Here is a 72,089-nt window from a genome sequence, read left to right as displayed (position 1 = left end):
CCTATAAAACGCACACACTATACCAACCACAGAGACTGAAAGCCTTCTAGGATATATTTGCGTTTTGTGCAAAGCCAAAGTGGTCTCATGGTTGATAGTGGCATCGGGATTTAAGTCATAGGACATTGGTTTATGACACTGACTAAATTACTATTCTCACGGCCAATGCTGTTAATATATTCAACTAGGCGATGGTGGGCGCGATATTGAATAGGCATTAATTACTTCACAGGGTTAACAGTCATTATAGATTAAACACCAGTTAAGGAACCTGAAGCAAAAGGCTGGGATTATTTTCGTCATCGCCAGTTAAGTCGCGGATGCGTTGTGATTAATAAAATATCTGGGAGGGTATGCGAGAAATGACGTAACCTGCAAGTAGTTCAATTTTTGTTAATTAATTTACTTTTGCAAAGAAGTCCACAACAAATGATCTTTTTTTGACATAACAATACCAATGCTTTAATGCATAAGCATTTTTCACTGAGCATAGTTCAGAATACTGGACTAGACTGTCTATGTGTGAACAAAGAGACGATGAAATATGACGACGTTTCCCGCTCCACACAATTCAGGGGCTTTAGTTTCTAATTGAAATATAGGATTGTGATATTTCTGACTTTTTTGTTCGGGAGTTGCGACTTTATCGGGTCTTTACTCTTTTGTTGCAGCTGTTTTTTTCTGCACTTTAAGAACTGGGTCAACGTTGCTAGTCTGTTTTTTCGTGGTTTTGATTAATTTATTTTTGTCTTTGGGTCATTATTGCCGAAATCTTCCTCCAGATTCGTTTTTAAATTCTCCATTTCACAAAATCAAGAGTGAAATATGTCACTTTAAAAGAATTACTTTGATGTCACATCACGCGATGGAGAAAAAACCCACCATCAACAACATAATGTGCGAACGTTTATGGCACTAATCAAAGCCTTCTAAATAAAGGATCTATCCTGAGCTGATTTCTCTTCGGATTTGAGGGATAAACTACTGTTGCTTACTTGAATGTAGTATAAAAAAAAAACTTAAATTATAAAACCGTTATGTTTTCTCCCAGTTCCAGGAAAAAGTGTATAATGAAATGTTTGATATCCAAATACTATCTATGGCAAAACTAAATTAAAAATTTAGTCATTACATGATTCGGCAAATGACGGGGAAAAAAGCAGCCCAAATAAGCAGCGCCGGGAAAAAAATCGTCTTTAACAGTTACTACATCAAATTTGGGCCATTGAACCCAAATTGAATGTAATCAAATATTGGCACGAATGTAATCAGATACTTAGTTTAAAAAATAATCTACAACAATTCATTAGAAGTTTATGATAAAAAAAAATAGTGCGTGGAGTCCCTCCGCGCGGAAGAAGTTAAACTTCGCAATCTGCGACGTTAATTGTAGAAGAATCAGCAGTCGTAGAAGGATCATTAGTTCTATTCAACTACTCTTTTTCCTGCTCCGCTCGCTTCCGTGCCCTGTAATCACGGTAATATTGTGCATTTTTCCCTCGTGGACCTCTTGAACCAGTGGAAGTGCTTCTGGTTGCCTCATCGTCTAGCTCTGGAAAATGTATTAGTATTATGCGTCATAATGTAATTTCAGAAGAGAAAACCTAACAATCATTCACGAGACGAACCTTGACATAACCTTAAATCCGTCGCATTGTCCGTGTGATTGTTTTCACTCATTTTTTACAATTGTTATCCACTAAATTTGAAAATAAAAAATACTACCCTATTAAATTATATGTGTATCAAAACAAGGTAAAAAATATTTATAGAAAAACAATACTTTATAACTTTTATTATTTTTATGCTAGTGAGAACCAGAACAATATGGAAATGAATGAGGGAAAATTGGATCCTACCACGTGCCAATAAAAATGTAGCGTTAAACGTTTAACGCAACCTTGTTGGAAGTCGCATAAGAAGTATAACTTCAAAAAGTTCTAACATTTTATTTTATTGTTTTTTAAAATATTTGATCTCTGATATATATTGATATCTTCTGAAATATATTCATATCATAGATAATTTATCAATTGATATTTTTTTCTGAGTATAAGACCTGAAGTGTTTCATTTTGATGCTATTTAAAAGTCCTTTAGACAAAAAGAATAAAATGTGATAAGTTCCTTTCCATTAAATTTCAAATTAACCCTTTTCTATTAATTCATTTTTAAAATACTATTTAAGTGCATTCAATTAACAATTATATTAAATTCGAGCTAAGTTTTTCATTGCGATCTTAAATTTTTTTTCTGGTACTTTTTTCAGTACCTTTTTTCTCCAGGCTGTGTTTTTTTTTCGTTTCTATTTTTGTTTTATTTTATACCGTTTTTGTCTGTTCGATTGATTTGACAGCCAATCATTGCAAATATTCAGCTTGGAATTTTTTATCCTAAAATGCGAAGATTAAAATATTTCACCTCATATTTCTTGATCAATGAAATGTGTTACAGCAAGTCGATTCCTAATGCTCCAATTATTTCTTTTTCTATAAAAATTAAAAGTTACTGATACATTTTGTATTTATATCATACATTCAAGAATTTTAAATCATACATTTTAGGACAATCCGCAAAAGCTGTTCATCATTTTTAATGAGATTTTTCAAACTTTTAAGCGGAGTTTGGTCTCAATAGAGTATAAATAAACTAAAGGATGAATAAATAATAAAAAGAAACATTTCATAATTCGTTTCCTCATTTTAAAATAATTTTACCAATTAATCAGATCGATTTAATAACACTGCGACATTTCCTTGTTTCCTTAAGATTACAAATGATTGTCACTTAATGCATATAAAAAATTGTAATAAATAGAATAAAAAATTTGAGCACTTATATCACACATTGAAAAAATAGTTGATGACAGGGAACAATCTCATAAACTTTTCTCACTTTTTAAATACATAGAAAGGGGGTTGTCAGTGAGGATATAGGCACGATACCACCATCCGTCATCATGTAATGGAGATGAAGTGATAACCCTTCTCCTTCAATCAATTAGCGCTAATGCCACCACGCACGAAAACTCATCCTAGGCTTACCGCTATGTGCAGGCATGCGGATATATGTGGTCATAATTCCAAAAAAACTTTCTCGACCCGCGTATGCCGCCTTCATAAATCAATTGTGGGTTGTGGCGGTGTCGGTCATAATTGTTAATACTACAATAAACACATTTGTTACGAGCCAACTTCTTATATTGTAATTCACAAGATTGAGTTCCGTCTAGAACTTGCTTTATTGGTCCTCTTCGCTGTAGCATCGCTTCGGATCGTGAAAAACATTAGTGAAACACGAACGAAATTGAAAGTAATTTACTTTCTATATTAATATTTTGTTTAACTCTATTGTAATTGAAATATGGTTGATGTTAGTGAGTGAAATGTTTTTTGACCTCTTATGCCGCGGACCTCTTTACCAAGCATAATTTTTTCATGTTAATGGATATTTTTTACATAAAAACACACACGAAAAAATGGAAACTATTTTTTTTGTTAATTTATTAAGACAAAGTTTATAAAATTGATAAATGATGTGGATCTCAATTCATCTAAATTTGAAAATAATGCAAAGCAACGACAAAAATTTCCTTAACGAAGAGCTTATAAAATTATAATTCAAATATTTGTCATGACTTCTTCGATTGCTCTTAGTAGGATATATATACAGGGTGTCCCAAAACGACCGCATAAACTCTGCACAGCTAGATTCCTCGTTGGGAGTACATAAAAAATGCCCAAAGAAGCGTTCCTGTACGATCCATAGTCTACGAGAAAAATACGAAAAACGAAGTATGACGTCACGGCCGGTGCAAAGAAAAACCCCTCTTTATTGGACATATCAACAACAGTATTTGCATATCTTTCAAGACGATAATGTTTAAAACGTTCGTCGCGCATATTCTGCTTTAAATTGTGCATAGTATACTCCTGTTGATGTGTTCAATAAAGTGTTTTCTCTTGCACCGGTAGTGACGTCATACTTTGTTTTTCGTATTTTTCTCGTAAACTATGGATCGTACAGGAACGCTTCTTTGGGCAGTTTTTATGTACTCCCAACGAGGAATCTAGCTGTGCAGAGTTTATGCGGTCGTTTTGGGACACCTTGTATAACTTAATACATTGCTACATTTTAAAGATATTTTCATTAATATAAATTTAAATGTGAAATGTCACATCCTTTCAAAAAATACCGAAATTGAATTTTGATGCTGTCTATAGAGTTTACAAAATATAACAAATCTAAATAAGATACATATTATAAAACTTTTTTTTCTAAATCTTTTGTAGTTAGATTTCGCAATGTGCTTATTTTTAGTTCGACAGTAAAACTATTTTCAATAGCGGTTATTATAAAATCATCGTATAAACTATTTCTTTGAAACTTTTCTCATTTAGGCAAAACGGGGTGATAAAAATAGTGGAGCTAATGTGGAACAATGCTAGTTTTACTTATCTATGTATATAAAAATGAATGTCTGTCTGTGTGTGTGTCTTTTATAGACTCCTAAACTATCCGAATGAAAGTGATAAAATTTGACATACAAATAGTTCGAACCACAAGGAAGGTCACTGTCGATATTATATTCTACGACAAACCGTTCGAGTGGGAAGAGTGAAAAGCGAAATGGGATTTTCCGATTGTTTAAGCGTTAGTCATTGTTTTAAGTTATCTGCTTGGGACCTGTAATTTGTGAAAGCTTGAGAGCAGTTATTTATACTTGAAGCGTTCCAAAAACTTTTGGCAAGAGTATTTTTTATTTCTTTTAAACTGTTATTTTGTTGCCATTTATTTCTAAATGCGCGATAGATAAGTTAGAGTAATGTCCACATATTGCTCTAATCTTTTTCCATGTTTTTTTTTGAAGGCGTATTACTTATTGATTTCACTGACATAAGTTATACAGGAGTTCCTTAGGCTTTGACGACAGGTTTTACAGGCAAGAGCTTGAGCTTATTTGAATTTAAATTTTCAACTATAAGGAATTTACGAATTTACTTCAAGCCCATTTTTTACGCCTTTCGACTTTGTATGCACCCATTATTCCGCCAAGGCTTTGGTTGTTTATGTAATTTCAATAATCTATAAGGCATAGATTTCTCAGCTGCTGAAATAATAGCATTAGTTACGTAGAGTGCTGTATGATCGATATTACTATAGTTTATGATTTCTGAATTTAATGCAATATATGACTGAAATATACACCGATTGGCAGCAGATATAAGTAATTTTTTAATTCGCTGCATATTCTATGAAACTGATAGAGAAATATTTATTATTCGAGGAAAGTTATCAGTTTGATAACGATAATCTTCTATTGAAAGCTTTAAAATTGGGAAAATATGAGAAGAACAGAAAGTGATGTGTTTGGAATTGTAAGTTCTTGAGGGAAGGTGAAAATGAGTTATGTCTTTTGTATAGAGTAAGCATAGTTAAAATTTAACTATTAAATGTTCTATTTGTAGACCACGAAAATTATAAATACTTCCCCAAAGTGTATTGTGGTCATTTAAATCACCTACTATTATGAGATACGGAGTCAGTAGTTGATTAACAAGATTTTCTATGTCGATCTGTAGAACTGATTTATTTGGAGGTAAATATAAACAGCAAACAGTAATTAGAGATTTAATTGTTATTTGAGCTGAATGACGTACTTAACGGATCAGCAGAAAATGGGTATTCATTAGATATAAGAAGTGAAACTCCTCCACATTCTTTATTTCCGTAGATAAAATCATTTCTAATGTGAGAAAAAAACTTTATAGCTACTTCATGAGTAGGTTTCAAAAACGTTTTCTGCAAAACAAAAAAGATGAGAGCATGGTTGTCAATAATACTGTTGATACCTGGCAAATTATTGTAAGACCCTCGACAATTCCTAGATAAAATTTTATTAATCATTATTTAGAAACTTTAGATTTTGTTTTCTTTTTGCTTCATAATATAAAGGTTCTACATAAATTTAATATTAAGAATTTGTTTTTGAACAACGACGAGAATTAGCAGAGTGAGATTCATTACAGTTTAAGAAATTTTCTGGAGAAGAACAGGATTAGTATGTTTGTCCAGTTTGGCCACAACAGAAGCAGGTTTCCTTTCTTCTGCAGATACTAGTAGGTTGATCAAACTTTTGCCACTTAGAGCAGGGGAGAGGATTAGGGATGTACAGACGGACTTTACAATTTTTATAACCGGTTTTTATATCAGAAGGTAAGACAGAGATGTTAAAAGTCAAGATTAAGTGTTGTGTGGTGAAACCACCACTGAAACCAACCTCTGTTAACTCACCTTAGAACAATGCAGGTGTCAATGGAATCAGGTTATTGGAGTCTTCGGAAATATACGTTAGGGGTCTTGAGTTCACAGTACTTTCACAATCGATAAGAACACTTTGTAGTTCTTCGTAATTCAAGGAAGATCTACCTAAAACTTTTCTTAAAAGGCCCATGATCAACTTCACTATGATTTCCCCAAAACCTCCCCACCCTGGAGCAGTAGGGGGACTGAAGCACCACTGAATTCGATTTGTTGAAGATTCTATCTCGATAGCGTTCCAATCTATAGATTTGAATAGGTTGTCGGCTCACACGAAGTTTGTTCCATTGTCACTATAGATGACCTTTCGTCTTCCCCTTCGGGCTATGAATCTTCGAAGAGCAAAGAAAAAACCATGTGTGGAAAGGGACTTTTTTTTCTTTCCTCCGAGCCCTGATCATGTACCTAGGTTATGAAAAACCCTTAACCATATAGCCCAGGACTTGGCCACTAGTCCAGATCACTCCAGCCTAGGAGCGGGTACCTACTCTATTGCTGTGTGCTTCAATCCAGGAAATTTGTATTAATGTGTGTTGAAGTTCTTGTTGAATATCAAAAGAAATTCTATTATTTGTGCCAAAATCAAGTATTGATGATATTGATGCTTTTGAGTCTGACCAGATGATATAACTATCATTATTATTGAAGTTTTCAGTGCTCTTAATATATTTAAATTCATTCAAGAAATGCCAACTGTTCGGCTTGAAAGATTGAATTTTCCCTGTCTAATGTGTAAAGAAAGAAAGAAAAAAAATTTAGAACTATCTAATAATAAGGAAAAAAAAATTATAATAAATTCCTTGAAACAAGGGCGAAGATGTTAGAAATCTGTTCTTAGTTATATAAAGTATAATTCCAAACGTTTGCCTGGTTTACTAGGTGGTTCACGACGGTTAAAAAGTGGAATCTCAACTCTGAATAGATTGACGAAACTCCTTCAGTTCACGTAGGTAAGTTGGGCAGGACGATGAGGAGGCTCTGTGGTGACAGTCCAAATTTAGGTTGAAGTCTTGGTTAGATGAATGGTAATTTATGCAATATTCTTCTCTTTCTGTGCAGTTTTCAACACTATGGCCTTTGTTGCCGCATTTCTCACAATAACAATAAGACTCTATACAGGAGTTTTGATGGTGTCCAATTGTTTGGCATTTTCTGCATCTGATTTTATTGCGATTGCTGTAATTTATGTTTGCCAGTAAAGAGGCTTATTTATGCAACTGTGGTTTTCTTAAGGATCTTTATTAAGAATTAGGGGGCCATATAGGTCTACTTCACTAATTTCAAAAGGTGACGCATCTCTGACTCTATTTTCTGGTAAGACCGCAGGAACAGTTTGTATTGGTCGGGCTTCGTGTCTCTTGTACCTTATACATCGGTTCAGTACCTTTCTAATTGCTGTTTTGCTCTTTATTATCCAAAACCTTTCTCTTAGTTTAGACATCAATACATTTAAACCAGCATGGCATATTTTCAGATGAAAATCCAAAATTATGCAGTCAACAAGATCATGTTTGCTAGGTAGTAGAATAGGAGATATAAAATCAGCGTCGTCTTTCCTTTCTGTCAACTTGGTTTTGACGCGTAGTAGGCCTCCCTAATCTTTAAACACAGATATTGTTTTGAGCCTGTCAATGTCACCCTTTTTTCAGCTATCACTAATTCAGACACTTTCAGTTCACCAGTTTTTCTCTCTTCTTCCTTGGGCTGTGAATTGCTTGTGAACCTCAGCATCCACGCTATCATTCGTAGAATCTTCGAATATTTAGAAAAGTAAGAGAAAATCCATGAAAGATCTACATTAATGCCTCAAGTTGAGACTGTTAAATATTGCCGTTGGTCAGATATTATTTCTTCTCTGTCGAAGTTAGGATTCAATTGAGACCCGCCTTCTACAGTCAATTGGTTGCAATTGGTCAGAAAACCACCAGACTTCGACCGTACTTTTACAATTTCCTCGTTATTGTGGACATCAATCTCTGGTTTTCTGGCTCCAAAACGGAAGCCATTCCTTGACATCGTCGCCAAACTGCCTGAACTGCAGCTTTGGTAACGTAAACTTTCTCCTAGCATTAACAGCTTCGACATTAATTGAACTTGAATTGGCGGCATTTTGAATAGTCGATTCTCGATTTTGCTCCTGTAATCTGGCCATTTCCAATTCATGAGCCATTCGCGCCTTTTCCAATTCTATGGCTCCTTTTTCTTGAAGTATAGACATTCGGAACAACTTAAAAAATTAAAATGCTGTTGCCAGCCATAGAATTTTTTGAAAGTTAACTTAGCAACATAAATCAAAATGATATACAAGTGTAACTAGATCAAAATTATGATAATTGAGCGCTTGACGTAACAGTCACTTTAGGGCATCTGATGTATATTTTTAGGGTTTTCAATCTGTATTTCCAGAGATTTCTGAACTAGGAATGGTGACATTGTAGACAGTTTCATTTCTGTATAACTTAGTACAAGAAGTTTCGCTTTCGAAAAGTTGTAATTTTTCCATTTTGCCAGGATAAAAATTGTTGATGTTCCGCTTTTATTTTGGTGTGCGGAACTGAATACCCTGTTTATTTTCAGCTATAGAAAAACAAACCAACATACACTACCAGCAGCACCACCCACCAACTAAGGAGATGCAAGCAATCCGTCGCTTGAACAAAGATGTTGACCAATAGCTGTACGCCTGCGAGTCACTTCTGAAGCAGACCAGACCTCCATCCTTGACCCTAGCCAAGAGATTACGCGACAAGCCGGTTGATGCATACAGGCCAATATGTACCTCCCGTTGACCTGAAGCACGGGTCAAAAGCAGTGTGTTATGGTACCAGAATGCCCCTGAACTACCAGGATCCCCTCTTCCATGGACATGGGTCTCCACACACGGCGAATATGCGGGTGGTTTCTTCCCATAAGGGTTCGATACTACAGGGTGGTAATCTAACACAGACGCGGAGCCCTCACACTTAAATTTGGCAACCACGACAAGGGAAAAGAAAAAATGAAAAGGGCAAAATAACGACGAGAAACAAAATTAATAAAGCAAGAATACAAATACTAATATTAAAAAACTGAAAGCTCTTAATCTGTAAATGATAATAAGAGTGTAAATGAAAATTAAATAATCTTCGCTTACTGGATCTCAACGTACATGGTAATGCAAAGTCAGAAACTCAAAACAGGACTGTCGCAAGAGAGAAACAGAAAATGCTCAGATCCAGCTTGGGGCTTCACCATGCCCGTCACACAAGTGTGCACCCCTGGGAGAACGTGCCTCTTGTGTGATGGGACAATTTTTTAAATTTTATTTTCATTAAAAAATAGAGAAAAAAAAGTGTGTTGGTTCCATTGGACGATGAAGATAGGGAGCAATTCCATCAATATTGTCGACATCAATCATCATTAATATAAATAACTTTAATTTAAAAGGTGAGTATAGTTTTTAGGTATACAAGAAAAGTGCAAAGTATTACATAATTTATGCGTTAAGTAGAAAAAGTTTTAGCTTGAAATTTCTTTTGTTTAGCTATATGGGCTTTCATAGATTTCTATTTATTTTCTCTCAGATATATTACTTTTTAAATTGTAAACATGCTTATTTTTGTGTAAAAAAGGCATATGTAAAGCATATACAGAAATTATTAACGCATAAATTAAAATACAATTATCCTTATTACACAACTAAAACATACATACAGTTTGTAACCGTCAATTTTTCTTTCTGTAGCTGTATAGCAGCGAGTAAGATAACGAATTCACACCTTCTGGTGCTCGACTGTGAAGAAATTACCGTCGCCCATCCAACGATGTCCAATGCCGAAACTGGTGTTTTCAGAGTCGAAAACCAATAATGAAAGATGTAAATACAAGAATTTAGTGTAACGTTTCCCATTATTGGTGTTTTGATTTAACTGTATCGCTTAAAATGAATAAGAACACTTTATTTGGTATTAGTTAGAAATACAGTGTGCGTCCACATAATTTTTGGGGTCTTTTAAAACCAAGTTCAGAGAGATATTACTCCACAGTTTTTTCAGTGTAGGAGTAAATTGACAGAAAGTACTAGCGTCGGATAAATCTGCATGGTATAAGCTACTTGAAGCCGAAGCTGGTAACCAATTGTAGTCACAAAGATCATTTGCGGCTAGCCACTTTCCTATCCGAAAGAGATCAGATCCATCTTATATTATGAGTTCTCGGATTTATATGTTGGACAGTAAAACAAAACCTTAAACATTATGTTACTGTTACAAAACCTTAAACGTAACAAAACTTTAAACACCAAAACCTTAAACATCAAAACCTTAAACATATTTACATTATTATTTCACCAAATAATTTTAATCGACCTAAATCGTATATAAATATCAGAGATAATCATGGTCTAAGAATAGATCCATGGAGAACTTTTTATTTGAAAATATGAAATAAAAATTAATTTAAGTTGTTACTCTTAAATCTGGCATAGAATGATTTATGGATGAAAATTGAATGATTTGCATTATTAAAAGCTATAGATAAAGTTCTTTTAGTGCACTGTCGGTAAAGCCAGCTCAACTTTTTGTTAAAATGATTTAACTAAGCTCACGCAATCCATGCGTGTGACTGTAAATTTCACAGAAATATAAAAATCTCAGAAGTCATAATAGTTTTATTAATTTAACTGTATCTTTATTAAGGTCTTAGTACGTGGTCTTTTCATACGTTTTCAGTAAGCGAAATATTCATATGAAAAAATTAACGCTGGTTGTGGTTTTCTTGCAACAAAGAAACAGTACGCACATTGTAAGAAAAAAATTGATTTTTAATAGAATATAATTATGCCTGATCTCTTTTCAACCTAGCGTGAAGCACAAATTATAAAAAGCAGAAACATATATCTTTAACTAAGCAAATTATATTTGAAGACATAACTTTATTTAATTTTCACACAGGAATATACCTTTACCATCACTCCGTATAAAATATGCTTTCTTAAAAACTTCGTTTTTAAAGGAAGATAAAATCAATATAATTTTATATTATACGATATTATAAAAATTAAAATATTTCGCAGCTTTCAAGTAATTTATCTTCTCAGGGTCTATATCTCAAAATTAACTGCGTAGCTCTTAAATTATTGCAATGAATTTAGCTGTATTATCCTTATTAAAAGAACTGGTGGTCCCTGTTGTAATTTCTTTTTTTAACCTTTTGACCTAGAAAACAACAGTTTGATTTAATCGCCCACTAATTGGTGTGTGGTATCACTTAGGGATTTCCTCATCAAGATGTTTTGCTTCATCATCCGGCTCCCCCTCCTCTATCTGGCACTTTCGTTGTGCATATTAATAACGATTAACCACACCTTCAAGTATATTTATCTCTTCTTCTTTTCCGGCAAAAATGAGTAGGTGTTACTGTCAAATTCTCGAACAATAAGAAGAGGTAGACCTTGTTCAGCTAATTTTCAAATTTATTTCCTTATCCATCATTTGTAGCTTTTAGTAAGTGATAATTGTTCTGAATATCCCACTTATAAATACCATAGCCTAAAGGTATATATATATATATATATATATATATATATATATATATGGGTCATTCTCACGAAAACTGTCATTTTTCAGTTCATAAAATCCCAAAAAAGTGAAGTGAATAAAAAGCTCTGAAACTTTTTATATTAATAGAAATATGTAATGGCATTATAAAGAAAGTATATGTCCTATAAATTATACTTAACATTTAAATTAATTAATTTTTTAAATAATTAATTTATAATTAATTAATTTATAATAATTAATTAATTTATAATAATTAATTAATTTAATAAATTAATTAATTTAATAAATTAATTTATTTTTCAAATTAATTAATAAGTAAATTAATTATTTTCATTCTTTAAAAAGTGAGGGAATGACACTAATAATGAGGGAATGATATTTTATTTTAATACATGTTTTTATCTAAGTTACATCTACCTAAAGTTTGAAAATGATAACATACTAAGTATATCTAATATTTATTATAATTTAGTCTTATATATTTAATAGTTTTTACAGGTTTGAGAAATAAAATTGGCTAGCACGATTGAGCAAAAAAAAATTTAATAATATACTCATCTTGAATCATTCCCTCACTTTATACACTAGTGAGGGAATGACGAATTCAATAAAATTTAAAAATAACAGTTAGGCCTAATTAATTTCTGAAGTCAATCACATACAATTTTATTCATACAAGAAAGCAACATATAATTATCCACTTTCTCGATGAAGTTGTATTTTATTTTACTCTAAAAAATGACATGAGGGAATGACAAATGTAAAAAATTTTACCTGGTTTGATTCATTCAAATTTATTCCACAGCAAAGCTTCTTTAAGTTGAAGATGGAAACATACTGCAATTTTGTTCCATGATGCCAGTTGTTAACTTCTGAAGTTTTTATTAAAATATTTTTATTCTAAGAAGAGTGCAGGTGATAAGAACATTGTTGTGAGGGAATGACGTGAAACACTGGGGACAAAGTTTAAAATAGTGCTGTGTTAATATTTTTATCAGAAATTAAATTTAAAATTGATTTTCTGAATTCTATATTTCAGTATTCTGAAATAAAAAAAACGAATTTGTAAAAAAAAATTTTTTTATTTCAGAAACAATTTTTTTCTTTTTTTAAATCAGCAGTGGGGACAAGTGAGGGAATGACATATTGGTATATTTTAATTACCTAAAATAAATAAAAAATAAAAATTGATAATTTTATTTTAATTCTTTTGTTAGCTTGCATTCTGAAGAACACTTTCCCTGAATTTTTTTTTCGTAAGCTGTAAAACAAACATAAAATATACTGGGGACATGAAAATGACTGTTTTTGTGAGAATGACCCATATATATATACTTTGAGCGTTCTGAAAATTTACTTTTAAACGTTGAGTATTGCACGTGTATATTACTTTTTGTTTTTAATTAACATTTCATTCAAAGCTCATTTAAAAGTTTTTGAATGATAAAGAAAAAATAACCAAGAAATATTTTCGGCAGATAGGAAGGAGATATTGGATCCACTTCCCAAAAATTTAAATCAATTTTTTAATGTAGGCCAAATTCTAGTCCCTGAATAGTGTTTTTTGAACTTGCACCAAAAATTAGCAACTAATTGCCAACATTACACGATGCGTTGACGTACAAATTGATGCATTTACGTTTTGTGCTTTTGTTAATTCCTGCTATTCAAAGTTCTTTGATTGAAAATGCTTTAAAACTATAATTTCAGATTGATTTCAAAGATCGCGCTTGTTCAGGAGATTAATGCTTTTATAACGATAATAATTTTAAGCTCTACAGACATAAATTCTACATTTATCGTCTAGCACAACATTCTTATTTGTTATCCACAGTGCTAGATCATCACTTCAGCCACCTACTAAATTCACGCCAAAATCTTGTAAACTATATTAACGATACTGTTTACTTCCTCAAAATTTCATACGGGATTTTAGTATTGATTTAGCAAGATGCATCTTAGCTCTTGATCTAACATCTCTAGTTCTTACTCTAGAAATCATAACTTGATAATGTGCCAAAAATACTAAAAAGCTTTATATCTCTCTAATTTAGAAAATGTCAAAGAAACTTAAAGTACATATCAGAAACATAAATTAATTATTACTTCGGGCATTTGGAAATGATAGCAATCTAACAAACGTTATGCTAAGATTGAAGAAGTAGAATATAAACATTGGTGTTATGATTAAGGTGAATCAGATGGAACGAAATTAGTATTTAATATTTGGGTACGTGATAGTATTCTTAATTTTTAAGGTTCAGAAATATTTAATTGCTATTTATTGAACAATGACTTTTTGCTATAAGCCATGATAAAAGTAAACACTTAGCCTAACTTGAGTTACTATGTGAAGCTTCGCTTTTTTAGAGGTGGCCTTTGATCCTCACGTTCTGCTAACAACATTCCATGATGAAGTCTTTCAAACGTGTCAATTTGTTCCTCTCGTTAATTCCTACCATTTCAGAGCCGCCTTTCAATTCGCCTTGACTAAAAAATCCCTATCATGCCTTATCTCTCACAACACCCAACCTTCCTATCAACACGACAAATAAAGCTATAAAACAATAATGATATACCCAGTCCGAGTGCGCAACTGTAAAAAAGAAAAATTCAAGAGACCCGATAGATAGATGAAAGTAATAATCTGTTACAAAGCAGAACTGGAGGTGAAAATTGCTCCATCCTCATTTGGGGTCGAGGTGAGTAAAGGCGATGATAGAGCAGCAGCGTCAATATGTGCTCATGGAAGCTGAATAATAACACACTACAGCTCCATACTCGTTTTTATTTCATGATTGTCTAATCGACACCTTTTACTGCAGATTGTTTGAATGAAGCTAGTTTAGATGAAAAATGGATTTTGTTCCATTTTTTTATTTCTTCTCCCGACCCCTTTCTTTGGCATAAAATTATGACGCGCTTTTTAATGATCATGTTAAACATCTCGTAATAATTATATATTGTTGACTACATTAGAATGTCTATAGCGACAGCGTAATCTATTTCCTTGATATTAAAAGATGTATAAATTAAAATTGAAGCCATCAGCACTTTATTTTTAATTACTTTTTGAATACGATCCCTTAAACGTTATGTTAAAAATTTTAGACATTGTGCATAAGAACAGTTTTCTTTTACTTCAACTAACGCGTTATTGGTCTTTTAGACCAATAATTATGCGTTAGTTGAAGCTTGTAAGTTGAGCTCTTCTAGAGCTCAGAAGTAATCTATCAGATGCAATGTGATTAGATGAAAAATAATTGATGTCATATTTAATTACATGAACTTTGATTATATAATAATCTTCAAGGATCTGTAGTTGGATTTGAATTTGCCTGAAGAGCATTTTTAAAAAAATACTAAGACGTTGCAATAACTAAGTTTTTTTCAAATCTAAATTAAGTATTTATTAAAAAATATAAAACACTTACATATTATATGGTATTTTGAAATGATATTTTGTATAACAAAATACAACAGAAAAAAATTGGTATCGTTATTTTCAAATGGAGAGCTCTTAATTTATACTTGAGAAATGCTTGATTATTATTATTTTATTACTTTCATTCATCTTTCTCTATATAAATGCGAAAATCCGTCTGGATGTGTGTTGGCTAATAACTCAAGAACGTAAACACAGATTTGGATCGTATTTTTTTCATCAGTTTGCAAATTTAAAGGGGTGGTTTGTAAACAATCACCTCTTTCCTGCGTAGTGTGGTTCGGGTACAGTATCGAAAAGACAAAATTGCATTGATGAAAACCATCGTTATAAATTAAACCGTGCGCTGTCACAGAAACAGCATCTGTTACATCTTTTTTTTATCGCGAATTTATTTATCGCGAATTAATGTTAAGTTCTTAAACTTTACATTAATATCCTTTAAATGATGATATTAAATATTTATCATGAACTTTATAAAATGAGTTATATATACTTTTTATAGATACCATGAAGCCAAGTTCACCAACAAGTAGAACAACGTCTTCAAATTTACACAGATCACCGGCTACCGATATTACACACAGGTGAATTGAATATTAAAATATCGTGAATATTTTACAAAGCGATAGTTAAAGAATACGATATTATTGTGCAGATTGCTAAATTTTATTTGGGTAACAAAAATATTGACACTAATGTAGAATTTAGCTTAATTAGGAAATTATCGCGTTATATTTTTGACAATGCATCGCGACATTAAAATTTGTATTCATTAATCATGAGTGTTAATGTTTGTGTGGGTGACAACTCGAAAAAGCAGTCTCCAACACTTAGTCCTTATAACCGATAAGTAGAAGACGAAGATGTTCTAACAATGGATAGACGCTGCAAAAGTACATAAATTATATATTTCAGTAGACACCAATTAAGTTTCAACTCCTGGATCTCAATTTTAAGAAAAGTTCATTCAAAATTCTTTCGTCTGGGCTTAAAAAAGTCGAATAAAACTGGTTGGCAAGCAGAAGTTCATTTTAGTTATCAATGAAACGTGACAAATAAATGGAAAGACAGTTTTTAACTCATTTATATGATTATGATGTCTTTTAGTTCTTGAATAGCGCCATTAAGCTAAATGATTTTTTTAAAGTTTGCTTTTTGCTTTAAAATGTATTTACTATTTTATAAGTTTAGTAAAGACATTAATAATCATTTTTGCAACACAAGCCTGTTTGGTGAAAGCAAGCGAATTTAAGGAAGAGGGTGCGTTTCTTGCTCTATGTCAAAGAATAAGACTTCAGTCACACACATCCCAGCCCGTTTTTTAAAAGGTGGATCCATTCTTACATTCATTTATCCACAGATCGTAATTTTGATTTGAACCAGAGAATGATCAATCTCCAATTCAGTACCCCCAGAGATTTGTTATGGGAACTTGAATTTCCCTCAAATTTTTAATAGGGTTCAAGTCAGGTGATTTTACAGGCCATTCGAGATGTAATTGAGTGTCTGATTGCTCATAAAACCAGTAATATATTCTTCCAACCCGATAAAATTTGCTGTTGTCATCTTAAAAAATAGGGGTATCGACAACACACTCTTCATGAAGATGTTGACTGAAAGGTAACATCTAATCACTTAGAATGTTCAAATAAACATTTTAGTTCATGCTAGTGGCGATCTCAGTGAGGGTGCACAATGTATAATAAGAAAAACACCCCCAAAACATGACAAACCCACCCTCGGCTTGAACCTGTCCTTGCACACAGTCAGGATGAAATGCTTCATCTGCTCTTCAGTGCACTCGATGTCGTGAGTCTTTCGAATAAAGGCAAAAACATGATTCGTCAGACCATATTACATTCAGCCAGTCAGCAACTGTCCACGTTCGGGGACTTCTAGTCCATTTGCGACTCTTAATGCTCATTGCATGCAGCTCCCGTCGCACTTTTCTCACACTAACAGGTTGTAGTGGAGCTTCATTCATTAACTGAAGCAATTCCTGTCGGGTTTAGAAGAGATTTTGATTGACAAGTCGTGAAACATCTCCGGTCCCTTTCATGCAGGATCTTTTTCCGAGAACAATTCTGACGTCGTCTTTCGTGAACACGTGTATTACACCACTGCTTGTAGACACGTTGAAAAGTCTGCATCGAAACACCAACAAATCCAGCAACATCATTCACCGTATGACCATGGGCACAACCAACCACAATTGCCCCTTTTTGCCACTATATCTCATCATTACCCTTATCCATAATTACACACAATTTCCTCTTCAAACAAAAATATTTCACTGATAGCTACTTGCCTTTGATCACGTTGAAGCAGTGTGCACGTAGTTGAGTACGTTACTTGACCACTGCGTCATCTAACGAAACTTAACGATTCATCGCTGCTTGAGCACTAGGGTGACTAATTTTTTTCCCGGTGAGCTTATATCTTTAGATATAAAAGCCATAATTTTCTGAGTGTCGACCAATTTTTGCTCCAGCATTTTGCTCAACTTTGACATTGACACCAGCATTGTAAAACTTTATTGCGTTTGTCAACATGAATAAATCAAATAACTATAAACTAAGTGTAATTTTATTGTATTATTTTCAAGCATGATGAAGACAAACAATTTAAAATTCAGAAACACGTGAAATTAATAAATAAAGTTTCCATAATTAGGTACTTAACAAATGACTTAAAATATACTTAAGAGTTTCACATTTATATCTCTCAAAGAACACCCACATAGTGTATAGATCATCTTGTCAGTATGTTCGGAAATGAGCTGCTTCTTTTGTTACTCAAAGGCTATTAATTAACTAAAAAATCATTAAAGCAACGACCTTCTGCCACTCACGTTTTTTAAAGTGCTGATGGCCACTAATGAGACCCTCCCGTTTGCAAATTTCCTTTTTCTTCTACGTCGATATGGTACTTATCCATGGAATTTTATTTCATTTTCGCACCTTTGTTTTTTTTAATTAGCCGCCGATGAGGCCTTTTAATACAGATTACACGCGTTAATGTGAAGCTTCACTGTCATTTATTGAATTTGGGAAAAGAGAATATATACTTAAATTTATTCGTAGGGATAGATGTGTTTGTACTAATTAAGTTCGAGATGGTGTACTTAATCCTATTGTTATATATGGTATTTATTAATGGAATTTTACTTTATATCCGCCACGTTGTTTTTTTAATTAGTTGCTGATGAGACACTTTTTTATACTGATTAGGCGTTTTACTGTCATTAAATTGTGAAAATTGATGTTGTTGTTGTAGTTCATTTACGTCGCACTAGAGCTGCACTATGGGCTATTGACGACGGTCTGGGAAACATCCTTGAGGATGATCCGAAGACATGCCATCACAACTTTGATCATCTGCAGATGGGATGGCACCCCCGCTTCGGTAGCTGACGATCTGCTCGTGAAGTCGAGCACTTCACGGTAGAACAGTTTAACGAGGACAAAATACTGCCCCCCTCGGTCCCTACGCAGACTGATCCAAGTGGTCACCCACCCGCACACTGACCACAGTCAGTGATGCTTGACTTCGATGATCTGCTGGGAACCGTGTCTTAGCGATCAGTCCACTGCGGGACTTCGGAGTTTCATCCGAAAAATTTTATAAAAAATTTACGATTCGCCTTGTACAGGTTTATCATTTTATCGCAAAAATCTATTGTAAGAGCAAGATTAACTTTTGTCTAAATATTCAGCGAAGATGCCACTTTTCGCTTCGCAAACTGTTGTCTGTGTAAATGCGATTACTCTACTGAGGATTATCAATAAATGTTTGAGACATTTGCATTCAAAAAATAAAAGGACAGAATGAATTAAGATTTTAAGCCAACAGAAAATAATAGTCATTTCAGAAATTTAACGCAAGAATTGTTAAGAAAAAAAAAACATTGACAAATCCAAAATTATATGAAATTTCACATCGCACCCCGGGGCAAGAACAGTGTCATAACTCTAAAATGCAGCAAAAATCAACTTAAAGAATACTGTGAAGCCTATTCTGAATTAGACACAAACAACTGCTCTCAGTTGGATAAATTGCGAGTTATAGATGTGACATTTTTGGAGCTTGATGGGGGCACTTCATACATATTTTTTATTGACATAGCCTTAAAATTGCTGTTTTTTGGCTTGTGTCCCGTTTCTTGCCGAGGTGTGGCATATTAATTAGATTTCTTATTATGAATGTAAGCAAACCGCTGAGATATATTACTATAAGCAACTATATACATTTAAATGGGCCAAAATTAAAAAATTGTCATATTGCATTGTAGTGCAATAAAATGCAATATTATAAGAAACAGATAAATATATATTTTTTTACAAAAAGAAACACTTAAAAGTGAATACAAAACTTTTGAGTCTGAGAAAAGTTTGGCGAATACTTATTCAGCCAATATATTGCCTTTATTTGCTGGTTTTATTTCATACACACACTCAAAATTGTTTAATAAATGGTATTTAAAAATTTTATTTTAATATATTTTTTTTTACAAGAACAAGTATTTAGAAATAAATTCTAACAACTTCGCATTACTATATTAAAAGTTGCGGTCACAAGAGAGTTGCAGTTATCAAAATGGCGTCGTATCGCTACTTAAGCTACGAATCCAGGGATTTAATTTCAACAATTTGAAATTCCATAATTTTTATAATTTTTTTTTGTTAATTTCTTTTGTTGGTTGAAATTCTGTATTTTTCAGCTATCCCTAGTTTTATGATATCATGATCATTCAATTGCTGTTGAAACCAGCAAATATGGAGTGTTTACTTCTTTTGAAATTTGTCCTTCAGCATCAACTATGCAACCCTTTCTCTTCATTGCACTTCTGTCGGAAAAAGTGAAGATAGTGAATAGTAATACAATTTTATTATTTGCATAGTAATGATAAAAAATAATACACTTTGAAAGAAAATCTAAAAGCAGCCCTTAAAAAAATTCAGTGATATAATTTTTCACTTAATACATTGAAAGGCTTACAGATTCAGTGCTCGAATTTGAATAATCGTTACTTTGCCTAAGGGTTTACAGCTGCCATGCTCTCAGTAACTGCAAATTGTACCTAAGCTCATGGGATGTTCCTAAACACAATCAAATGATATTTTCTTGGTAAAATGAACATTAATAGATACCATTATTAATGAACTGAAACAAGTCAAAAAGTTACTCCCGGTTGCTCCCACATGGACCATTTGTCAATTAATTGTTTAATAACAGGGCCGCCAACTTTCTACGTTTTTTGTAAAAATTTATTCTAGTGGTACTAAAGTTCATGTTTTAATGTATTATTTTTTTATTCATTTGAACTTATTGTTCACACCACTACATATAAATAATTTAAATTTAAAAGTTCATGTGCAACGCCACTTTGTTCTAGATTTTTGTGGTGAAACTTATAAAATGTTGACAAAATTACCACGAATTTTGAAAGCTTTGGTTTTTAAATGTCTACGACTCTAAAAATGTTTTGTAAAAGGCGTAGTCGTTGATGGTTATAAAGATAGATATAATATAGATTAGGCAGATCTGGTTAATATCATCAAAATTAATAAATTAGTTTATCCTACTATTTGATCCAAGAGTTACCTTATCTTATGGGTTGTGTTCAAAATTTCCAACCTACGGAATTAAAAGTTAATAGCCGTAAACTCAGAATTGGGTCGGCTATTCAACGCCGATTATAAAATAATATAAGATAACGCATGTAACAGTTTAATTTTGATACATTAATGATTGAATTGGTAATACATATGCCTTTGGAATGTTAGTTGAGGCGAATAAGTACCGTTACTTATATATCCCAGAGCAAGATGCAATTTTAAGCATTAGTTTTCTTAGTGAATAAAGAATTGATGTCTTGCAAAGATATCAGCTTAAATTTTCTCACTTAATTTATGTGCGGTAATGATATTCCTAATAATACCGACCAGGTGGCCGAGTGGTTAGCGTGCCTGACTGCGGAGCCGATGGTCGCGGGTTCGAATCCTGCTCAGGGCATGGATGTTTCTTTCTCTCTCTCTGTGTTCTATGTCCTTTCTCCTTCGTGTGTATGATTGTGTGAATGTGACCCGCCCTATTAACGGGTTTGTGGTTGTGTGACATAGACGACGCTGCTCCACCACCGTGGCTTCGCCACAGGTGCCCACTGGGTAACGAAAAGAGAGTAGCAGTTCTGGCATTCCTGAGGTCAATGGGTCTACGTCCCAAGTGCCCACCATTAAAAAAAATAATATATTGCTAATTTTTAAATGTAAATTAATAATAGTGCATTTATTTCCTTAATAGGAACAAAAAAAAATTTGTGGTGCTCATCTCAGAAAAAATTCACTGCAGTAAGGAGAAAAAAAGTAGTCATTATTTATGTGAAATGGGTTTCAATGTTAAGAAAATTAAAAACATTAAAGTAGTTAAAATCCTGTATTAGATACATAAATTTAAATATTTTATCTTTCATAAAGAAAGCTAACAGTTATGTTAGTCAATGTAAAGCCCTGGATACGTAGATGAAGTAGCTACACACCGCCACTTTTGTTGACTTCAACTCTCTTGTTACCGGAACGCTCAATGTAGAAATACGGAGTTTCTAATTCTTAAACGCTACTTTTTATTGATTAATATTTCATATTCTTGAAGATAACTTAAAATATTTACTATTTATTCTTTCAATAACTTTTTTTTAAATCTGAAATTGCATATTTTATTTTTATTCCATTTAGTGAAAATAATACCTTATCTATAAATTAAAACCTGTTCATTTCGTCTTTCATAAAATTTATGCAGTCTGCATAGTAATAAATAATATCTAATAATTAATATTTTAAATAATACAGCTATACATAAATAATACATCTACCAGTTGATAAATTTTTCTGATAAGAGGCTACCCTAAAATTCTAATATGTAAAAAGGAAGACATTTTTTTTACCTTTCAAAAGGAAAGACTTAAAAATTTATATGATATATGCAGTTATTAAATTAGAAAAATTAAAGAATTATTGCCGCACATATTAATAAAATTTGCAATTTTTTAGTTACATATAGTACTTATTCCGAAAGCTCTAATTATGGTCTTATTTGTTATCTTAACATACTCAAAGTATAAATTTAAAGAAAAAAATTTTTTCATGCATAAGTGTGCTATTTCTTCGTGTATGATTGCATATGATATATATTAAACTTATGGTTATGGGTATTCAAAATTTCCAAACGCCAAGACTTAATTTTTTAGGAGTCAGCATGTTATGAAATGAAAAATAGCATATCCATTTTTTGCCTTATTAAATTACCTAAACACAATAAATATTCTTTCTTCTTCTTCTCACTGGCACGACAACCCAGGATGGGCCTTGGCCTTCTCAACAAGCCTATGCCAAGACATTCTTTTCTTAGCCAAGGTTCTTCAGTTTATTATCTTTAAAACTTGTAGGTCCTTTTCCAGGCAGTCTAAAAATCTTTAGGTTTGCGGGTCCTCTTTTTCTTGTACCTGTTGGCCTGGCACTGAAAACTTTTTTGGTTGTCCTGCTATCCTCCATTCTTATAATGTGGCCTGCCCATTTAATCCTCTGAATTTTGATAAATTTAATGACATCAGGTTCTTTATACGCTTTGTAAAGTTCCGTGTTTGATCTTCTAAACCAGGTACCGTTTTTACTTATTCCACTAAAAATGCTTCGCAGTATTTTTCTCTCAAATCTGGCTATCATATTTTCATCTCCACGGGTCATTGTCCATGTCTCACATGCGTATGTAAGCACTGATCGTATAAGACATTTATAGAGTAACACTTTTGTTTTTCTTTTTATTAGGCTTGACTTAAGATATTTTCTTAGACCATAAAAACACTTACTGGCCATCGTGATTCTCGTGTGCATTTCTTGTGTAGTGTCGTTTTTGTTGTTAATCTTAGACCCCAAATAGGTGAAGCTATCAACGGCTTCGAATTTGTATGCTCCAATTTCAAACTGTGTTTCTTAATAGCCAGCTTTTATGCAGGGCGTATATTTAGTTTTATTTTCATTGATTCTTAATCCCATCTTAATGGCTTCCTTCTCCAGACATAAAAAGGATTGTGTTAGTGCTGTCTGCTTTCTAGCGATGATATCTAAATCATCAGCAAAAGCCAATATTTGAACTGATTTGTTGAAGATATTTCCTCGGGTGTTGATGTTTGAGTCCCTTACTATTTTTCTTTAATTATCTGATAAATATTCTTTAATTATCTGAAAAATGGCCAGAAGTATCATACTTTGCCATGAATTCTATTAGATCTTTAAAGTTTGCTATTTTTAACTATATAATATGGATATACTCTTACTCGGAATCGTCAATTTGATTTGATTGATTTTTCTTGACTTTTAAACATTTCTAATTTGAACGGGTGGGGAAAAAAACAGGTTAAAATAAATTAAAATATTGGAATTGGGAACCAGTTACTATTTCTTAGGCGCAATATTTACCTGCTGACTGGGATTTTCGAGCCATGGTAGTATGCGTACGAAAAATAATTTAAAAAATTTAATAAGGGAAATGAATCTTTCTTAATGATTTATGATTATCTATATGGTTATTTTAATCAACTTATAATTAAAATAATTATCATTCCCGTTTCTCTAAATATTATATCCTTGTATAACTTTGTTATAAAATCACTTCTATTTTAAGGAACTGGATATATTTTCTTCAGATTTTAGTGCTGTGTTAAAAATTTCAAACAAAACTTTTATGCCTATTCCCGTATAAACTTATATTCCCGTTTTTGCGCGAAAGAGCAAACTGTCTTACAGCTGCTTCGCTTTGATTTTCTATGAATTATTGGTAGAACTGTACTGTTCTATTACTAAAAGAATGGACAATTTTTGTTGTTGAAAGGATGAACGAAAGTGCTCCTGTGGCACCTAGGTTTTACTGTTTTAGATATAGAAGTAGGAAGCACCTGTAGGAAAAGTTTGCGGCTTATATTATCGGGAGATCAAAAAGCAATACATCAAATTCTTTATTAGTAATATTTTTAGATAATTAACATTTTCTCTATGTTCGCGACAAAGCCAAAACTGGAAAATGAAACATATTACACTACTGTCCTGTTCTGTCACAGTAAAATAGTTCGTAGTCATATTGCTTATTATATATTCAAAAATAGAGGCAACCAATAAATACGGTTTCTATTGATAAGAATTGCAGAAATTACGAAGAATTTAATCAGGAGAAAACATGAAAATCCTTTGAATTTATAATATTAAAAAATGCGTGAGTAAAAAGAAAAAATAACCAAAATTTTTATTTACATCACGAAGCAGACGATAAAAATTATGATTTTTATTATTTTTTTGCATTGCATAGGCGTGGTATTCGAGTGATTGAGTATACGTACTTGATTATAACTTTTTTTTTCTTGCGGTTTCTAACTTTACAACAAGCTATTTCTTGCCTATTTCAGTTTTGTAACCTTTCAGAACTAAGAACTACTGAATCTAGAAAACCCATAAAAATTACAGCTTCCAGAGATTAGGAGTAAACGTTAGTAGTAAATATTGATTTACATTTGACTATTATTTAGTATATTTAACGTAATTTTTTTTATTTCTTACAAGTTACCAACTTTAACGATAAAAAACGTTATTTAGCATTCAGCAAATATGGATAACATTCTGAAAAACATTTTAGTGCTCACATGGAAATAAGGGGTGTGGTAGAGGCAGTTCTCGGGAAAAAGCATCAGTACTCTGGAGTTTGTTGATTTAAAAATGAGCAAGGCTGATTAATTAAACATTACTGAAAAAAATATCAAGGTAAATACCAATAAACTTTAAATGAACGATAATTCTAATTTTTGGCCGAGCAATGACGTGGTGCTACTATGGCTGTTTTACAATATGCCAAATAACTTCGTTCACTACCCCAGTTCCGAATCTTAACCAAAAAGAAGATAATGGGATTTATTCCAACGGAGAATCTGGTAGCATCCAAATCCTTTTATTCAATAACATCCAGAAAAGGATTAAGTCTTTCATGGTAGAAGGAAGACTAGAAAAAAATAATCTCAGAAATGATAACTCAACTTAATGAGTATTTGAATCAACGCCAAATTGGTTGAGAGAGGTTGCAAAAAGAAGAAAATAACCAACAAGGTGTACAATAATTTAAGTTGCAAGAAATATTGCAGACGTCTGACGAGAATTGTTCCATCAATTTTAAGTTAAAACTAATTAAAAAAATTTATGTAAAAGTCAGGTTATTGTTTACGATGTTGCAGGAAATTGACACAAATAATATTGATTCACCAAGACTTAATTTACTCAGTGATAATTGCATAAACATAAAAGATGATCATCTGTACCCAAACTTTCGGTGGTTAGTGTATCTTTAAATTATATATATATATATTATTTCCAATGGCCTCAAAAGACCACGCACCACAAAGGAGGAACAACAAAATAAACAAACGTAGCAAGAAAAGTCCATGAACTCAATAAGTCTCTTGCACGCCAGTAACGGTCACACAAAGAGATGTCCTCCAGTGCCGGGCAAAGACGAAGGTGGTCTGTAGTCAGTCGAAACTCAGCAACTGCCCTACGTCTTGGCCACATAGGAAGATCTTTGAGATTATTCCACCAGCTCTTACCTGAATTTTTCTCTGTGTATTGGTTTAAAGTGAGATCAATCATCTTTTTCTTGATTAGACGCTTCGCATTGGTGAGAGGGACAGCTTTCTTTGATGTCTGTAGAACAGAAGCTCCCTGCTTAGCAAGATGGTCTGCTAACTCATTACCATCTACACCGCAGTGTCCCGGGATCCACTGCTAAACAATTTCCTTAGAAAGCCCGAACAGACCCAGTAGGAGCTTTTTACACTCAAGGATGTTAAAGAAAGCAGGAGTAGTGTTTGAATTCACAGCAAAAATTGCCGCTTTTGAGTCACGAAAGAAAACAGCCAAAAATATACAAGGGACTAGCCAAAGTTGTAGATCATTTAGCCGCAAGCGTTACCAGGGTGCACCACAAGAAGGTACATCTACGTTGCACCCTATATATATATATATATATATATATATATATATATATATATATATATATATATATATATATATATATATATATATATATATATATATATATATATATATATATATATATATAAGAATTTCATATTTTTATATATATATTTTTTATATACTAGCGGATCCGACAGACGATGTCCGTTACACACGTCTTTAATTGGAAAATTTCAAATTTTTTTGAATAAGCTGTAACAATCTGGATCGTTTAGATGCAAATTTTTATTAAAAAGTTATCATATTATCTAACGTCATTACATATATCTTATCACAATTCGACCAATCGATAGCGTGTGAGTATGTGTATACTATCAGCAAAGTTAAATGTAGAGGTTGTTTTAAATCAAAACTCTGGAACAACCAACATATAAGTGACCGTGTGAAAAGCACGGGTTTTCTAAATCTAAGCCATAAATTGTCATTGTTTGACCTTGTGACTTATTAATAGTCATAGCAAATGCTAAGCGGATTGGAAATTGCAAACGTTTGAATGGTATAGGCGAATCTGAAGGAATCATTGGGATCCGCAGTAGAAGTACAACTTCACCTTGAAATTTTCCACTTAAAATAGTGGCTTCCAAAATGTTACCCATGATTTTTTTTATGACCAGTCGCGTGCCATTACACAATTTCGGAGTATTCAAATTTCTATGCAAAATTATTGGTGAACCAATCTTCAATCGCAAATTATGGGGTGGCATTCCAGGTTAATCCAGTGAATTTAAAAACTCGGCAGGATAGTTGACAACGTCATCAGGATCAACAACAGTGTCAATCGATTTGAATGTAATTTCACTATCAGGCAATGATTGTTGTACTTTAAAATTGATTGCGTCAACATCTAAATTTTTTGGGGCTAAAATAGCTCGCTCACGTAGCCATGCATGATTAGTATAATTATGTGGCAAATCCGGAAAGATACTTTTTATTAACTCCTCTTTGGTAGGCACCATGTTGCAAAAATTCTGTGGGAGTCGAATATATTGTGTATCTTCATACAATTGAATTTTACCATTGCCAATGTCTAACAGTTGTTCAGAGAATCTTGGCGCTAATGGATCATTTTGAAGTTGAACACGCACATTAAGAGTAAGGCATAATTTACTGACACTTCGCCACAGATAAGATTCTTTCAAACATGCGTTTATTTCGTCCGCATATGTCGCACGTGCAATGAGGGGTAATGTTTGTCTGAAATCACCTGACAGCAGCAGTAGAGCACCACCAAAAAGCCGAGTATTATCTTTGATATCTTTTAGGGACCTGTCGAGAGCTTCAAGCGAATGCTTGTGGGCCATTGTACATTCATCCCAGATAATAATTTTACATTTTCTCAAAACTTCAGTCATGCCTGAATGCTTCTTTATGTTACACATTGCTTCGGGATTGGTATGAATATTCAAAGGTAATTTAAGTGCTGAATGCGCTGTCCGTCCACCATCAAGTAAGGTTGCTGCAATGCCTGATGAAGCAATTGCCAATGCAATATGATTTTGAGATCGAATGCGCGCAAGTATTAGTGAGATGAGGAATGTTTTACCAGTGACACCTGGTGCGACCAGAAAAAAAAATCCACCTTGTTGTGCTGCAATTGACACGTTAATTTGATCATATATATTTCGTTGCTCAGCAGTAAGCAATCGTTCATTGTTAGCAACAAAAGTAGCCAGGGAAGTCATATCGAACTGGTTTTGACGTTGAACGTCGCTGTTGATGATATATGCTGCTTAGCGGATTGGCGCTGGCATGCCAAAATTTATGAGCGGCATGTTCGAAATAAGAATACAAATATCCTCAATCATTATTAATGCCTCGTTATATATTTCTGCGGAGAATTCAATACTGAGATTTTGATTAGTAATTCTAATCCGATGCAAAATATCCTCACTCATTGAGTCTTTATATTTATTCCTCTGAGCAGATGCTTCAGACGGAAAACACGTTGTCAATATTATTGAAAATAATTGACGAATTTGCTGTGGAGATGAGCTCAGTGCTGCATCTGCAGGTGTGAGGTCCCAATGGTTATCATCCTCCAATAAATGTAACTCACGACACGCATCAAAGAAAGTACCGTTGACTTTTAGCAAGTATTGGAAGGATGTCGGTTCAGGAACGTTAACCAATAACAAACGCAGAAAAAAGCATTCGCGTTGCTTAGGATGAACTGTATATAATCGTCCTGAAGTATTTGTCATAACTATGTCGGCAAATCCTGGGACTGGAGTGCCTCGTTTCCAACTTTTTGATTGTTTATTCCATGTAAAAAATTTAGGAACATCAGTATACATTAATGTCTTTGCAAATTCACCAACAATATCTTGTCGATTACAAAGGTTGAAAAATTCAGTAAGAGTTGTTTTTGGAACTGTTAAAGCTTGATGTAGTGCATTCTGTTCTGTGAAATAAGCACGCTGTCCATTTTCAAGATGCACAGCCAAATGTACAACAGCAAGATCCCTTTCATGTATAGGAAATGTAAAAATTCGCCAAATAGCTTCATTACTACTTATGTATCGTCCCATTTGATAATGTGTTATTTCGTCATTCTTATTTACATTTTGAACAGCAAATATAGCTTTATCACTGCCCTTATTAACGTACTTACAAATGTACTTGATAGACTTCCCCGAACTGCATAACTTAACATTTATGTGTGCTTTATAGGTTTTGCACAGCAATAGTGAGTATGGAACCACCCAGCGATTATCGATGTCAACTCTTACACTGTTTGATAGACACAATTCATATGATTGACCGCCATTGTCTACATCTCTACGACGGTAAGATTGATAACCATAGATATTGGTGATAGTGTCAGTTTGACATAGTTTAGGAAAACGTTTCGTACATTTTCCATTATCCATACATGGTGACATCATGTTGAGAGAACCACGTGGACCATGGATCATATTAGTAGTCACCAGAGTTGGCCAAAAATGTAATCGATTACATTTTTTGATTACGGTAATCAATTACTTGTAATCAGGATTACAATTTTCAAAAATTTTGATTACAGCTGTAATCATGATTACAATATTGATTACAGTAATCAATTACTTGTAATCGTGATTACAAAGTTTGATTACAGCTGTAATCATGATTACATAGTCGATTACAGTAATCAATTACTTGTAATCATGATTACAATTTTCAAAAATTTTTGATTACAGCTGTAATCATGATTACAATTTTGATTACAGTAATCAATTACTTGTAATCATGATTCCAAGTAATTGCGATTACAAGTAATCACAACAAAAACGATTACAAGTAATTATGATTACAAGTAATCAAAATATATGATTACATGTAATTTGATTACATGTAATCATGATTACATGTAATCTAATTACACGATTACAAGACTATTGTATTCTTATAAATGATTATATTTTACAGTAGATAGTAGAATGTATTTTATAATGATACATTTTGCACGTATTAACATGTACTGCATTTTGTACGTATTTGTATACGTACAAATGAATGTAACTGAAATGTATGTACATATGATTTTATCTAGTGCATATGTTCAGACATTTTAGTATCACACACATGTACATACACTTATATTGTAGGTATAAAATATATGTACGTATGTATATAGATAATAATTACGTATGTATGTGCAAACAATGTAGGCATGTACATTTATACACAATGAATATATGCATTTTATGCAAATATTTGTGTATGTAAAATGTATATCTATGTTCATGTACGCATGTATATACAAGTACTTGTGTTTGTACGAACATACATACATTGTCTGTACAATGTATGTCCCATGCATGTATGTGCAATTTATTTATGAACAGTACAATATATGTATGCATGTACAATATAGGTATATCTGTAGGATGTACAATATATGTATGTATACATGTACATGATATGCATGTCCAGTGTATTTATGTACATGTACATAATATGTTCTTGCTCAATGTAAGTATCCAAATATGCATAATACATTTGTGAACTATTGTACGTACATTGGGCGTATTTATATTTCACGTATATTCATACATGTATTCGACATGCATAACGTACGTACATACACACATTTGAGATGCATATATTGTACAGATGTATATACATATAGCGTACGGATGTATATTCATATAATGTACATATGATGAAATGAACATATAATGTTCATATAATGTACATATGTGTGTACATATACAGTACGTATGTGCATAAATATATTGGGCATAATTCTTTCGTACATTTACATGTGCACATGCATGCTATCCCTATCTATGCATATGGTGCAATGTATATATGTACAATGAATGTATCCACACATGTACAATACACGTATGTTCCATGTATGCATATCCATATGTACTATATATGCACGTACAATACATGAATGTATGTACATACATTGTACATGCGTACATACATTACACGTATACATATGTACATTACATTTATGTCTAAATATGTGTACAATGCAATAAATAAAATGCATGTAAGTTAACTTTTAATGACTCAAGCAAGTTAAATGACAAAATCAAACGATATTTAAATTTAGTTTTCAGCTTTAATTGTTCTATATCATTTTGAAATTCTCTGAATAAAAAATTATTTTCAGGTATTTTCATGAAATGTTTGACAATACAGATTTATTTTTTTTTATAACATAATGCATGATTCATAGAAATTTTTTAAATGGTAAGAAAAACGGTAAATTTTATGTGTGGAATTAATATTTAGAAATTCCAAATAAAATTATCGTTTGCTTTCTAAAAAATATGAGGTCGAGTTTCATATACCTTAGAATAATTTTAAAACAAATTTTAATAACTTTGCTCATATAAATTTTTTTAATGTATGCACAATATATGTGTATATTGTAATTACATATATTTAAATGTACGCACGTATTTGTACATTACTTGTAATTATGTACATGTGTACATTGTATGCACATGCATACATTGTGCATATAACTATTTTTTTGTACATCCATGCATTACATGCGCATAAGTATTAACAAAGTATGTAGTTATACAAGTACATACGTAAGTTGTACATAAGTACATACTTTGCGTGCACATATATCGATGTACAAATAAATATGCATGTATACATGTACGCATTTTATTTACGCAACTATGTGCATATATTGTACCTTTAAATAACATTTTTACATATTGTACGCAAATACGTAGTACATTGTATATACGTGCTATTATCGTAAATTTATACAATATATGCACTTAAGTACATAAAAGCATGCAAACGCATAAACATTATTTTCATATACGTTCATACATGCATTGTCTATGTGTACAAAGATACAAAACATTGCCTTTTTGTACAAACTAACATACATGCGTACATGTATCATAAATGCATAATTATATGTACTAAGCATATGCGCATTGCATTTGTGCATACATTGTATGTATAGGAATCGCAAATTGTACGTTCATGCGTGCGTACATTCTATGTACATAAAAATATGTAAACACATGAATACTTACATAAAAAATTTGACTATAGTATACAATCGTAATAACTTGTAATCGTATAGTTTGATTACAAGTAATCACAATTACATGTAATCAAATTACATGTAATCATGATTACATGTAATCATATATTTTGATTACTTGTAATCGTTTTTGTTGTGATTACTTGTAATCGCAATTACTTGTAATCATGATTACAAGTAATTGATTACTGTAATCAAAATTGTAATCATGATTACAGCTGTAATAAAAATTTTTTGAAAGTTGTAATCACGATTACAAGTAATTGATTACTTGTAATCGTGATTACATAGCTGTAATTATCTGTAATCAATTACAGTTGTAATCGATTACTGTAATCAACGGCCAACTCTGGTAGTCACAATGTCAAACAATTCTTGATCAACATTCGGATTTGGAATTTCCGCTGAAATAATTTTGACAATTTCTTCTGTGCGTACTTTGTCCACCAACCAAATCAAAATATGCGCATGAGGTAAACCTCGTTTTTGCCATTCAACAGAATAAAGCCAACATCGTGTTTCACCAAATACCGAGTGATGTGTAATCAATTTCATCAGAGATTTCAATTTTTGTTTGAACACACGTGCAATGATATCATGGCGATGCATCGATGTTTGACCTGATAACAGCAAATTTTTAATTTCATCCCAGTTTGGATTACACGTAAATGTGATAAAAAGATCTGGTCGGCAGTATGCGCGTTCGTAAGTCATGGCGTCTTGAATATATTCTTGCATATGACGCGGACTACCAATGTATGATGATGGAAGAATATATGCGGTACCGATGTTGTTAATATCATTCGCTGCATCTACGTTACCGATTATGGCGTCACGCAAATGAATGTACTCCTCAGAACGAAGTTTCGCTTGATTAAATTTTATATAACGCAATCTCTCACTTTCGATTTTTACATACATATCAACAATGTACTGATGAAATAGCTGTCTGCATCGGCGAATGTTATTATCTTCATTTTCACGAATCATCAACCGGTATGCGTAGAAGTTCATCGCACTATATTTCTTGATTAGTTCTTCACCTGTAAATAAGACTATTTATAAAATAAACAGAAATAATTGGCGCAAAAAAAAATTATAAAATAATCTATAAGTTGTGCCTGTTGTTGGATTCCTTTGTTTAATATTTAAATGATATCCATCTTCTCCTTCCCAAAATATCAACGGATATTGCAGTGCGTCGTAAGAACGATGATTGTCTTGAATTATTTGTATTGTATTATCTCTGCGTTGTATGCGAATATCTCGACGTTCATATGGGTCACCAGCCATAACAACTGCAACTTCATTAACAGTTGGAACATTATATATGTGCCTGCGTGCTCTCCATAGGGCACTTTGTCTACTTTAACCCTTTAATGGGCCCTTTATTTCCAGTAAAGATAAATTAAAGTATTTTTGGAATTGAAATTGTTTTAAGAACAGTAACTGATATATATAAATAGAGCCCGGATTTTGATGACCTAAAAAATCTAAACTAATGCCCTTAAAAAGTGCAAAAAATGCCCTTAAAAAGGGCAAAAAATGCCCTTAAAAATGCAAAAATTGCGCAAAAAATGCCTTAAATAAAGTAAAAATATTGAATTAAAAAAATGTTTTGCTCTTTAAAATTATTATGAGTCATTTAAAAGATATAAAGCAATGCAATACTTGTTCTACGCTCATTAAAGTTTGAAAAATATGTTTTATATCCTAAAATAACAAAAAAAAAAAGAAAATGTATTGACACCAAAATATTTTTATTTTGTATAGAAACTTTAATGGATATAACAACTTCCATCTCATAATATTACTAAATAGAATTACATTGGATTATTAAATGTTTTTTGATAATTTGAAATGTAAACGAGCGTCTCTTGTCTGAAAGTAAATTTTCATTCCTGCAAAAGCTTCTTTCAGCGTCTACTGATGTTATAGGTGCGTACTTGAAAAAGACGGTCTTACTTACTGACAATTCTTCTTCAATTTGAAAAGATGTTGCTTCACCTGTTAATATCCTAGAGATTTTCTTTATTGTTTGGAAGCCAGTGTAATAATGAAAATTGATAAAAAATAATAAAAATTGTAAAAAATTAACAGAAAACTTTAAAAAATGCATTAAAATGCAAAATATGCCCCAAAATTTCAAGAAAAATGCCCTATAAATCTAAAAAAATGCTCTAAAAGACAAAAAATGTCCAAAAATGCAAATGTCATCAAAATCCGGGCCTTATATATAAATAAACTCATTTAGTTTATAAAAATGGCATTTTTTTGGTGGTAAATATATTTAACATGACCTATTAGGAACTTACTGACTATTATTTTTCTTCATTTATAAAATTAATTCCTTAAATGCTACAAACTTCAAAAGGAATTATGTATTTTATAAATTTTATACGTTTTTAAAAAGTGACAAATGGTTACCAATTTTATTCAAACTCACTTCAAGAAAGCGGAAGTTATTGAAAAATGGAAACCAAAACTAAAAGTGGTAAAACGTGGTGGTAAGATACTTACCACGGCCTTCAAAAGGGTTAATAACAATGGCGTAGTTGTCGTTTTGCAGTCTGTTGGAAAGAGTCTTGAACAATCGTATCAATTGATTATGGTTTTGCAAGAACGTTTCCAAAATGTCCACAATTTCTCGTTCCTCCATCTGCTCTATTTGGTTGTATACGCATCGTGTATGAGTTTGTTGCTTCTCATCGCCCATAAAGTAAATTTGTAAGAATTTTGGATCGGCATTAGGCATTGGAAGCAATTAACCAATTTGGTGGTACACTTAACCTTGAATTTTAAATGTAGATTCAAAACTACGACCATCCTCATTATGAACAATTTTTGTTGCTCCAAATGATGTCATTTGAAAGCAAGAATTGAATTTACGAATTTTCCGCAAAAACAATTTCGATTGAGATGCGGTCCCAGCTAATAATGTTTTCAAAGGTTCCGGTGGTGGATTTAACGGTGGAAGTGAAATCTTTCCAGATGCGCAACATAAACCAGCTGATTCACCTTTGTACTTTAAAGCATGACAATATTGACACTCGTTGTCCATACTACCGATTAAGATTAATGCATGTGACGAATAGTCTATTTCAGGGTCTTATTCAAACGCAAGACGATTAAGTGATGCTCGTATCAATGCTCGATTATCTTGCATTCGCCGTTGGTTACGTTCTCTGTTTTCGTTGGTCGCTTGTTGGCGTGTCTCTCGTTGTCTTAATGCATTTGCACGAACATGTTGATTGCGTTGCTCTAAATTTTAATTTTCACGTGAAGATGCAACTTGATTTCTTGAATTCACATTATCCGTCAAGTGTTCTTCAACTGTTCTATTCAATCGACGATCATGGACCAATTAAATAAAAACAATTGAAAAAGTTTTATATGAAATCAATTAGCTTCACAGATAAATTTATAGGTTAGAGTGGTTGTTAACCAACGCACGTATAAATTCGATCTAAAATTATACAAAATACTCTCTTCAATTCCGCACTGAATCTACAAAACGTGTAGTTTTTTACATTTTTAAAATGCACACTTCAAAACTCTTCAAACACAATAATAACACGAAATTACAAATTCTATTCAACGACTCTTTTTCCTGCTCCCTATTAAATTATATGTGTATCAAAATAAACTAAAAAAATATTTACAGAAAAACAAAAGTTTTATGACTTTTATTATTTTTATGCTAGTGAGAACCAAACAATATGGAAATGAATGAGGGAAAACTGGATCATACCACGTGATTTCCCGGCCAATAAAAATGTAGCGTTAAACGTTTAACGCTTTCTTGTTGGAAGTCGCATAGGAAGTATAACTTTTAAGAAGTAGAATTTTTCCCACTCAATAAAAAATTTATTAAAAAAACAATTCAAATTGGACCGAATTGTGAATCTAAACCATTCTCGAATCCTTCTGAAGGTACACAGAAAATTTAATTTCAATCGGTCCAGCCGTTTAGGAGGAGTTCAGTGACAAACACACGCACAGAAGAAATATATATATATATATATATATATATATATATATATATATGAATTTAAAATTGATAAATTTTTCTTTAAAGTAAGCTGCAATGAAAAGAATTTTAACCTAACAAAGAATTCCATAACTTTGACATGTTATTTTCTTTTTTTAAAAATGTGCATTAAATGCAAGAATTTTTAGTCTTGTATTATACGAAAAACGCTCTACTTAAAAAATGTATCTTATACCACTGTATATTGTACGAAGGTCTTTTATATTTCAACTAGTAATTTAATTTTATTAGAAGCGAATGAGTAAAACAATGTAAATGATGAATAAAATTATTTACGAGCTCACTTATAAAAACACATCAGCACATCATCTTGGAACAAAAGCGGCCAGCCCATTCGGAAAGATAATCGCCATAGTGTTCAATCCTCCCACCACAATTCATCCCTCCCAATGGGCCAGGTAAAACTAGCTACTACAATTGCGTTATTAAATTACCTGCTGGATGAAAGGAACGATAAATCAGTCTCTGTTTAGAAGTCGCAATCGACAAGCAAGCGCGGGGGTCGCGGGATCGGAGTCGATTAGGGGCGTAATGGCGCTTCACCCCGGATCTCGTTTTTCCATTAGGTATTCGTGATCCCCCATTACATCATGCCAAATGAAATCATTTGGCGCCGTGAACGATTCCTGCCCGCGGGACAACTCACGCCGTGGATTGAGCATCGGACTGTGAAGATAGTATTTAGAATGAACTAGTGATCGGATTTTGTATTGTAATTAAGGTTTGGGCATAATTCCCTTTAAAGAGAGTTAAATTGAGACTTTAGATAATTAAATAGGAAACTTTTTATCTGTATCGTAAATAACTCGTTAACACTAAAGGGTTCAAACATGATTAATAACATGTTTCGTATTAGGAATAGATGAAAATCATATTTAATTGACTTCAGTGATTGTTTTGGGAACAATTAATTTTTCTTGGCAAGTTTTTTTTTCTTTCTTTCATATTTACTATACCCTCTCCTCCCACAAAAACATTAAGCAACAGGATTTTGTAATTTTAATTCGTAGAACATAAATGAGTAACACTATTGACTGGGGATGTTAATGTATTTTAAAATTTTGTTTATGAGCTTTTTAAAAATATACAAAACAAATAAAACTTAATTCTTGTATCATGCTATTTGGCCTTTTTCTGTTGGCCTAACTCATGAAATTATTTTTTTTTAATTGAAGGTTAAACATTACTCACCAAAAATATCCCTGAAATTCTCTTTTTAAATTCGTACTTAATTTATCATTAGTGCAAAAACGGGTTTAATTTTTTCGCAAAAGGAATCATTTAGTAGTACAGCGAGAAAATAATTCCTACCATTGCTTTACAACTTAACTCATTTTGAATTCATTATTTTAATTGCTAATGTTGACTGGATTCATTGTTGCATAAAATTCATTATAAAAATAAGTATAATTGTAAATAAATATGTTTATTTGAAAATGTTACTTAATAAAACATATCAAAGAATAGCTTTTTAATAAAAGAAATACCACTTATGGTTTTCAGCCTTTATAATTATGATTAATAGTCAAAAACGTAATAATGGTAGAGAATAATATTAAGAAAATATGGCAAATACCTTTCATAATTTTTAATTATTTTACGCTGAGATAACCAATGAAAACTGGATCTTTTTTGTTATATTTAATGGCCGTATCGTGTGATTTTTCTGTCCGATGCGAATGCACTTAGCGGTAAGACAATAATAATTTTTTTTTGTTTTATGTTTTTATTATTATTATTTACGTTTATTTTGAAATCGAAAACATAATTTTATATATTTATCACTGGTGATGAAAGGTTTATCCATAAAACGATAATAAAACATTCAATGCTTCAACTTTTTAGCTTCAAACTAAAAACAGAAGACAAAAATTGAGGAAAAGGAGCTTTTAGGCTAAGTATTTAACCTTACCCTATCGACAACCCATAAAACGTCTTACGATCAACTAGACTCGGACACAGGATTTGTTTGACATAAGTCCAACCTTCACAGCCGAATATTGGAATTTCATTAAGCGATTTTAAACTAAATATCAAATCGGCTACATTAATATCTTTAAATAATTATATAAAAAAATTGTAAAATATAAAAAATGTATTTACTATTAACTCATATCAAGGATAATTTCCCGACAGCCGTTTACTGAAAATTCAATCACACTAAATCAAAATATATTCATAATTTATATTTTAAGTTTAATTTGGCGGTTAGCCTGTCTTTATCAGTTGGATAATTTTTTATGCTTAACAATGCTTTGCGTAAGTGTAAAAATTTATACCGAGAGAAATTAATATTCGACAGATTATATAGGGTAGGATCAAAACAATTAAAATTCAAGCCGTGCTATTCAAGATTGTTCATTAAATATAAGTTCTTTACAAAAGCTCATTTTTCTTGATTTTCTGTATATTATATTTGTGGGCAATACCTTGCACACGTGACCCATGCGAATTAATAATATTTCAGTTGAAAAAACATTTTATAAAAGTGTATCTATGTCTGAAATGTGTTAGTATCAAATGTAAATGCATAAAAATAGTGTTTCATATTTATTAAAAAAACATGCTTCTGATTGTCATCGTTACTTTTTTTTTCCTCTTAGATTTATTTCAGAGGAGTACTACTTATAAATTCATACTTATCAACACCTTTTATTTTAACTAAGAAAGGCACTTAAGAATATCATACGTAAATTTGAATTCAGGCTCTTGAAAGTTTCGATCTTTATAAATAACAGGGGTGATTGTGAGCCCAAGTCAAAATTATGGAAAATTTCTTGAGTTAAAAAAAAAAAAATTTAAATTGAAAAATTAGAAAAAAATTTGAACAAGGTTTTTTTTCTTCCTTTTTCTCAATATTTGTTAGTTTACCTTAAATATATTTAAAATTTTACACATACCTATGATGATCTGGAGAAATAATTAATTAAAATTTACAAATATGTCTTTCTTTCCTGAGTTTATAATTATAATAACTATTTACTGATAAAAAATGAATATTTATCCTGAATATAAGCATATAAAGTATCTGGCTCTCCCTTACAAACAAATAAAATGAACTGTGTTTTTAAGTTCCACCTTTGAAAATTTGATTTCCGGAAACTTCTATGATCAATTATTTTTTGAAACATCTGGACCTTCGATGTCCGGAAACTTCCGGATCACTGTTAGCGAAAAATCCGGAAATCAGGATTTTTTCCGGAGCACAATCAGCCCTGCAAATATTCACACGCGACAGCGACGTTCAATTAATTTTTTTAAGGGGAGAGGGGATCAATTTGAAACAGACAGTTAAAACAATTACTATATTTTTAAGCACAAAAAAAACAGGAAAATTATTTTTCAGTTTCTAAATATTTACAAAATAATTAGCTCTTTTTATTTTTTAACTTGTTTATCGCTTGAAAAAATTTTATCTGTCTAAATTATTCGAGGGAAAGACTAAGAGATTTCTAATTATTTAATTACACCCATCTACGTCAACGTCTCCTATGTGTTTTGTCCTTTTTTTATTACTTATATAATGGAATATAGAAATTAACAAAAAAAAATGCTTCTGATTTATTTTAGGAACATCTTAAGAAAACGTCGAAGATTGCATTTGAAAATTTATCTCTATATTGCTACATCTGGGAGAATTATAAAAAAAAAAAAAAAAAAAAAAAAAAAAAAAAAAAAAAAAAAAAAAAAAGCGAAATCGTGTTGTAATAATAAATCCTTTCAACAATTTACAGTCCAATGCAGAGGGGAAATCATTGATTTTTCACGGTTTATTGAGTTGAAGTTGAACAAATCTCCAAATTTGCACAATTCAAAATCTTTCTTACTAAATTATAATATCTAAATAAATGCATAGGTTGTATTATCCCATTAGTTGAGCTAAAACGGTTGTTTAAAATAACGTTTCACTTCATATTGCACTTAGTAAAGGTTAACTTTTTAAATTAGAATCGGTGTAGAATTTACCATGTGATGAAGATTGTAATTTCGCAGGACACTCTCAGAGATGCCAACTGCTCCGGACACTCCAAAATAATTAAAAAAACGGTAAATAACTACAAAGTAAATTTTGAAAAGATTTGACTATTTTTCTTTGCTTTTTAAAAGGCATAGGAAAACAAGCATAACATAAGTACGGTAGAGTGGTGAATTATATAAGCCAACGAATTATTTAGAAATAGTGGAGGATAAAAATCTACTAAATTGAAATTATTATACAAGAATCACAATTGATAAACTACCACTTGAAAATATATATTTGGTGTCCGGAGCAAGTTGGCATCTCTGCACTCTACGCTAAATAAATGACATTTACTTTTCAAATAATAAAATTCAGTCTATTCAAGAACTTTCTTACTGGGATATAAAACTATTATTATAAAATAATCTTACTGTAACAGTTGTTTAATAGAACGTTTAAAAATTTCATATTGTACTACATAAAACAATGATGGGTGACTACTACTATAATAATGATAGAACTAAATGTGTTTAACATTGATGTCAACGTCTTTTTAGTAGAAATTACTGAGTGATGACAAGGTCGCTATTACACATGGCATTTACATTACAAGACGTGCCACTTGCATAATAATTTTCCAATTCTACCCAAGTCAAAATTATATTCTTCAAGGTAATATTATGTAAATATTTATATTAGTTTTTTAAAAAAAAGGGATAAAAGCTTTAAAGAGATTTTAAAAAAATGATTGTTAAAAAAGATTCTTTATAAAAAAAAAATCAAATTTTTGTAGAATATATTAACACTTTTCTTTTTAAGAGACTCGCCTGTGAATATGCTGAAAATTAAATTCAAGCCATCACTGGTCGAATCAACAATCAGAAAAAGGTGGAGGGGGGTATGAAAATATTATAGTTTTGAAAAGTCATTATTCAATCCAATGCCAAACATATTTCCAAAGCGGATTTTCTAATTATCAGCATGAAACTGTTTTTCTTAAATCCAATGGGATATTATGAACGCATGCAATTTATTTTATTTTTATTACAGACACCTTGTAACTTGTTGTTGAAATTTAATGCGAGTTTGATCACGTAGCAATTATTTGAAAACTTGTTGGTATTTCATATGTTTCCGGAGGGCCTATGACGTCATTCCAATCTGAGGGAAAGTGGTGTTAATTGGGGCGTCACGACGAACCATGTGATTGGCCCGAACTAAACACTTCCTGGTGAGGGTGGGCGTGTTTAGTCTAGGGATCCGGGGCCTCTCTTACTAATACCTGTCCAATACCTGTGAAGAAAGAGGTAAGTAAACAATCCTTTCTTTACTGGAATTTTACCACCTGTTGTATTAATCTATTTCCTCATTACGGACGAGTAAAAGTTTGAAGTTGGTTATTTTTAGTACGAACGAACACTTGATATGTTATCATTAATTTAGCATGTTATCTTATGTTGTAATAAAATTTAAAATTTTTCAATTCATACAAGATGTTTTTCCGTTCTTAAAATTAAAATTTATAGTCATATTTAGAGTAAGGCTAACTGCTTATCAAGCAATAAAATAAAATTAGCTTATTTATCTAATCAGCTTATATTTATCAAGATATTAAATTTAATGAAATATATGAGTTAAATAAATAATTCATAATTTTATATTAATTTAAAATGTCACATATTTAGATAATTTGTATTGTATAAATTATTAACATATTAGCACGTTACCCTGTGTTGTTTAAAAATAATTGTTACATCATTTTAGCAATTGAGCCGCTTTTTCGTATTTAAAATGAAAATAATACAAAAATCTGGCAAAATACTATTTGAATAATAAAATTTAACTTAGCATACAATTTCCAACATATTCTATTCTTTATAGCCTATGAAAATATAAATGCGCCCAATATTTATATAACTAAAGTTATATAAATTTAACCTTTGCTGCAAACAATCACATGATTTGTTATCATTAATTTTTAGCGTAAAAAAATTTTTACTTTATTTTTTACTGCCTCTCAGTTATTAGAAGAAAAAAATTTAAAACATTATTTTGTGCGATACAGGCAAAATTCCTATCAAGTAATGAAATTAAATATGCATTATTTTAAATCTTAAAGCGCAACAATAATACAAAATATTACTGTTAATGAAAATTACAAGCTATATAAGCAGCTTCTAATTTTGCACAACTTTAAAAACACCTCACATTTATTTACATGATATAAATTTTTGAAAAAAATTAAATTTTTTTTTTGTATAGAATTAACAAAACAATTAAAATAGCTGGGAATATATAAATAAAGTATACAGAATCTTAAAGGAACATAATGAAATGAAGATCTTATTGTAAAATAATGATACGTGTAAGCAGTTACCTCAATAGTATGAGTTAAAAATATGAACTCCGGTGTGACAGTTTGAATTGAAAGAATTGATAAATTGCATTAATAATATATTTACCACTTCTTTTTAGTGAATTATCATTGTTTTACAATATGACTTAAAATTATAAATTGCAAAAATCGACTCAATTTATCCTGTTTTATTTTGTATCCATAAACATTCGCATAGCATTAAAAGCAATAAACATTTGATCCAAATTAAATAAACATATAATTAAGAATTCATTATGTAATAATTAAGAACAGGATGAACTGAAAGGATTATTTTTTCTGACAGTGATAAGCTGCTTCTCCAATGTTAGATAAGTTAGTTGTTAATTCCAAACAATGTTTTTAAATGCATCATAGTTAGTGAATAATTACATTTAAATTGAATGGTTTATTGTCCCTGAAAGTGAGAAGCTACTTTTCTGTTGTTTATTACAACAGCAAAAAAATAAATGTAGTGACCAAATTTTATCACTTGTATTCAGCTTTTTTTTTAAAAATTTAAAGCCAAAAATAAGTGTTGTGAGAAAATATCGAACTCAACTCCCGAATAACTTTTTAGAGCTAATATATAATAAGATGAAACGAGAGACTGTTAACTATATTGACATTATTCTTAACTTGCTACCTCTTTTTTCATCTTATAGTTTTTATTAATTGTTATTTGATTAAATTTTGGACTAGAACTAATAATAACGCTGTACAATGAAATTTGGTGTATCAAACCAATTTTAAGTGATAAAAGATTAAAACAATAACTGCCTCCTGCTTACTAAGCTCATCAACTTCCGGAAGTATTTCACTTCTTTTGAATCACTTTATTTTTACTTCTTTTGAATCCAGCTCAAGTTGCGATTTTGATTACCTTTTATTTTGTCTGCTGCATAAACACAAATCGGATTTGAAGCTTTATAACACTTGACATAAACCTAACCAAAAAACACAAACTGGAGCTGAAAATCTCCCTGAAGCAGTGCGTCGACAAGAGACTCTTAACTCATGATCCGCCTATCATCGGTAGGTAATTTTCGCCAGCTCTTTCCGGAAGCAGTATGACAATGTTAGTAAGATCCTCTTAAAACACAAATGAACTTGAACTTCTTTTATGTTAACCTGAGGAGAACCATCTATCCTTAGACAATGGATTTTTTTTTAGTCTTTTATAAGTCCCATGCCTATTATTATTGCGGCAAAATTGCGCATACGTTTTCAGTCGAAGTCTGTTGGTTACTGAAAACATTTATTTCCAACCGGTGGCCATTTTATTTTAGAAACTTCACACTCAATTACTCACACAATTCAACATTTGCATGCTACTTTAACATTTGAAAATCATGCATTTTTAGACTTATTAGCAACAAATATACAGCTATTAACTATACGAGAAAAATTGTTCCATTGGGATAAATGCTTGAAATTAAAATAATTTTTTAAAGGTCAATTGCAAGAATACCAATTGTACTTGTATAAATACGAATCCGCCTATTCAAATAGATATTTAACATTAATTTAATTTGCAAATATTCAATTGACACAGCTAAAATTCTTGTGTTAAAGTATTTTTTTCCTCTTCGTATTCGAGCGGAATTTTTAATTAATTTTTTTTTCTTTTTCTTGTCTGTTTATTTTTAAAAAAACTCGATTTGTACGATTTTGTAATGCTAATAAATTTAAAAATTCAAACTGCTCTGAAGAAAAACTTTTTCTTCTTAAAGGGCATTAAATTTTTTTTTTAACCTTGTGAAATGGATTAAGGGGCGTTGGAAAAATGTACATTGTAAATCAAAAGATTTTGGAAAACTATGACTTTGGAATCGTTAAAGAAAAATCGTTTAAAAAATAGCAGACTTAAATTAAAGAGTGTTTTTTTCCAAGTTTCTCAAAGAAAAAAATACTTAAAATCGCTTATGTTTGATATATAATAACTTAAAAACTTGATATATAATAACTTTATCTAATCTTAACTTGTTTCATTGGTTAAAAACGCATAAATTTGATATCAACATGAAAAAAAGATTTAACAACAAACAACATTGATTTAAAAAAAGAGAGAGAGGAAAAAAAGTTAAAAAGAAAAATTGTTCTAAAGTGCAAATGAGAAGAAATTCACAGCTGAAATTTGTTGAAAGCTAAAAATTGTTCTAATCACTTTGTTTAATTGAAAGGGTTCTCTACCTAATAAATTTTAAGATCGACACCATAGAAACTTTTAAGAAATTTAAACATTCTTTTTGCTTTTTTAATTACATAAAATTTTCCCTTGTTGCAAAAGGTACATTATGAAATTTTGCATAATATTGACTCCCGAGAAGTTAGACGTTTGTTAAAATATAATCTATTTCAGTTAAATAAAAAAAAAATTATAATTGATTTTTGTGTAATTTATTCTTCACATGAATCTTTGGTCTTAACAGAACTATTATCTATGATTTGTTTTACAGTTTTATTTCCACTTTTAAAGTAAAATATGAAAATTTAGTAATATAGCTGCAACACTTCACTGGAACACATTTTTTTAATTAACATTTTTAATTTAAAACTAAATCAATCTTCTAAGCTCAAAATTTCGTTTTGAACATACAAATAGGTAATCGAAGTGTTAACTCAATTATGACAACCACTGTAAAATTAAAAAATTCACTTTTCTGCTTATAATAAAGAAGGTTTAATTGCATACATGTAATAGTTATTGACATAATGAAAAAAAAAACTTTATTATGTTTGAAGCATTGGTAACAGATTCAATTAAAATTTAGCGGTTAAATGAAATGTATGTTATTTTTTTCAATTGAACTCACGTTTTTGGTCATCTTTTGGTGAAAATACTGAAATACCAAGTTTATGAGTGTATATCGGTCTTAATATCTTCATTTTATAACCATCGTTGAACAGCTGATCCAATTTTTAGTTTACGACTATCAATGTTCAACACCGTAGCTTTGTGATTTTGAACCCAATCCAGAATACAAGAGAACTCCTGGATCAAGTACTGTGAGAAATGTGTTTGAGTGGAGGTTTTTTTGATAGAACCATCCTTCATTTTCGTTACACGGAGAGAGAAACTCCCCACGGTTATCCCGATGTCTAGGGAATTTTAAAGCACAATCCGTTTATCACTGAGAATATTTTAAGTCTGCACTGTAGTCGGTGCGAGCTGGGTGCGGAATTCGTTTCGACCAGCTATTGGTGGGATTAGAGCCCGGGTCCCCTCATAGGCAGGCGAGTGATCTATTCCCGGAGCCACCACGGCTCATCGGTCGTAATAGAAAACATTAAAGCCTCAACACTACAGCCAGCTTCGCAAAATTTCTCCATTTGTTTCCGCAATATCATACCTATGGGTAGAACGCCATATCACAGTTATTTGAATATTTAATTTTTCACATAGTAATTGTCACCCTATACATGTCATATTTCAGACATGCAGTGAAAATCATTATTTAATTTAATCAAGAGTTTGATACAAATGTGTTAATTTGAATTACATTGGTTAATAAGTTTATTTATTTATTGTAATTATCTAAAGAACTCACAAAGAGTATTGGAATGGCAAATTTTAGAATTCCAGTTGCAATCCTTTTGTCTGTATCTAATCTTGAATTTAAAAATCTTTATCAGTGAGAAAATAATTTAAAATGTGACCTATTATATTGCCCTAAACCTCTTAATACCAGACAACTTATACGCTGTTTAAAAGAATTTTATAGTAGTAGTGCCATCTCAAATGACATTACTGATACTTAATTTAAACTTAGTCAACACTTACCGTCATAAAAAATAACAAGTAAACCTCCTATATGTACAGAGATGCCAACTTGCTCCGGACAGCAAATATATATTTTAAAGTGGTAGTTTATCAATTGAGATTCTTGGTTTAATAAATTTAATTTAGTAGATTTTTATCCACCACTATTTTTAAATAATTCGTAGGCTTATATTATTCACCACTTCATAGCACTTATGTCATACTAAACCTTTTAAAAAGCAAGCAAAAATAGTCAAATATTTGCAAAATTTACTGTGTAATAATTTACCGTTTTTTTTTTAATTATTTTGGCTTGTCCGGAGCAGTTGGCATCTCTGTATGTATTCTTAAACTAATTAAATGTAAGGGTTGCCAAAATTATTTAAAATCGAATTTGTTAAAATAATAAATATTGGATAATTGTAAAATAAAAAATTTTGCTACCACATTAAATACAGAAATAAAATCATCCGGAAGATTTGGCCGATGTGTCTTACAATTATATGATCAATTGCATTCTTTCGTGAAAAATTGTAAGTTTTATTTTTCTTAGTGCAATTGGATTTGAATAGTAAGTGCATGACGAAACACAGTAGTAAAACTATTATTTTGAATTAAAACTATTATTATTAAATTTATATTTGGTCAATGCGTATGTCCTTACTAACCCTAAAATAAAATTGTAAATAACAAAGAAAATGAGGAAAGCATTTCTTAGAATATTGTCTAACACATTTTGAAAGTATCTTATGCAGATTGAAACATAAAATTTTAGTGAATTTCTAATTAGAGATATGTCAAAGAAAAGAAGAAAAAAATAATAATAACCTTTGTGAACAAAGAGAACCAACCCTCCTATTTTCTCGCAGCGCCTTCTTCTAATGAATAATCCCGCAAAGGACTTATCGTTAAGACCCAGCAGATCACCGAAGTCAAGCATCACTGGCTGCGGTCAGTGTGAGGCTGGGTGAACACTTTGATCTGCCTGCGAGGGTGTGCGGTATTGGTCCTCCTTAAACTGCTCTACAGTAAAGTGCTCGACTTCGCGTGCAGGTCGTCTGGCTACCAAAGCAGCGGATCCATCCCCTTTGCAGAGGATCGAAATTTTGGTGGCAAGTGTTTGTATCATCCTCAGGGATACTTAAATAGACCGTCTTCAAAAGCCCATTGCGCATCTCTAGTGCGATGAAAATAAATTACATCTTCTAATGAATGAATTAAAGAGCTTGGGGTGATAGTTAAGAAACGTAGTGGGGTTAATAGTTAGATAAAGTTGTTAGGAAAAAAAAACCCAATTCAGAAAAAAATTGCTGACATGGCAGAAGTTTTTCTTAACCGCTTTGGGAATATCTCAATATGAATTAGCTAAGTTTTTCACCTCGAGAAGAAAAAAAACATGACTTAAAATAAGGTGATTTTTCGTTTTTTTTTTTTTTTTAAATATCTCACAAACATTACTCTGTGTTGAAAAAAAAAGTAAAGACAGAAGTTGTATATTGGTAAATTTCGCATAAAATAAATACCAATGTGTATTGTTTCAAACAAACTTAACCTAATGTGAAAGTTGACCTGAATTTTCACCTATTTAAGGAGATTTCACTTTTGCCGAAATTAATGCTGAAACAAAGTAAAAAAAAAATGGTCAAACAATAATAGTGTTAATAAAGCTGTTTCGTTGATATTTTCTTTTTTTCACTAATAAAATATCAACTCATTCTCCCCCTATGTCGAGGTAAGCCTAGGTCAAGAAACGTGACGTGTTTTTTTTTAAATTATTTTTTTTTAAATTTTAATTTTAAAAAAATTTTCCTTAAAAAATTTTCTTAATGGCGTAAAAATTTTTTCCAGCTCTACTTTTTAAAAGATGACAATTCTGATGTCCTTGTTATAACTTTTATAACCCATGTATTACTCTACTACATTGAATAGCGTAATTTCTTAGGAAAATAAGGTGACGACAGATTGCTAGTGAAAGAAAATTATTTTTAATTTTAAATAATAAATTTACCAGTCGGGTTATGCTAAATTACATAGTGAAAGCTCGATAGGAAGACCTTAATCATATACGTTAATTATAACAGAAAAGGATACATAACTGTATCCTTAATTATAACATTTGGCACGAAGTCGAAGATGGATTAAATATCAAGAATGTGGACACAACTTATTTATTAATTACATATAAAATAATATATTATAACGTGAGATGTGTGTACAAAAATATAATAATTATGTTTTATAATTAATAGTACTTTTTGTACTCATCAATTAATAGTAAATAGTAAATAGTATTCAAGATAAAATAGTAAATAGATTCATTTAATAGTAAATAGTATTCAAGTAATATATATAGTACTCAATTAATGTATATGGTAGTCATTTTGACAAACCATGCAATACTTAAAAGAGATATAAGAAACTGCTAGAATGATTGGTAATAACACACGCTTTTATAATTATTTCAATAGGTAAATTTTAATTCGAAAATGCCCCCTTGAAGACGAGGAATTTACAAAAAGAGATCATAGAATTTCCATACAAATTAAATATAATTGATAATGCTGTTGTGTCCCTTGAAGAGAAATTTTATATAATGAATGTGTCCATTTAATGGACGCATATAAAAGAAGGGTGCTGATGAAATTTTAAACAAATTTTGTAGCTTGCATATTATTTAGCAACTAATTTAAACAATGAGTAAAGCTAAACTTCCGGGTTGGCAGCAATGCAATTAGTACAAATTTTACAGTACCTAATGCAGCCGAATTATGCAATTTTCAACTTATGTATATAATCCAAGATAAAATTCGTTTTTTTTCCTAGAAATTTTTGTTAATCCGCGAAAACATCTCTTCAGATCTAGTTTTTCGATCCAAATTTATCTCGGAATAGTCTGCGGGGAAACAGAAGATAGTTAAATTTGGGGCATAACTTATTATAAAAAAAAAAAAGGTTAATAACACATTAGGGAAATAGCCGTTATTCTAAAAAAAGGTATTGCGAAAATGTTTTATCATTTCATTTCAGTGTTATTTCTGGGAAATTAGTATAAAAAGTTAAAAATTTGGGTCAACATGCCTTAAGGCCAAAGTAAGCATATCTGAAACTATTTGTTATAATGACACTCGTTTTATGCGAAATTCACCAATTTACAACTTTTGTACTTACATTTTTCAACATAGAGCGATGTTTGCGAGTTATCTTGAAAAAAAATTTATAAATAAACAAGAAAACCCTATTTTAGGTCACGTTTTTGGACCCAGGAGCCAACGCTCACATACTCTGAGCGAGAAAACTTAAGATTTTCATATTAAAATTACCAGAGCAGTTAAAACAAAAAACTTTGCCTGCAGTTTTTTTCTGAATTGAAACCCCTAACTATCGACCTAATAGTATTAAGCCACACCTTCTTCAAAGGAGACATTTTCACAGTTTTTTAAAATCTGTTCTATAGTATTGTTTCCAGAAAAGTGCTTCACAAACTTCTGGAATTTTCACTAAATACAGCACAATACACAGTAATATACATGAGACATCACCAAAAACGCTCTCCCAAACAAATAGAATATATTATTTTATTGACTTCTGTCCTTCAGTTTCTTTTTCTTAATTTATTTTTTTAATATGTATAATATGTTCTTCCGATAGATGAAATATAAAGAGCTAATCAGGTGATGGAGATGTTCTCTCATCAAGACTTCAGTCCTCAAAATCCTTCCTATAATCAGCAGCCGATGACCAATCCATGGTGCGGCGAAGAACGAGTGACACACGGGCCGGTAGCCAGACGGAACGAGCGGGAAAGGAAACGAGTTCGTCTTGTTAATATGGGTTTTGCAAAGCTTAGACAATACATTCCGACAAATGGACGCCCTGGAAAGAGACTTAGCAAGGTATATTAAAAGTTTCTTAACAAAATTAAAAAAGAATTTTTAAAAATGAAAACTTTTATATGTTGATCATAAGAACTAAAATCACTTCATTATTTATTTAAAGTAGGATAAAATGTTCTTTCAAGGGTCTCTTCTCAATTATCTGTGTTTAGGATTAACTTAATAACATTTTAAAATATTCACTTACATATAGAATAAGCATTTGAAACCGAAATATTTGTCAAATCGATGTTTCCCTAAAATAAGATGAGTTTCAGGAGTTTTCCGATTACCTGTCTCCACGATTAACGATATTCTAAATTATTTATTCTGGTTTGGAATAAGTGTTACCAACCGATATAATTGTCAATTTCTAATTATTGTTATCTAATAAGCTGACCATTGTCATCCTAAAACTAAAATACTAGTACTTTAATTTCTATACGTGTCTTTGAGAATTTTCTAATTTACCTTTTCAATTTAATATTCTAAGAACAAAAATCTTTCTCTGAGATTTTTAAAATAATAAGAAAGGTAGGTAAAGAGGTGAGTTTTTAAACGTTCTTTTAAAAATTTTGCTACCATTATTTTAGCTTTAAAAGAAAGCTGGTAAGCTTATATCTAATGATTTTCTATATATAATTACTAACGTTAATTGCGAAGTCATCTTTGCATAAAACTTTTAAATAATCAAAAAAATAATGTCGTCGCTTGGTCTGAACGAATGGAAAGCGCCAATAGCTCTTTGAACTGTTGATTGAACATGCTCATTCCAGTAAAACTTACAGTTAATAGTGTTAGCTTTTTATGTTGCTAATTTAACATGAATAACTCATTTATTGATAACAAAAACAAATATTTACTGATAGTATAAGCGTACTCGTAACTTGCTACATTTCCGAACACTTCGTATAGTCGTTCTAAAAAATTTTACATAAAAAAAAGAAAAACGCTGTAGTCATTTCTAACTTACAAATATCCTGGACATTTCAATTGACCTCAATTGAACTAAAATTAAAATACATTAAAATTAATTATGAAATAATGATAATGTAAGGCTCTATCAGTTTATGAAATCACTATAACGCAGTAGTACACACAGTTCGTTTGAATGGTTGCTTTTGGGATTCATCACAAACTTGAATGAAATTATCATTATCTTCATTCCATCTTCTCTTTTTTAGTTCACTTACATGAGCTGTTGTGGCAATGAAACGCCCATTGCTGATCACATATTAGGAGATTCTATTTATATCACTTTTTTCTGTCACTACCATAAGCCCTTGATACCGTGGTTATATTTTCGACGACTTTCCTGTAACTCCTGATTGTCTTCTATCTACATCGATTTCTCCCTTGTCAAATGATAGTGTGTCAGATTTCTTTTTGTCGTAATATACTTTAATTTTCTCTTTCCCCTTTTTTTCCCTTCGAGTTGTAGCTTTCCTGGGTCATTCCATACATCACCTTCTGCATCCGTAAATAACCTCACAATTCCATCCTTAAATTTTGGTACATATCTATGAAGAATTTCAAAAAGTGTTTTCTAAGAGTACTGAAGTTTCTTTTAATTTCCTTAATCTTACTGTTCCGTATTTACTTCCTTAATCTTGAGCAGCGATTGCTCAGTGGTTAAGGCTTTTGGCTGTCACTGTGAAGAACTGGGCTGCTGGAAGTCCACCTAGCTTCAGATCGATGGGTAAGAGCTTGTCTGGAAAGTAAAGGCGGCCTGTGCTCAGTTCTAACCATATTGCCACAATCATGTCGTTGGTCATATTTAAAGTATGGAGCCTTATCCTCCTCGACCTCCTTGCCCACAACTGGCTGTTGTGAGAATGGTTTACTTTTTTTTAAATCTTGATGTCCCAATCCTTTTGATCGTTTTTTTCTCGATCGACGTTACAATAGTGGACAATATAGTTATGGTTCTATTTGTTCTCTCAACAGTTCTATTTGCTTGGGGATGAGATGTAGAATTCAACGTGCGCAAGATGCCATTTTCATTGCAAAACCTCTGAAAATCACGTGAAGTGAAACAAGAACCTCTTTCTGATATCAAGAGATCCTGTTATCCCAAATTTCCAACAAAATTCTTCACTGATTTGAAAACATTCTTGGGTGATGCGTCTTTGACGGGATACTGACTTACAAATCCTTGTCACTTCGCACCTGGAACTTTATTGACTAAACATTCGAAGCACATCGATACATGGCGACGTGCATAACTCTTAATAGCAAGAAAACAATACAGCTCTTTGATTTTAGTCGCAGTCTTGTCCACAGCCAAGTGTCCCATAAGGTTGTATATCTTTACAACCCTGTTTTTTCTCATAATTTTCGCTATGGCTAATAAAAGTCTTGTTTGCCCCTTTATTAGTGACACGAAACGCTCTGTTTTCTTTCATACCATAATTCTGTATCGTTTGCTTTTCTTCTTTGGTCCTGCTTCCTACATCCTTCTTGAGAATTATAATTATTTCCTTCAACAAATCATCTGCAGGCTGTATGAGTACTTGATCTTCAACACTCTAGTTTAAATAAACCTCTAACTTATTTTCTATTAAGAAACCTAGCATATCTCTAGCTTTACAGATTGCATTGATATAAGATAATTTAGTACCTGGCCTTTGACGAATTTCTAAATCAAATTCTTGAATGAGGAGACACCAACGTGCAATCTGAGGGTTATTGGATTTCTTAGCATTCATATAAATTAAAGCTTGGCAGTCGCTTTCTACTGTAAAACCGATACCTAACAAATAAGTCGTTGTAGTGTCCATACAATTGCCGTAAACTCCAGCTTACTCGATTGATATTTTTTCCCGTCTCTGTAGTCTTCTTACTCTCACAGTAAACTAAATGTCATTTGTTATCGTTTCCGAGCTGATGCAACATGCAAACTATACCATCTGCACATGCATCGGTGCAAACTTCAGTTTTCATTTCAGGATTATGAAGAGCCAAAATTGGTTGATTCGCCACTAGTTTGTTCTCGCCTGTCTTTTTCTCCACTAGTATGACTATCTTGCTTCCGACACAATTCCATTTTCTTTCCGTTCATCCGCAATTTATTTAATAGCTGCTTTTTCAGCGACATCCGTTTGATATGGTTTCATGCAGATGGGCTTTCTTCTACTTCTCTAATATGTATTTTTAATCTGTACTTCCATTTCTGTCAATTAAGTGCATCCTTGTAGTCGTAAACCCATGAAATTGAGTCGGCTGTTCAACGACGGTTATAATATAAAATAAAAAGTAAGTGCATCCTAACCCTGAAATGTTCATAGCAAAGCAACCTCTATTTTCACTTAATAATTGAACCAAGTTTTGCTTCCGTTAATTTCTAATAAACGAAACAAATTTTATTTAAATATCGTAATTTTATACAAAACCTAGATTTACATTGGCCACTAAGAGGTTACAAAGCCAGTACTAGTGACATTTTATATTAATTTGAAATTAACATTTTCGAAAATTAGTATAAATAATACATAACTAAAAACAAAAAAAAATTATATGTCAAGTTAAAATTTAAAATTAAAAATTTTATGCACAAGAGAAAATTTGATACAATAAATGATTTAAAACTAATGAAATTACTAACTAAATTATAAAAAAATAGTATTAATATGAAAATCAAAACATTATACTAGAAAATTCAAACTCTGCCATACTGGAACTGAAAAAAGTATTTCGCTTCTAGCTATGGAAATAAAAATCAATATCGTCAATTTTTAATAAAAACCTAAACAAAACTTGCTTAAAATTATGATAATTGTTTATTGACTGCATTTCCAATGGCAAATTATCATAATTTCAGAGCTAAATAAAGAAAATGTTTTCGGTAAATTTCTTTATATAGCTCAACAATCGTAGTAGGGCGTCTATCTGAAACATTTTTTCTCTTTAATTTACAAAGTATTTATTTTGGAAAAGATATAAAATGAATCGGAAAAAGGATTTGTAGCAGATTTATGATAAATTTATGGATTTATAATTAGGTGTGCTAGTATTTATAGTGCAACTTAAAGTCTTTAGACAATGAGTTTATACAGAGATTACCGCAAATTAATTGTATGTATAGTCACTCCCCCAAGCTTTAATATCATAGTTAATAACAGAATAAAGAGTTATAAAAAAATCAATAGAAATTTTCCCTTTTAAGTAATAAAACTTATAAAGAACAAAAAAGAGTTTTTTAGAAATTTAATTGACGTGATTTTTCTATTTTAAATTGCAATCAATATACAAACCAAAATATTTAATAGGTTGTAAAGAATAGTTTAAATATGCATAGCATTCAGGCGAATGAAATTTAGACTTGAAATTAAAATTTGTATTCCTTTAGCTGAAATAAATGTATTTGGCCCTGTTTAAATTTAAAACTAAATTATTTGATGAAAACCAATTACCTATTTTAACTAAATATAGTTCAACTTGTGATTTAAAGGTATTTTTTATATTAGAATATAGCAAGAAAGAATCGTTGACATAAGTAATAAAAGATTCAAATAATTTTTTAAAGAAGGGCAATTCCACGAAAGTGTCAACTTTTAAGCGAAATTTTTTTTTATGAATTGCTTATTTTAATTTTAAAAATATGTTCAAAAATAGCTTAAGTCTACATATTGCTGTTTAATTTTTAATAATTTTAAGTTTTTTGAATCTGGCAGCATTCTAAAGTAATCACATGGCTGACAAGTGAATTCTTCACATTTGTGCTCAAATTGTTTTCTTGAAAAATACTTATAAAATAAAAGAAATGTATCTTTCTTTTGCAATATTTTGATAAAAATATGCATATAATACAAAATTTAAACATTTAAAACATAGCCTTTAAGTCATTTTAAGTTTAATATATTAAATAAAAGTAACTTTTTTGTGTCATTCCGTCACATGTTTTAGTATATTTTTTTAAATAGCAACTGCTTTTTTGAATGGAAATGTGTATATTTTGGAATATAAAGCAGATGTGGCATAAGAATCAATTAGAAATTGTAAAATTCTATGCATTTGATTATTAACTTCCAATAGTTAGCGTAACGGAATGACACATCTTCGGCGATGGAATGCAAAACGAGTCCTTGAGAAGCTTAGTCAAAAACTAGGGAATTTTTTTTTTTCAATTAACCTAATGGCTAAAACAGCTGTTGAAAGACAGATAAAATGTTGAAAAAGACCAAGATCCCCATTATATGATGAAGAAAAAAAAACAGAGAAAGAAAGGCAGAGAAGAAAGCTTCCGCGACAAAAGTTGGACTTAAAAAACTCAGAAGTGCAAACGCTGTTGTGCAGAGATTGTGTAAACAAAGAAAAAATCAAATTCTACCAATCTCTTCACATACAAATAATTTAAATTCATTATACAAATTCCTGCAGAGTCTTGGTAAAGCCATAAAAAAATTGTACACTCACTTCCAAAATCACCAATAGAGGTAAAAAAATTAATTCAGTCTTTATGTGAGAAGTGAACTCAAAAGAAACTAAGTGAGAAAAGTAATGTTGATGAGCTGTTTAATTTGGCTAAAAAAAGTTTACTGTCAAGATGATGTTAGTTACAAGCCCCCAAGTCTGAAGGATTCAGTCATAATACAAACTCTGACAGAGTAACGAAGAGTGCAGATGCAATATATACTTATGGCCTTAAAAGAGGCTTTTCATAAAGAAGCATATATTGATGTAAAGTGTGTCTTATCTCATTTTTGTTCTTATTCTTATTTTTGTTAAGTGTATTTCATTAATACCTCACAGCACATGCACCTATAAAAACCATGTAACTGTGATGTTGTTCTAAAAGGCCAAACAAGATGTTGGCTGCTGTAAAACGGCACATAATATGTAAAAGAATTTTATGATTTCATAAAGTCGAAGCAACAAATCGTTGAAGTTTTGTTTTTGTCCAGCTATTCTATTTAAGAGAGGGCAAAAGAGAATGACTTCAGCTAGACACTTGCTACATTAGCATTGCCAGGAACAAGAGACCTGCACTAGATGCTCATGTAGTTGAGAAGCGAATCATCAAAATTGGAATGCTTTCTAATTTTAACCAAAACCAAGTGTATGATTTGAAAAGCCACTGTTTTGAAGAGGAAATGGAAAATATGATTGAGGAGTATGCGGTCGGCTCTTTAATCATTGTCCCATACTGCGAAAAAAAAGTAGGCACATTTATATGCAGCGCAAATTACTTTGATAAACAAAGACGATTTAGATGTTAAAGTATTTAAAGAACATGGGACAAAAATTGATTTACGCATAAATTTCCTGAGAACGAAGATAAGATGTGACATTGGCAAGTTAGATATAAAACTTCTTCTAAAACAACCTAATTTTCAAATTGTTGAAATTTTAACTGATTCTTACGTAAATATTAATTCTGTTTATCTGTTACATTCTGTTTATCATTTACATATTAATAAAACATTTTTTAAATGAAGACTTTCTTCCACTAAACTTTTTGTCATTCCGTCACAGCAAATAGATGTTAATAACTGCTAGCCAACCTGAGGTTAATTTTCCAAATTCACACTTTACATTGCTTACACATTATACTAAAAGTAAAAAATAGTTCAGGAAAATAATAGTTGCAAAATTCACAGAAACTACCAGTTCTAAGCAGCATGCCGAAAGCTTGGTTGCCAAAATGTCATTCCGTCACACAAGTAAAAAGTTCATAAAATTAAAAAAATTAAGTAAAAGTTCATAAAATTAAAACAATTAAGTAAAAGTTCATAAAATTAAAAATAAAAAAAATACAAAATTCTTTTTTTTAGACTAACTTTTAGTGTCCAATAAATCAGAGTTTCTTCAAGTGTGAGTCGAGATCTCGATTGGGATCGCGAAATCTGCAGCTGACTTTCAAAAATTACAGCAAAAATTTTAGCAATTTTGATATTTCTGCTATATATCATAATCATCTTGCAATTATCAAATATTGTTATACAATGTATCTGAAATTCGATGTAGATAAGATAACACCTTAAAGAATTTACCCATGTAAAAGAATTTTTTTTTTTACTTTATTATAATTCTAAGTTTGTTACTATTTAACGTTTTCACGCTGTTCTATGCCATAAAATTAAAAATTGAAGTTAATGACCTAAGACAGATGCTGGTTTTGGTAAATTTATACCTACTACGAAAAAACAAGCAGAACACATATTAATACGAAAAGGTGATGAAGATGAAAAAGTCTCTCATGTTCAAACACACTTAAAAGACCATGGTTATGGTATTGAAGTTGCTACTGTTTCCCTCACTCGTGTGTCGGATTTGCGCAATGCTTATGGGGTCCCCCACCTAAAAGTTTAAGAAACCCTGCTATAAAGGAACTTTAGTGTCTTGTATTGCTGAAACATCCATTCCATTGAAATAATTATTGCTAAGTACATAAACACGCTTAAGCAATAATTATTTTTATGATTTATAAATACTTTTTAATTAAAAAATTTCTAATTATAAACGCAATTTATCGACTTTCGTGTGGATTTTCCATCTTCGAAAAGCACAAAGGTTTTTCCTAATAAAATATCGGCGCAGTGTATCATTTAGGTTAATTAATGCTGTAACGATTTCTATCATACATCATTGCTTCGTCCTTCAGAATTTTTTACACAACAAAATACTAAATTAGAAATTAGTTCAGTTGATTTTAGTAACATCATTTATTACATCACATACAACATCAAAAGCTATATAACATCGTTTACAGTAGTCTTCACTAATTCACAGAAGTGTAGCTAATTGTTTTGTTGTTGGCCTCATTTTGTTAATAATTTGTTAAAAAATAAATTTCATTTTGTTAAAAAATAAATTTCAACTTTTGTTAATTTTATGCAGTTTTTATTAAATAAAGAAGAAAAAAATTAAAACAAAATTATTTATTTGTAAGCCTACGTTTAAACTTTTATTACATAAGCACATAGTACTGATCACTTTTTAGAATCGGAATTTCAAAACATTCTTTTAAAATAATTATTAAAGTTGTCATCAAAATAATGAATTGTATGAATTTAATGCAGTTTTAATAGAGATAATACATTGGAAATAAAACAAAACTTTTATTTTATTTAGAAATCCATTTTTTATTATTTTTTGTAACTTTTTAAAATTTGTAAAATATTGTAATGTTATAGTAGGTAACAGCTTCTGCTGCGTGGTAAATTCTCGCTGATATTTATAATTCGAAAACTTGTTTTGTTCAGAAATTAAACTTTCTGCCCTCATTTGAGTATATTTCTAATTCTAAGTTTTCTAAATGTGTCATACGATAGATTCTCTGGCCATTGTTTCTCAAGATATCACCCTTAACAATTAGCTATTGATCATAAGCTTTCTTGACTCCTTTTACTTCTTTAGTTCAATGATTCTTTCTCTACCATGAGATATTTTTCAACCCCTTTCACTGTGAAAACGATTTCCACAAACTGCGTTATTACTAATAAAAGCTTTTAACATTTACGACCTCAACCCGATATCTCAAATCGTCACAAACAGCTATTTCAGTATTCTACGCCATTACTTTACAAACGAAACTTTAATTCAAACAAATCGGTTCTATAAACGCTAATTTTCTGAAAATGTATTGCATACGTTTGCCACGTTCTGCTATAGCGAAGAGAATAAATCGATGCCGATGTTAAATGAAATTTAACACGTTGAATGCCACGCTAATTTTACATGGCTTGCCCGTCTGGCCAAACAGTATATAACAGTACGAACAAACTCAGTTCCGGTGACCCCCATGACATTCAACGTGTTAATGAAGCATTAAAAGTATGAGGGTAATTCGGAATAAAAGCTCCGATTTCTCATAAAACATAGACCATCACAGTTTTTCCCCCAATTCCTTACATGTTTCATTATTTTTCTACATACGTACACTACTTGCTTTTAAGTAAATATTACTTAACCGACATTTTATAGCTCAGCAATTATTTGTTTTAGGTGGAAACTCTGCGATCCGCAATTGACTACATACGTCAGTTAAGGCAAATTCTTCATCAGCAGCCAGATCCTTCTTATTACTACCCACCACAACAAAGATATGTACAAGATATCGGATATCGCTATGATTTTGGATGTCCATGCAGTGAGACAGTGCCTGAATACATGTTTGATGCAAGTACTGAAATGATAATACCATATGGAACAGATGCATATGTTATGTGATAGAGAAAATTTTTTGGTAAGTTTTTTTCTGTAATCGCAATTAAGCATTTTTGTTTATCTTTACTTCAAGCTGAGTATTTATAGGGAGATGTGAAATCTTAAGGCTGATTCTAAATGCTCTGTTGGTAACGCTTTTTGGCGAACAATATGGTTTATTGAGCATTCATAGGGAGATGTGAAATCTTAAGGCTGTTTCTAAATGCTCTGTTGATAACGCTTTTTGGCGAACAATATGGTTTATTGAGTATTCATAGGAGATGTGAAATCTTAAGGCTGTTTCTAAATGCTCTGTTGGTAACACTTTTTGGCGAACAATATGGTTTGTTAATTTTTGTATAAATGTTGAAAGTTTGTAAAGTTTTTCATAATTGCTGGTTAAGTTTTGCTCATCTTAGCCAGCACCCACCATTGCAATTATGGAAAAAAAAGCGTTTTTAATCTAAAGTTTTTAATACTCGTAAAGTTACACCAACCCTACATTGTTTGCATTTTAAAAAATATGCAACAATTGTGAAAATTTCATTGATTTAAATTATTTTCTTCCAGGCAGAAAAATATCGCTAAACTACTGAATTTTTAAATGTTTAATAATTTAAGTAATAATTAAGTCAAATTAAGTTTTAAAACCTTCTAGTAATCTTTCTGATTTTAAAGTATACTTAAATTTTTATGACAAGATAAAATATTAAAATAGAGATTTGCTTTAAAGCTCTTAAACTGTTTCTTTTTATTGTCCTTGATGAGATAAATATGAATGGCTTTTGTGTCAATATTTCATAAGCAGCTAATAAACTAAAAATTCATATAAAAACTAGTTTCGCTATTCCACGATGATTGTATTGATATTTCCTACTTTTTCCGTCTAGCTTAGTTTCTAGCATCCTTTGAACAGTTTGCTTAAATTACTGAGTATAACCGATTGCGTTATTAAAATCTACATTCAGCGCAACTTAAGATATTTTTATTGGCTACCTTTATTAAGCAGAAGTTTGGTTGTTGGTACCACAAAAAATGGGGCTCGTGGATTTAATTTTGAAATTTATCATCATCATATTTGGCACAACAGCCCAAAGTGGGTCAAGGCTTTCTGCTAAAAATTTCTCCGGGACAACTTTTTTTTTTACCTGCACTGCTGTCTTTTATTCCAATCACTTTGAAATCGGATTTAAAAAAATCGATCGTAATTTTAGACTTTCCTCTCTTTCGACTAGTGAAAAATTTTGACATAAATTCTTTGTTGGATCTTTTTCATCCGTTTTGCATCCAGATCTTTCGTTTAATTTTAAAAGTATTGATGATATCGGGCTCTTTTAAAATTCTATAGATTTCTGACTTAAAACGATTCGAAATAAATACTATGGAATTTTATAAAAGGAAAACGCTTTAATTACGATATTTACAATAATTTTGGAAGCCTAATGAAAATTCGAATTACTAATCAAAATATACCACTATTGTAGAGTTGAGTTGTAGGCTGTTGATACTTCAACAACCTCCCACCTTGCAATTCAGGTGATTGCAACATTTTATAAGTTTAGTCTATTGGGAATTTTAACACGTCGACCAATTCTAGTGACGCAATTTGTTACTAATTTGGTGGGAAATTCATCATCTTCACTAGAATCGGGGTCATTTACAGCTTCAGGTTGCAGAGGTCTAGATATTTCTTCTCTTTTCTGAACAACGAATAATGGTAGCCTTTCAGAACTACTAATTTCCAGGGAATATAATTTCTGAAATGGTCTCAATTTCTCTCCTTCAGCTGTTCTTACTTTGGCGACCCTTGAATGTCCATCTGCACCAGAGAGAACTTCAACTATGATTCCTGAAAGCCAGTTACACTGATTAATTTTTTGAAAAATTTTACCAACTGTGCCAAGTACACTGGATTTCCATTTCTTGCGCCAATGACTGAACTTTTCTTTCAATCTTGCTTTGTTAGCACTGTAATTTTCCCCATATCTTTTGCAGTTATACTCGTTCTCGTTGATTCGACGATGAAAATTATAATTGGCACTCATCTTAACCTTTATTCGTAACAGCTTTAATTTTTCTTGAAATCTTTTGCGATTTAGTTTCAATCGCATATGGATAAATTTATCATGAATAATATTTGGCGACTCTTTTAAGTTTTACTCTTTGCATAACACCAATTCTACCAAAGTGCTTTTTTCTTTTCCTTTTGGCATTGATTTTTCGCCATTGGCTCATTTTCTGGTCAATTCCATTCTTAACAAAGTTCTTATGAAAGATTTTTACTTGTTAAGCATTTGCTGGAGTTTTCTTTCTGAACAAAATTGTTCATTCCTACACTGCAAATTAACCACTTTGGTTTCAATTTTATCTTTAGCACTATTTGATACTATTTTAGTCAAAAATCTTTTCTCTGTAACTAATGCCTTAGTCCCCATTTTGTCACCGACAATCTCTGGCAAACTTTTGCTACCTTTATTGGAATCAATCTTCATCTTTTCTTCCATAACTGATGATTCAATACTAACATGATCTTTAGTAGATTTTACTTCCGAAATCCTTACATTTCCTTCTTCTCTCTCGCAAACTTTTTTATTTTCAACCAAAATTATTTCACAATTTACCGACGAAAAAATATCTGCATATGATGCTTCTTTCTGGCTCTTTGGGTGTGCTATTTCTTCTTCTAGAATTTCTACCACAAGACTGACTCGATTGACTTGGCAATCATCTTTTTCATCTCAACTTTTTCTTGGATGATTTGATATTCCTTTTCTTCTACAACCTTTTCTTTCTCTCTAGAAACTTCATCTTTTGGTACTGCACTTTTTACTTCTGTGTTTAATACACATGGACTAACATAATACATACTTATTAAGCCCATCTCTTATCTCTATGTACTGGTTTTAATCAACAAAAACACTAAAAATTATAAATAAATTATTAAATGTTCATTAAAAGTGATACTTTAAATAAATATCTACTTAATATATGCTGTTTTAATTAAAATTCTTATATTTGATGCATAGTTGGAACTGAATAATTCAAGTAACCCTTAAAAATTACTCGCTTATTTTTTATTTATTTATTTCTTTGAATTGATAAAAATTAGAATTTAGAAACAAATTCTAACAACTTAAAATTATTTATGTACTGCATACATAAGTAAATAAATTATAAGATATTCAATAAAATATAAATAAGTTGAATAAATTGTGAATAAATGAGTATTTACCTCACATAAGTGAGCTCCCCTTACAGGCTGTCAGTCACATCTTTTGCAATTTATTACCCATTCCTTCTTTCTTTCAAGATCTGATGGAAATCTAAACATTCAAAAGCTTCTTTTTTTTAACAGTTTATTTACACAATTCACCACCCATATTAATAATTTTAAGTATCGAAATAGACTTCTAACTCTTCCTATATTAATAATTTTAAGTATCGAAATAGGCTTCTAACTCTTCCTATATTAATAATTTTAAGTATCGAAATAGGCTTCTAACTCTTCCTATATTAATAATTTTAAGTATCGAAATAGGCTTCTAACTCTTCCTATATTAATAATTTTAAGTATCGAAATAGGCTTCTAACTCTTCCCATATAAAAATTTCAAGTATCGAAATAAGATTGTAACTCTTCCTACATTAATAATTTTAAGTATCGAAATAGGCTTCTAACTGCTCCCATAATAATTTTAAATATCTAAATAGGACTCCAATTCTTCCCATATTAATAATTTTAAGTATCCAAATAGGCTTCTAACTCTTCCGTTAACAATACGTAACTGACGAACTTGTTTGCTTCAAAATGGCGGACAGTTCATCTTTTACAATAGAGGAGCCTTAAATTGTCACCACCATAACATTGGTAACGTAATTGTGAAGTTATAACTTCTACAACTCTTCTGCTGCGGGTATTTTTTAGTTAATGACATTTGTCGATGTCAGTTACTTCTTTAGAATTTTCAGCTTTTTTTATCGTTTAATTGAGCAATTTTTTAAACTTTTTTTTAATTGTTTTTAAATATTTTTGAAGTCATATTTTGTAAAATTTCAACTATCCTTTCCTCTTGCAAAACGTATTTTATGCACTTGTTTGTTCAACAAGAACTTTATTAGCTGAGATTTCGTCCTCTCACCGAGTGGAACAATATATCTCACCTTGAATATGTCCAGATATTTAAAGCTAGTTACATGGACATTTAGTTATTGTAACAAAAGCGTTTTATAGACATGTATCCAATCCAGCATTATCTATATATTGATGCCTAATATTATTTATTAGTTTTTTTAATAACTGACCATCTCTTTGCTCTTAAAATAAGTAAAATGTGGTTTTCAAAAACGCATCATTAAATAATGGAAAAATCCTCACTTCAGATATTAGTAAATGTAATACAACTTTTATATGCTCAATCACATTATGTGAAAATATTTTGCTGCAAAAACATTAAAAATGTTTTGCTGAGACTTAACTTTGAATTATTATCACATAACAGTATTTTAGGATTCTTAAATTTCAATGACATATAGTCAATCATTTTTAATTCGGCTAATGGGGAAAAATTCATCAAAAATGCCTGCATCAAATTAGAGATTTGTTTGTAAATGTTCTTTTAGGGTTCTAAAAATTTATTGTGAAAACAAAGCAATTAAGTTAATGAATTCCTGTCTGGGAATTTCATTTGAAATATAGGACATTTCATTAAAAAATATTTATTAAGTTTTCACATTTTTATTTTACTTAATACAACATCAATAAGAAGAAAACGATATCAATTGCAATTTCATAAAAATGTTTCCCAAAAGAATGATTCTACTTTAGCTATTTAGTTCTGAAATTTCTGGATCAATCAATAGTAAAGTTTTAATTCATGTCTCAATACTCATGGGGTCAAGGATTTTGTCTACAGCTGATCTGCCATGTGAAAACAAATTAGTTAAACCAATAATTTTTTAGAAATTAAAATTTAAGTGTGTATTATTTTATTTAAAATATCGATACGCTTAGGCATCTCTTTTTCTTACACCTGATACAACATCATTAACAAGAAAAGAGTTACCAAATTGTTTCATATTCACTTAAGTTTCGTATCCACGTAGTTTCATATTCACTTAAAAAAAAAAAACTCTGTTAATTATGAAATTTTGGCATCTATCACTTGAGTTTTCATTCATGTCTCAACGGTTGCGGCAATCTTACTGATCAAAGAAAAGTAAAGGTCGAAAAGCCAGAAACAAAACAAGAAACAAAGGTAGTAATTAAGAGAACTTTCGCAAGTCCTCCCCCTCAACTCCGGTGTCCGATGCCGCTTTCTTGTTTTAAGCATAATCGGAGAGTGACAACCGTAACCGTGGTCGTGAGGAGAAGCTAGATCGCGTGACAGAGATAGCGGATATCGCATGTAAACAGAAGAAATTTCTCATATTTCGGGAGAGATAATCTTTTCATTCCGTTTACACGGTACATCATCGTAAATTATTTGCACGATGTTAATTAACATTTCACAAAACAGAATGGAAAACGAAAATAAAGGAACACTTTATTGATTATTTTGATACATGTTTCTAGCAGAATGCAACAACACTTGAAATTTTAAAAGCGAGCTCTTATATCTTAATTTAATATCTTATAAATACATGACTCTGCCTGCTGCTCTAAATGCTTTGGTGCTGTCTAATTTTGATCTTATATCATATTGTTCCTTAGAAAAAAAGGGCAAATATGGCTTAATTCTGGTTTTTTCAAATAATTTTCCTATAATGCTGAGAAATGTGTTTCCTATTTTGAGATATGAAACTGTCTAGATTTGATTAAATTGTGATGTTTGAGGAATATGACTATTGGATTTTCATTTTATTCCATAACTAGCCGCCTAAGGCGGCCAGCTGTCCGCCACGCTAAAGGTTTTCACAAATAAAGTTTTATAAAGTTTTATAATAAAATTCTCAAATAAAGTTTTTCACAAATAAAGGTTTTCACAAATAAAGTGTTCCTGCCTTGGAATTTTGCTTTCATGTCCAGTTCTGCTGCAGACAAAAGTTAAACTTTTCTCCACTTTGATAAATGTAAGCTAATGCGAACCTTACAATTAAATTATTAATTCCTTCGTATATTATTGGTTTAAGTTGTCGAAAATTATAATTTCAATTGTAAGGTTCGCATTAGCATACATTTATAAGAGTGGAGAAAAGTATATGCATTTTTTTATTCGCGATCGCAACGCTCGAGTACGCCGTCTAGCGGGAGCCTGTAAATATCGGACATTAATTTATCACGTTTTCATTTAGTTCCATCAAAGTCATTGACTGAATCAGACGCCATTTTTTAGCAGCAAATAAGAAACAAAATTTCCCTAAGGAAAAGGCCGAACAACTTGAAAAAAATCTCCAGAATATTAGTAAATCTTTCAGGAACAGAACACGCCAAACATTTGAAGAAAAATTCCTCAATAATTTTTAATTTCTATTATCAACAAACTTGCAACTGATGACTTCCGATTTCGGATACTGTTACAGATGTGTGTATTAAGGTAAAATGCATTTCTTCTGTCTTCAATTCATTACGAATTAAAGTGAAGTCAACATTGCTTTCGTCATGCCAGTGAATAAATATGAATTCAGAACATACAGAATTGTAATAGTTATAGCATATTCTTCTTCGTTATAGAATAGTATATATTTCTGTATCCATATAATTCGTAAAACAACAATAAAAAATTATCCAAGTTACTTGAAATAGTGCCATTTGTACTGATTCTTAATTAATTTAAATCGTTTTCTTGGTAAGTTTTTTTTTAATTTTGAAAGAATAAGTTCAACTAGAATTCAGCTATTCTGTTTTTAGCTACATATTCAAATTCATATCAATTATAAAATTTTGCTGTGTAGTATGATATCTAAAAGTAATGAAGGGATAAACTATGTATCTGTTATTTGAGAATAAAGTTTTCAAACAAGGAACTTATCATTTTGGAATTCTCCGGGAATTATAAATCAGGTAAGTGCAATGATTTTTACAATAAAAAATTGCTTGTAAATATTTTTTTTTCATTTGATGATGGTTCTCTACAGAATGGTTTTTTACGTCTGATTAAGAACTATAAGAATAATAAAAAAAGAAACAATATGAAAGTTTTTATTTCAATGTTAAGAATTTTTAAAATCGTTTTTTTTATCCTAAGAATTCTTTATTTTCCGTTTTTTAGTTTATAATTTTTTGATAAAAATTGTTCTCAAAATACTTTTTTTGAAAAATTAAATGGTTAATTATGTGTTTATGTATACTTCTTGTATATTCCAATGTTTGAAGTAATATGATTCAGAAAAATATGGAATAAAAATTCGGTACTTTCGTATTAACGCCACCGCCGCTACAGATTTGGCGGTTTTTAAGTGCCGCCAATCTACACTTAAAATTTCTGCGACAATTCATAAAATAAAACACTTTATTTAAAATCAAAATAGTTAATCGGATTTCGGTGGAAAATGAGCCGACATAGAGTTTAGCATAGATTCAAAACAATCATATCGCCATATGAACTCTGATAAATAAGATTCCAAATGAAATAACATTTCCAAAACGTACGTTTACCAAGATAAAGTTTCATGTTGCGGGAATTGGTACATTTCCGCTTTTTCGGTAAAATATTTCCCTCCTGAAAAAATAAAATTGCATCTTGTTTTGTTTTTGGCAAATCCCAAAGACGAATTTTCGTAGCACTAAAAATGGCGACAAAAAAGAATTGTTTTTTTGTTTTTGTTTCGTCAGCATTCTTTATTTTACGTTTCTTAGTTTCTAAATAATGATTTTTATTGAAACTTGAAATTTTTTGATAGAAATTGTTGTCAAAAAACTCTGTTTACGAAATTAAATTTTATAAAATTATGAGGCTTATGTATACTTTTTGTTCATTTTAATATTTGAACTAATATGATTCTTAAAACTATAGAATGTAAAGTTTAAATGGGCCTTTCATGTTATATCATTAAATTTAGTAATACTATTTCTCGGGCATTAGGTTTTAACTCTTATAAGAATATACATATTTTTTTCTGTTAATGTACAAATATTTTTCCGATGTTTTTTGGATATTCCTTCTCTAATAAAAAGAGATACCATTTGTTTTCGTTTGCATAAGAAAGGATATTAAACATTTTTCTTTTTTAAATTTAATAAGCCACATTAAAGAAGGAACGTTGCAATGCTACACGCTACATTAACGACGTCTCCAGAGTAACTGAATGACGGTTCATATAGAAATCGCAGGTAAGCGTCTCATACAACAACGCCCCCTATAGTTCGTTGCGATCGCGAATAGTTTTTTGAATATGGCTCTTTGAAGACGAAAAAGCATAGATTTTCTTACAAAATGACTGATAACTAAAAAACTAATCCAACATTTTGAAAAAGAAAAACAATACTTCTTCATTATGTCAAAACACAATTATGTGCCGAGTTTCTCGTGCCTGGGCGAGGCTTCTGGGGCGATATATTGTGATTACAGACACACACACAGCCGCGTTTATTATTATGTATAGATAATTACATTTCATTTGTGGTTTTAAAGATATGAGCTAAATAATTGCAAAACTTACTAGAGTTGAAGTACACAGCGAACTGGTAAGTTTTTAGCATGATATTAGTGATTTGATTCCCTCGTGGTATCTTTCATGCTGTCAATTTATTAATAAAATATTGTGACAGTTTATTATATCTTATGTTTGTACATTCTGTAATTGGTAAAAGCTAGAATTAGGTTATCACAACATGTAGTTTTTACTGTCTCTATAACGGAGCCTTTTATTTCAGGTTATTGGTAATTTTACTTGATGTTGCCAAAATGATTTAACTTTAATACATAAATAATCCTGACAGTTGTTTTATTTACGTCTGTATTTGGGTAGCTGTCTTTTGTTTGATTTTTTGCATTCATTTTCTATGTTGAATTTCATTTACGTTGTTAGAAGATTGTGACTATAGTAAAAAATCGTTGTTGCTAATTCGTAAGCCACACATGTAACTTACGTTTGAAGATACGGAAATCGATTGTCGATGTTTGATCTTCAAGTTCAACTTTATAATCAGAGAAATAAACTTTTATAATTAGAATTTGTATTTAGGATTTTAAGAATTGCGAAATAAACTGTTTTATGACCTATGTTTGGCTTAGAAATAAAAATTTTACTTATACCTAGTTAAATCGTTATTCATATACTTTTCAAAAAGTGTTACACTTACATTATAATCTTTAAAATGTGGTAAGGTAGAGAATGCAACATTAAAAAGAGAGCTGCTTAATGACTATTCAACTAATGATTGGATTTTCGTGTACTAGAACTGAAACTTAATTGTTCAGGGGCCTAAACATGTTTAATTGATGTACACGATGTTTCAAGCTTCGAAATCACAAAACGTACATTCTCTAAAGTAACATGCTTTTTTTTCTAGACAATTTTGGATTCGGAAACTCAAACTATATTTTTTAACGGCAGGCACTGAACTGTTGTTCTTTGCCTCGGAAGATTCCGGAAGTGTAGCTCTTTAACGTTACCCGATGGGCACCTGTGAACCTAAGTCACGGAGGCGAGCAACATTACTTACGCCACACTGCCACAGATAACAGTTCATGGAGTGGGAAACATTCACACAATAGAGGACATCATACAGGGAGGAACATCCATGTTTTAAGCGGGATTCGAACCCACAACATTTGACTTCGCAGTCAGGCACGCTAATGACTTGTCCACCTGGCCGGCAAACTCAAACTATTAGTAAATTAAATAATTGTAAAATATAATTTTTTACATCTTGAGTAAACACTTTTCGTTTTTTTAGTGTATGGCAAAATACTTAGAAAGTGAAATTAACATTGACAGGCCTAAATTTCAGATCGCTTTCCTGACCAAACTAATAGGACCATATTTACCAGATTGCGGCTACCCCACCCTGCCCGTATTTTGAGAGTCGGGAATCCGAATCCGTCCAAAAAAAGGCATGTTTGTGTCTGATCTCGCAACCTAAAATACCGTATGCACTAATTAGCATATTTAAGGTTAGGTCTTCGAATCATTAAAATTGAATCTTAATACGCCTTATTTGAATAGTGAGGCAACTCCATCTCTGTACATTTTGAGATGCATCATAACCTTATAATTAATGGATGAAATTGTTTTTCTTATCTTGTTTGATTACTGGCGGCCTCAATTTTGCAGTAAAAATATTCTGAAAATGTATTAGTTTTAAAATAAGATATTAATGACTTGTATGAGTTTGAAAGTGAAGGAATTTCGATTTTTTTAAAAGTGCATCTAGTTCAATATTCAAATATTTCTAATATATAATTTCAAATATTTTAAATATTTCACTTTCTATTTTTATAATGTTTAATTTGCTTTTAGTTATTATATACTATTAAGTGTGTCAAAAATATTCGAAAAAAAATTTACAGTTATTATTTCAGGTATAGAGACATGGAGAGGAAATAATTATTCTTCGAAACTGGTCTGACTGAAAATGAAATGTTTGCAACTGATTTAAAAACAGAATACGCTTATATTAGCTAATACTTGTGATACTTTTTAAAAATGAATATATGTTTATGTTAGTACTATGAGTTTTTGTAGAATTTATGCTTTTGTTTTATGTGCTTTATTACGTATAGTGAACAAGAAGGAATGTTGTTATTTGTTCATAATTAATATTGTGTAAATATATGCCTAAAAAGTGACTACATATGAACTCGTTGAAGTACATTCTAGACTTTTATAAATTTTTGTTGTGGAAAAAACAAATAAAATTTTAATAAGCCTATTGGAATTTAACGGTCTGTTTTTAACCACCATCTATCTATTAAATAACGAAAAAAAAATTTTTTAGTGTTCAGAAAAAGCAAGCCGCTTACAGTTATAGCAAATAACAGAAAGATCTTTTGTATGTTTTTCGTCTCGTAACATGCAATTTCAAGTATCGTTAGATTCAAACAAGATTCTTTTTATTGAGATTCGGCACAATTTTCTTAACCCCTTAACAATCGGTTAATTTTCATGAAAACGGTCATAAAAGTGCCAATTTTTTTTATCGTCTATCAAATACACGTATATCCTGGTGCTTCCACCTGGTGTGTAAAATGAGAAATAAAATGTTTTCCGGGCAAAAGAAATTCATTAGTTTTACTCTTATTGGCGCGTTACTGCTGAACACTCCAGCCCGGAAATTTCACAGGAGCGAGAAAGAAGGGGTTAATAAGCTGATCGGACAACAGAAAAATCATGAGAACATCCTTCAATATCGGGGGATCTGTGTTGTTTTGAGGATGTGGATTGGTCCCATCATTGAGACGAGCAATAACATGAGCCAACATGTTTACTTTATAATTCTGGATGATGTTGCATTTCAATCACATCTTATTGATGAATATGCTGTAGATTTCCCTATTTTTCTAAATGACGGCAAAGTCAATCAGGCTAGGAGTCTATGTTACTTGTTTCTTAAACAATCACCAACCTTCTTACAAGACGATTGGTCTGCAAAATCATCTGTTTTAAGCCTTATAATAATTTGTTGGATGCTAAATAAAACAGCGAATCAGCATAACAGAAAATATGTCCGCTTTTGTGGTTTGAAATATCGATATGACAGATCGCTTGGAAACAATTATTTTTAGATCGTCATAATTCCATTTTTAAGTATTGTCAGAATGATATAGGTACTCTGTTTTTATAAATTTATACAAAAAGGGCATTACATAGTTGATTAACTAACCTAATTGTAATACATTTTAATGTATAATATATGTTTTTGAAATGCTGTATGTTTTATTTTTCATAACGAAAATTGGAATAAATATTACTGTTCTTGCTATTTTTTCTTACATATGTGATAATTTTATATTAATGATTCTTTTAATAATTAAAGAGGTGAGTGGTCGAAAGTTTTAAGTGACATTTTAGTGAATTTGAATTCAATTCAAACATGTTCAAAAGCTTTGAATACGTTACACTATAGGAAATAAAGATAATGAAAAAAACTAAACACATCCTGCTGAAAAAATTCATTGAAAAATGAAATGATGCCATGAAAAATTGCACAAAATTTGTTAAGTTCTTCATGGGGTCTAGTTTTACTCATATATGGCACAAATTTAACATTGGTCAAAGATTATGCTTTGCCTTTATTTCTTGCCTAAATGATTTCAGTTGACAAAATCAATAAATTCCTAACACTAATTTAAACTGTTCGTGTCATAGCTGTTGCAATCTTGGTGTTTTAATATGTTGCTAAAGAACAGGTTTATTTAGATTGTTCATTGACTTTTGTTATCGAAGACACCCATATATAAGCAACCATTATATAAATAAAATGAATCCACACATATTTTAAACTAGATGCGATTAAAATCGATTAATCATTAAATGTTTTGTAAATATCTATGAAAAGCATAAAGCTACATACAAGGATCTCAAATATGTATTAATCAGTAAATTTTTCTATATAATGAACTAATACTTAATGTATTTTAAATAATATATATTTGCTTTTTTTGTAATTTTTCACGTGTAGTGTTATCAGAAAAAATATTGTATTTTGTAATATGTATAGATACTTTTGATAATGTTTCTTTAATAAAATTATTTTTATAGAGGTTCCGTTTCGTTATTAGAAGGGCTGGTATTTATACCTTCAATTGATAAATAAATTCCACTTTCATAATTTTAGACACACTTAAAAAATTTTTTTACTGTTTTAAATTTTTTTTCATACGTTAATAATCAACTAATACGCATATAATTTTTTTTTACATAAATGCCCACAATTTTCTACATTTACCATTTTAAAATTCTTACTTTCTTCGCATGAGCATCTTAAAGTTTATAGCTAAATATTTATCGCACAGTCAAATCAAACTTTTGGTTCGAACTAATTCTCAGGAATTGGGAAATGATTTTATTTCACTTTGGTCATCCCAAACAAGATATGAGTTTGTGACGGTTTCTGACGTAAGTTAAATTTTGAAGAGCCAATTTTTTTTTA

At 31.0% G+C, this 72,089-nt stretch overlaps 2 protein-coding genes across 3 annotated transcripts; one reads left to right on the top strand and one right to left on the bottom strand.

Moving 5' to 3' along the window:
* Window positions 1-27,087: 27,087 nt before the first annotated feature.
* Window positions 27,088-28,059, bottom strand: LOC147803954 (uncharacterized). The gene has a single exon (XM_087151345.1). It carries the CDS (start codon window positions 28,057-28,059, stop codon window positions 27,088-27,090), a length of 972 nt encoding a protein of 323 aa, XP_087007471.1.
* Window positions 28,060-41,113: 13,054 nt separating this feature from the next.
* On the top strand, window positions 41,114-70,988 carry LOC139426762 (achaete-scute homolog 5). Of its 2 annotated transcripts, none has more exons than XM_071186654.2 (4): window positions 41,114-41,208; window positions 49,687-49,931; window positions 58,857-59,097; window positions 69,520-70,988. In XM_071186654.2, exons 2-3 carry the CDS (start codon window positions 49,713-49,715, stop codon window positions 59,079-59,081), a joined length of 444 nt encoding a protein of 147 aa, XP_071042755.1. In that variant the 5' UTR covers window positions 41,114-41,208; window positions 49,687-49,712; the 3' UTR covers window positions 59,082-59,097; window positions 69,520-70,988. The 2 variants fall into 2 exon arrangements, with proteins under 2 accessions (XP_071042755.1, XP_071042754.1); XM_071186653.2 differs by having other exon boundaries at window positions 41,205-41,307.
* The last annotated feature ends 1,101 nt before the right edge of the window (window positions 70,989-72,089 follow it).

Source organism: Parasteatoda tepidariorum, chromosome 9 (assembly GCF_982258835.1).
Source record: "Parasteatoda tepidariorum strain Cologne lab strain chromosome 9, Ptep-v5.0, whole genome shotgun sequence".
NCBI lineage: Eukaryota > Metazoa > Arthropoda > Arachnida > Araneae > Theridiidae > Parasteatoda > Parasteatoda tepidariorum.
The sequence above is the reverse complement of the archived record's forward strand: the minus strand, read 5'-3'. Positions and strand labels throughout refer to the sequence as shown.

Coding starts and splice junctions, on each gene's coding strand:
- LOC147803954 (XM_087151345.1), bottom strand. CDS start 28,059: ATGACTTCCCTGGCTACTTTTGTTGCTAACAATGAACGATTGCTTACT.
- LOC139426762 (XM_071186654.2), top strand. CDS start 49,713: ATGGAGATGTTCTCTCATCAAGACTTCAGTCCTCAAAATCCTTCCTAT. Junction 49,932..58,856: donor CTGGAAAGAGACTTAGCAAG/GTATATTAAAAG, acceptor TATTTGTTTTAG/GTGGAAACTCTGCGATCCGC.